This window comes from Corylus avellana, chromosome 4 (genome assembly GCF_965113065.1).
Source record: "Corylus avellana chromosome 4, dhCorAvel1.hap1.2, whole genome shotgun sequence".
NCBI classification, from domain to species: domain Eukaryota; kingdom Viridiplantae; phylum Streptophyta; class Magnoliopsida; order Fagales; family Betulaceae; genus Corylus; species Corylus avellana.
Genome location: NC_142493.1, coordinates 5,423,168 through 5,484,197, shown reverse-complemented (window position 1 = coordinate 5,484,197; position 61,030 = coordinate 5,423,168). Strand labels below are relative to the sequence as shown.

At 34.6% G+C, this 61,030-nt stretch overlaps 5 protein-coding genes and 1 pseudogene across 6 annotated transcripts; 3 read left to right on the top strand and 3 right to left on the bottom strand.

Annotated features, from left to right (window-relative positions):
- The first annotated feature begins 2,702 nt into the window (after positions 1-2,702).
- Positions 2,703-7,235, top strand: PPA6 (pyrophosphorylase 6). Its single transcript, XM_059590047.2, has 6 exons — positions 2,703-3,093; positions 4,063-4,223; positions 4,755-4,855; positions 4,959-5,140; positions 6,038-6,136; positions 6,892-7,235. Exons 1-6 carry the CDS (start codon positions 2,854-2,856, stop codon positions 6,982-6,984), a joined length of 876 nt encoding a protein of 291 aa, XP_059446030.2. The 5' UTR covers positions 2,703-2,853; the 3' UTR covers positions 6,985-7,235.
- Positions 7,236-16,026: 8,791 nt separating this feature from the next.
- LOC132177908 (ethylene-responsive transcription factor ERN1-like) lies at positions 16,027-16,404 on the bottom strand. The gene has a single exon (XM_059590387.2). The coding sequence runs from the start codon at positions 16,402-16,404 to the stop codon at positions 16,027-16,029; it is 378 nt and encodes a 125-aa protein (XP_059446370.2).
- A 6,033-nt stretch (positions 16,405-22,437) lies between these two features.
- LOC132177907 (dehydration-responsive element-binding protein 2A pseudogene) lies at positions 22,438-23,759 on the bottom strand (annotated as a pseudogene).
- A 3,679-nt stretch (positions 23,760-27,438) lies between these two features.
- Positions 27,439-43,646, bottom strand: LOC132177557 (putative sphingolipid transporter spinster homolog 2). Of its 2 annotated transcripts, none has more exons than XM_059589929.2 (16): positions 43,411-43,646; positions 41,859-41,990; positions 41,302-41,403; positions 39,461-39,565; positions 39,203-39,278; positions 37,887-37,961; positions 37,560-37,662; positions 37,426-37,485; positions 36,582-36,657; positions 36,343-36,440; positions 36,056-36,132; positions 35,753-35,866; positions 33,838-33,957; positions 29,949-30,077; positions 28,590-28,668; positions 27,439-27,717 (listed from the first exon to the last, which is right to left on the bottom strand). In XM_059589929.2, the coding sequence occupies exons 1-16, from the start codon at positions 43,527-43,529 to the stop codon at positions 27,584-27,586; spliced, it is 1,599 nt and encodes a 532-aa protein (XP_059445912.2). In that variant the 5' UTR covers positions 43,530-43,646; the 3' UTR covers positions 27,439-27,583. The 2 variants fall into 2 exon arrangements, with proteins under 2 accessions (XP_059445912.2, XP_059445911.2); XM_059589928.2 differs by having other exon boundaries at positions 36,582-36,663; positions 43,411-43,634.
- A 3,345-nt stretch (positions 43,647-46,991) lies between these two features.
- Positions 46,992-48,517, top strand: LOC132179195 (B3 domain-containing protein At1g05920). The gene is made up of 3 exons (XM_059591860.2): positions 46,992-47,108; positions 47,213-47,430; positions 47,643-48,517. The coding sequence occupies exons 1-3, from the start codon at positions 47,007-47,009 to the stop codon at positions 48,115-48,117; spliced, it is 795 nt and encodes a 264-aa protein (XP_059447843.2). The 5' UTR covers positions 46,992-47,006; the 3' UTR covers positions 48,118-48,517.
- A 1,887-nt stretch (positions 48,518-50,404) lies between these two features.
- LOC148586183 (uncharacterized) lies at positions 50,405-51,432 on the top strand. The gene has a single exon (XM_088515488.1). The coding sequence runs from the start codon at positions 50,641-50,643 to the stop codon at positions 51,430-51,432; it is 792 nt and encodes a 263-aa protein (XP_088371614.1). The 5' UTR covers positions 50,405-50,640.
- Positions 51,433-61,030: the final 9,598 nt, after the last annotated feature.

Below are 61,030 nucleotides of genomic sequence, written 5' to 3'. Positions count from 1 at the left end.
TTGGGAGTGTATTTTTAGAAAAATAATCTGCGTTTTTAAACCAAATTACAATTTTGGAGTGTTTGGGATTGTGATTTTAAAAACGTAAATTTTAAAATCGTGGAAAAAATTTATGCGATTTTAACATGTTTTACCAAATGCCTTTGTGATTTTAAAAAGTGGCGATTTCAAAAATGCAATTTTTAAAATCGCACTTCCAAACGGACTCTAAAATTGATTATGAAAATAATGATGGAATATATAAGTTGCACTAGTTTGGTTGTTTTGGCATGGGGTTAACACTTCTAGAAACAATTTAAAATCATATTGTACTTGGTTTCACCTAGTACTTGACTCTGATTTCAGCTTTGGTTATGTTTGTTTGGATTATGTTTAGTTTCTATCTTCTGATGGAATGGTTTGTGACAAAAAAAAAAAAAAAAAAACTCCAATTTTTTTTGTGTTTTTGGATGAAAAAGAACCATTTCATTCCCACATACTATTATTGTTTTGTTGTCTATTTTGGTGAAACACAGCTAAGTTTTGCAACATATATATCTTTTCTGTCCATTGCATAACTCATGAATAATTTAAGTTTTCTTCCGAATTAAAATGTCAATTGTGTAGGCTATTATAGAATACTGAGATGGATAGTTGAAGTGCATAATCCCTTTTTTCAACCTTAATTATTTGGAAGTATTTCATGAAGTGTCATTCCTTTACATTACATTACTGCTTGATGCATGCTTGTGGTAAGCTATTGTTTTGGTTACAGTGAGCAGTAAATAACCAGTTGGTTGAAAGCATTGGCGGTCCCCTTGATTTTTTCTGATTGCATCGATAATTTATCAAAGTATTCAGTAATCTTGGGATCCTTTCTTGCAGATAGAATTAGTTTGAAACTGGTAACTCTTAATAAACCTTATTACTTGTCAAAATAATGCACAAGTTTACCCACTCTATCTATCTACTTTTTAAGGCCCAGTCACTTGACTAGAAGCCTCATTATTTGCAAATAAAAGAATTATCCTTCCTTCCTATATCGTATGATCTTGTTTAGAAAACTCAACTTTTTGGGAGGATATCATTTAATGCACTATCATTATTATTTTTATTTTATTTTTTATTTTTAAAACAAAAAGGGAAAATACCAAAGTTGCTTTTCAGTGTTTCTACCATGTTTATTTGTGAGATTGGTCTTCTAATTGTTTGCTTCAGTTTATTTTTCACCAAAATTTTTTGTCACTAATTTGGCCTTTTTATTTCCCCAATTTAGCTGGGATCAAAGCTTAGTTGAGTTATGTGGTCCTCTTTCATTTCTATCAATTGTTATGTGCTTCTACTTGAAATGTGGGACATAAATCTAGTCTTCTTGTTCATATTTATACCATTTTAGTATATATCTTTAGAAAGATATGGTTTTAGCTTTCATTCTAGATGATGATACACAGAAGTTAGGCTGCAGGAGTTATGATTGTTGATATCTTCACTCTGGAAAATATCTTTACTTTCTTGATACATCTAGTTTCACCTATCCTCTTTATGCTGTGATTTATATCATAATTTTGATTTATATCAAATCCCACCCACCCCATAATCCAGCAATCCAATCCCGAAGCCTCTTTGATATTGAAGCTTTATTTGGTGCGGGTGATCTCGCAACTACTTCTTCTACCCAATCAAATCATGCCATGTAAGATAAGATGCATGAATTTGTTCTATTCATTTTGTTAAACTTTTTTACTAAGCTTTGAATAGAAATTTGATGTAAAAATATCAAATACGATAGAGATGAAAACATGGTATTAATAAAAAAATAAAAAAAAGACTCTTAATCAAAGTTGCATCCTTGGCAGCAAACAGTATAAACTACACAAATAGATACAAAAATTTAAGATATTTAATAGAGTAGATTATTCAAATCTCAATCATTATTTTTAAATTAAATGATAGACATTTTGTCTTAATCAATATTTATTATTTCATTAATAAATAGTGATAAATATAGTAAATACTTATAAGATAAAATGTATACCATTTAGGTCCGTTTGAGAGTGCGGTTTCAATAAATACGATTTTAAAAATTACGTTTTAAAAAATTGCATTTTTGAAATTGCTATATTTTTAAATTACAAAGGCGTTTAGTAAAATATGTTAAAAAGTATTTTTCTGTCAAATATTTGTTATACGAAATCGTGATTTTTGTTTAAATTCGCGCATTTTCAGATAAGCACCCTTTAGACTGCTTATAGAAATCACAATTTTTGTTTTTAATTTTTTTTATTTTAAATTAAATGCTTTTTAAATTGCACTACTAAACCCCTTACGTTTTGCGATATTTTTTAAAAACATAGATTATTCTTGCGAAATCGCAACCCCAAAACGCACCTTTAATTTGAATGTAAAGTCAATTTTTGAAGAAAATGCCCTGTTTGGTTGACACTGTTCAAGCACAATTTCACCAAAAAAATCAACATCAAAATATTCTTTTTTTTTTTTTTTTTTTTACTTTTTATATCATATTATTAACCTTTTATTATTATTATTTAAATAAAAAAAATTACTACATAACAATTTTTATTTTTTTTTTCAATACAAAAAAATTCTTAACTTTATAGTACTTACGATCATTTTTAACTACAATAAATAAAGGCAAAAATCATTTGCCAAACGGAGCCCAATTTATGAGCAAGCCAAACTCATTCGCGAGCATATTCCTGCACTCACGGGTGAATCTCTCATAACATACTGCCACCCAATCACGTATCGCCACATCGCCATTCATTAATCATTTGTTCTGTGGCTCTTGCTCTCATTCTCACTCTCACTCTGTGTCTCAACTCACATTCACGATTCTTCCTGGCGAAACCAAGAATGGCGGCGGCGACGACGAGAGCCATAGCCGTAGCGAGCAACACCACCGCCTCGTGCTTGCTTTTCAAGAGGCCGTTGCTATTGAAACGCAACAGCCTCTGCTTCAAGAACCCGAGGGGGGCTAAGAGGTTGTTCACTTGTCGTGCCATTTACAACCCCGAGGCTCTTCAGATCAAGGAGGAGGGTCAGCCTGAAACCCTAGACTACAGGGTCTTTTTCGTCGATAATTCGAGCAAGAAGGTGCTTTCTCTCTTCCCATCGAGGTTTGCGTATTAATTATATGGGATTTTCATTTGTCGCATTGTTTGGTTTCCAAGAAATTTAGGAAATGGAAGATTAACTATAGGTTTAATAAAAGAAGAATTTTTGTTGGCTGGCTTTGTCGTAGTTCTTCCGTCCTAATGTTTGTTTGGTTCTTTGAATTACTTGATGAAAAAAAAATGTTTGTTTGGTTGGTGAGAAGATGTAGGGAGGAAAGTATGAAAATTCATGCTTTTGATATCGGAGTTTCCAAATTGGATGCGTTCAGTGATATTTCGGGAAGTTAAATCTCGTACGAGCTAGTTGATTCGAGAGAGATTTTGTGGTTCTTATCTTTGTGTTTGATGGTACGTTGCAGTTAATTCTAAGCACTTTTGTTAACCATGAAAATTGATAGAAAATGGAAAGAAAGTCCGTTGATCATAGAGGTTTTGTATTTCTAGTTGCTTGAGTGTTTCAGAGGCTGATAATTTTTGCTGAAGTAATGATTTGAGAATATGTACCATTTGGAACCGAGGGTTGTGAAAGCTGCATTATGTTGAGGATAATAAGACCGTTTTGTCTAGTTAAGGCAATTATTTAGTTTTAGATATGAAAAACGACAGATTTTTTTTTTAATCATTTAAATGAAGATGGTGGTTGTCAAGGAAATGTAGTAAAGAGAAAATAAATAAGTTATATTAGGATTTTCAATTTCATAGCCTGATAAAACAACGAATTCCACACAAGTAATATAGTTTTTTGGCCTAGTTGAGGGTTCTCTTCTTGTTTCCTATTAAACACGGAATATGATTTTGGATTTTAGTTTTTTTTCCCCTGTTTTCTGCTTGGACAAAGATTGAGGAAAGAAAGAAATGATTTATTATAAGATAAAATCAAAACACCGTTTTTTTTTCCTTGCCTTTACCTACTAATATTGAAAGAAGAAAGTTTTGCTTACTGTTGCAGGTTTCTCCTTGGCATGATATTCCACTGCACTTGGGTGATGGTGTTTTCAACTGTATTGTCGAAATTCCCAAAGAATCAAGTGCGAAGATGGAGATTGCTACTGATGAGCCATATACTCCCATAAAGCAGGATACGAAAAAGGGGAAGCTTCGATTCTATCCGTGAGATTCGATATTTAGTTTTACTCTTGGTGTATGTTGTTGTTTGTCCAAATTACATGTGTATTTGAATCTTTATGTATATTCATTCATTCAAGGATATCTAAGCTGAGCTGTTGGTTGAGTGTGCAAAAGCCCTTGTTGTGAATGTGGGAAATAGGCTAGAGCCAGTCATTTCAAATCATTTCAAGTATTGATTCACACCAATAAATCCAACTTTATTTCTATCTGCCATATAGTAAGTTCTTTTGAATCCAAACAGTCTTATTGTAAATTCAAATTTGAACTGGACATATGTTATAGTGCATCTTCTTAAGTTTGAAAATTTTTCATTCATGGCCTCTATCTATACACAAAGATGGGGTTCTCAATGTCCATCTTTGTATGTAAGCAAGTTGTAATTTTAAATTCACTGTCTCCGCCCCTTATCAGGTTTGTTATCACTTTATGAGCATCCTTGATTATGTTGAATACCGCTGAGTTTTAATTTCTTAAAGATCTGTATCCTGAGTCATCTTGTTATATGATTGTCAGTTACAATATAAATTGGAACTATGGATTGCTTCCACAAACATGGGAAGACCCATCCTTTGCTAACTCCGAAGTCGAAGGAGCATTTGGTGATAATGATCCAGGTATATCATCACATATTATTTTTCATCAACCTTTCTTTAATTTTTTTGCATTTTTTGGTCCCAAGTAGCAGTCCAGAACAATATCCTTTCTTTTAATTTGTAGTTGATGTTGTCGAGATTGGAGAAAGTCAGAGAAAGATTGGCCAAATTCTTAGAGTTAAGCCCTTGGGTGCTTTGGCCATGATTGATGAAGGAGAACTTGACTGGAAGATAGTTGCAATTTCATTGGATGATCCAAGAGCTTCTCTTGTTAACAATGTCGATGATGTTGAGAAGCATTTCCCGGTATGCCCAATTTGCTAGATATATATTCCCAAATTAACACCTCCTCCCTCCCCCGCTTCCCTTCACTCTTATTGTGCTGAGTGTTGTAATATCTTTGGTTATGCTCTAAGTCATTATGTCCTTACTAAAACATAGAAACTATATTACTGCATCGTGTAATGTTTTATGGAACAATACCAGTTAGTAATTATATGATGGTTAATAGCAACCATAAAATTTACAAATAAGCCATGGTCTGGAAGTATTTGTAGCATATATTTTGCAAATAGGGATTGATTCTACTTTCTCTATGCAAGCAGAACGAATTGGGATTATCAGCTTATGTTAATCTCCAGTTGATAAGTCATTATCCACTAAAAAGAAAGGGAACATCCAGGTTGTAAGAATTATACAAGTGTGCTAGAGAAGTAGGTTGTTAACATGGAGATGTGGCAGTTGGTCCATAGATAGTTAGCAGGTTGGCTGATATTGCATCAAGTAATTATCACATTACTACGAGTTCTTTATTTAAGAGAAAGTTATAGATGTATGCAAAGCAAAATGGTGGTAAACCGTTCCTTGTTGTGGAACCAAAGTGGTTGAAATGTGGCTCGTTGGGTTGACTATTTCAGCTAATTTTTCCATGATTTGCTCGTCTTATAAGCATAATAGTAAAGATATTATTAACATTATTAATCCATTAGCTCAGTCAGCATATTGTCAACAGACATGTCTATCTATGAACAAATGGCTAATATATTGGAGAAAGCAAGACTATGCTAGAATGAAACTGTTTCAAGCATTGGTTGTCATAGTCTAGCCAATATGAAAGCTAGTGGTATGGTGTGTCCCTAATGTACAATTACAGTCACAGCGAGCAAAATCCATGGCATCTAATCTGTTATTGTTTATCTTCAGGGCACTCTCACTGCAATTAGGGATTGGTTCAGAGACTACAAGATCCCTGATGGAAAACCTGCTAACAAGTTTGGTCTTGGAAACAAGGCAGCAAACAAGGTATTTTTTCTTTTTAGTTGTCTGATTTTCGATGCTTGATAACTTTGGAATGCTCTCTGAGGCTTGTCATTTTCTACACAAGACCTGTTCGCACCTTACTGTGCGCAATTTGGTTTTTTTACCCCTCTTATTTATAGCATTTTATTATTCTAAATTTTCTTTATTCTTGATGTCCTTTAACACGTACTGTATCTTGCCAAAGTTGATTTCTATTCGACTTGTGTGTATCATTGACATAGATAGTACATAGTGCATGCTTTTTACATATGGTTATTTTTCTTTTTGTTCGTTGCATCTTCAAAATGTTTAACATGTCCAAAGTGACGAATAGCTCACCCGCGGTAAAAGGGCTAAAGACAATAGCAGATTACTTCATATTTCCAGATTGTTCCTTCTTCCTCCTTTTTCAAATCTTTCAAATCTGGGAGAGGAGATGCCTACCACTTCAGCTGGTTTGGTTGCTGAATATGGTTCTACTTCCAATAAGTCTTCATCTGAGCTTTACTGCCTTCTTTATCTTATCTTTGAAATAGAAATAAAAACAGAAAAGACACAAGATGAAACCATTTCATGATTCATAAGAGGAATATACATTCAGTACATAGCATAGCATAATAATAATATACAATTTAGTTCGTAGCATCATCATCGTCATCATTATTATTATAGTTATTGTTACTCTGTTATAGTCTCCCATTCGTATATATAGCGTATTTTTTTATTTATTATTATTTAAATTTTTGCCTGATAAACAGGATTATGCTCTTAAAGTCATCACTGAGACCAATGAGGCTTGGGCTAAACTTGTCAAGAGATCGATTCCTGCTGGAGAGCTTTCACTTGTGTAATGCATGGGTAGAGTGCAACTCAGTGTGCTACAACTTGCACTGTTAGTGACCCATCAGAGATTTTCCTTTCGGCGAGTGGTCCCTGGTAATATAATTGTTGATGCCAATTCCATTTTTTCCCATTATTGAGCTGAAACGATGCATCTCTCATTTGTAGTTCTTTTATGTTCTGATTTGTACTATGTGAGATAAAAGTAGACGATTGCTTTTGAAATAAAAGATAAGATTAGCGCCTGCTGGATTCAATAACAGCAACAAATGTGCAAGTATCTTGGATTTGTTTATATTTTGTCTGACTGGTATCATGCTTGTGGGGACAAAATTGTCCACGTCAAGTTGGCTTTGAGCTCTTCTGGCTGATTGTATTTTTCACATCTAGTTAGTAATGCTACGCGCCACATTCCCAAGCAATGAAGGGTTAGTTAATGTAACAATGCCTATAAATTCTTGTTTAAAAAGAAAAAAAGACTGATGAATACTAATTGCCATCTTAACACAGTGAGATGAGGGTGAAAAATGTAATATGTAGCATTTCTCTTGTATACACTTTCTACTCTGAAAAATTGGTAAATTGGTAAAAATGCTACTTCAAGCAGTGTTAATTCCAATTTCCTCTCACAAAAGTTGCTGATATGTTTATAATGAATGATACTCCAATTCTTCAAGCTAAATACATTTTAAGGATGACAATTTGTGGCTAAATACATTTTAAGGATTGTAATTTGTGTTTGCGTGTAAGCATTGGGTCATGTCAATGTATACATTGGGTCATGTCAATGTATAGTACAAGATTATAAAAATCAATTATAATCCGACTCATTTGAATAAATGAATTCAATCTCTTAATCTTAACGCACTAACCGCTAATGTTGTGTCGAGTTTCAGAATTGTGTTAAAAATTGCTAACCCTAAATATTTGTATGTCGTATAAAATTAAATCAATCTTTATCTGTATTGGGATATTCGTGATCCTACTGAATCACTGATCGGAATATTGGCATCTTAAATCTTGGACTGGGTAGGATATGGTCTATGCTCCTGACCGCCCATCAAAGTCCCAGGGAACACGCACGCGTGGACTTCAAAATGTATAGGGAGAGACACGTGCCCAATTCAGAATAATGCCATCATTACCTTTTCTTTTCGTACGGGGAACACATTGGATGTGTGTAAGCCACACGCCCTTTCTGTGCAACTCTTTATTTTTATTTTAAAACCACCATCAAATCTATAAATAGATTATTAATAAATTTTTATCCGACCATAATTTTAAAATCCAAATGGAAGTGCATGTGTGCACCAATATACTTAAGAAAAAAAAAAAAAAAAACCCTTCAATTCCGACTATAAATACAAAATCTCAAGACCTTACATGCAAAACAAGAAGATTAGCTTAATTAAAATCTATATGTCAACGTAAGATTGCATAAGATTGTAGACAAATTGGCGCGTGCATGCAAATAAGTGAAGAACACAGAAGCTGCTATTGAGCTATACATTTAGAAAGCAAGATTTGTTATACACATAATTTAGATTTTAGGGAAAAAAAAAAAAAAAAAAAAAACAGAACACCTCCAGAAAACAATGGGCCTTTACATCCCCGGCCGGTCCACCAAACGCTAATACCAGCAGCTGAGTTGAAGAGCATCTTCAAAGCTCTTTTCCAATGCAAAAGAAGGATCAACTACCTTTCCATGCTTTTGTTTGTCATCATCTGATGATGATCTTTCTAATTTGCAGATGGGATTTTCTTCTGAAACCCATTTCAGTGCTGCCAGTTTGAGCCCGAAAAAAGTTGCAGCTTGTGGCGGTGGAGGTGGAGGAAGCTGAGATGGTGGGGAGGTTGATTTGCCGTGGTGACACAGTATGAGCATCGCTGCTGTGGGCGCCATTGATTTCCAAGAAACACATGGATATTATATATAAAACCCCAAAAATCTCTATATATAGTAAGAGAGAGGTAAACAATCTGTGGGTAATCCAATGGTTTCTTTGGGTTTTAGGGTAGGATCAGATGCGTTCAAGATGTTGGAAGCTCAGGAATAGGTTGAGAATATTGGTTGGTCCTTTGATTGGGGTTCTGGCTTTGACTATTTCAACCGATAGTATCTTGACATGCACGTTGTTGTGGTGAGATTGAGTGCGGGTGATTATTGCTCGTTGCCGTTTTCAGAGTTACCTGTGGTTTTGGGCTGACGTTGGTTTGGGAAGTACAGATTACGGAGACTGGATTAGACACGTGTGAGTTACAGGCGAAACGCCGTTTGTAAAATAGGATAAACGATTTTACGTGGCACTTGATGATAAGACAGATTATTTTCAACCAATGAGAATGTAAACAACTGTATGCTTTTCCCCCAACCCCCCTCCACTCCCCCTGCCCTTTAGAAACAACAATATTTTTGCTAAGCCATGCTTTTGTCTAGAAAAAGAAAAGAAAATTCCAAAAAAAAAAAAAAAGGAAAAAAAGAAAGAAAGATGTATTTTTACTAATCACCAATAATAACAAAAGTGAGACAATATTTTTACTAATATAATCTAATCTAATCGCCAATAATAACATAATATTTTTACTTCTGAAAGTAGCAATGTTATTCAGTAGACTACTATATAATTGTCATACTTAGAGGTGAAAATGTCGTTACGATTAACAGTTATTGGCTAAAATCGCTAACCGTAACCGCCTAGACGGTTAATTAGTAACTCTAATAATTGTTAACCACTTTTTAAAATAAAAGATTTAATATATATATATATATATATATATATATATATATATATAAGGAACTGGCCATTCATTTTAAATTTAATAGTCTATAAAATCATTTAAACTTCGGTAAAACAAAAGCCAGCTTAATGCTTCGGTTATACAAAGCAGTTGCTGGCATTTTATAGACCATTAGATTTAAAATGAAAGGCCACAATTTCGTAGCATGAGATTCTCAAATTTTGAGTAATTGGAAGGAATCTTAATCCGTTTGATATGACAAAATTGTCCTTGTTAAGTTGGCTTTTGAGCTCCTCTGTTGGATTATATTTTTCACACCTAGCTTGCATAAAATGGCATGCATTTCAGTTTCACTTATTACACTTTCTATACTTTATGGAAAATTGGTAAAAATGCCACTTCAAGTGGTGTCAATTCCCATTTCCTCTCACAAAAGTTGCTGATTCTTTTGGTATATATATGATACTTAAACGTTTCAATTCGTATTCATATGTTAGGATTCGTTGTGTCCAGAGATATAGATGTATATGAGATTATATAGATCTAAAAAATAATCCGACTCATTTAATTAAATTGGTCAAACTCTTCAACTCTAATCTACTAAAGCCTTAATTATATCGTACTGATTCGGATTGTGTTGATATATAGGTATCGGAATATATAGATGAATCATAACTCAATTCACTTAATTATAACGATAGACCCATCGGGTAACCATGACATTAGCTACTAGTAGTAGCCTAGTATACATCAAAAATTAAGCTTAAAACTTCCATAAACAATAGTTTTGGATCTGAAACTGTAATGGGATTATGAACAAAACTAGCAAATATATTGAAAAACAAGAAGAATAACTTAATCTAGCTGTATATAAGATAATCTTCATCTAGACAACTTCACACATGCACAACAGCAGCACAAATGTTGTCGATCTCTTTGGTAATTAATAAGTAAAGAACACAGAAGGAGCTGCTATATATGGACCTGTACAATAATTTAGTCATGTTTACCAGCAGCTGAGTTGAAGAGCTTGTTCAAAGCTCTTTTCCAATAAAAAAGAAGGATCAACATTGCCATGTTTTTGTTTGTCATCTGATGCTGTCAATGTGGCTTTGCAGATGGGATTTTCTTCTGAAACCCATTTCAGTGCTGCCAGTTTGAGCCCCAAAGAAGTTGCAGGTGGTGGTGGAGGAAGCTGAGGTGGTGGGGATCTGTGGTGATACAATAGGAAAATTGCTGCTGTGGGCGCCATTGATTTTGCTAAGAAACTAATGGATATAAATATATAGCACCCCAAAAATCTGTATATATAGTAAAAGAGCGAGAAAGAGAGAGAGACAAGATCGAATTTGTGGGTACTGATTGATCCAATGGTTTCTTGGGAGTGGTGAGTAGGATCAGATGCGGTCAAGATATTGACAGACAGATTATTTTCAGCGTATGAGAATGCAAACAACCGCTTGTTGGCAAAAACATCACTCTCCATCGTTTTCAGAATTATTTAAGGAATTAATAGCAAGGACGTCTTCTTGATTAATTTGCATCTTGAAAGCCACGTTGACAAGGACGTTTTTGTTACAAAAGTGACACGGGAATATAATAACTCAATTTCTAAATTTGAGACAATTTTTATTTTTATTTTTTTATTTTTTAACTTCACAAAAATCCTACAAAACTTTTGTGTTTGGAATGTACTGTTTGAAGTTCAAAAACTTTTACATTAAGGGTATAAAATTTTTAATTTCTTTCGATTATCTTATTTCATTAGAATTTTCTGTTAAATTTCGTTACAATTTTCGAAATACTTCTATTTTGAGGAGGCTATTCGGAGTGTGAAATCCACGTTCCGGCTGGTGGATGTCAAATGGAGATGCGGCTAGTGGTGGCTGAGGTAGATGGCACCCGTGAACACGATGGAGTGGTGCGTGTCATGTTGGGTCTGGCAAAGGAAGGTAAGTTGAGTTTTGAAAAATATGATATAAGAACCTTGATGTACATATCCGGCGGATGGCGGGGTGGAGGTGGACAATGCGGTGGAGAGGGTTTGGCGCTATTGTTTGGGGAAGAACACCAAAAAAGAACTCACCAAGGAAAAAAAAAAAGAAAAAGGAAAAAATGAGGAGGGAGAGATGAGAAATCATCCATCCTCCCTTATAGATCACATCAACGGCAGTAGGGGACCTCACCAAGGAGGGGGAAAGACCTTACTCTAGATAGAATTTGGAGCCTCTCTCTCTAAAATAAGAGAGACAATAAACTTGTTTTAAACTAGTTGACGTTGTGTTTTAAGTGGTTAAAAAAATATATATAAAAAAAAAAAAGTCACTTAAAACATGACACGTCATCTGTTGTAGAATGAGTATGTTAATTTCTAAAATGAGAGAGAGACGACATGTACACTTATTTTAAACTAGTTGATGTGGTGTGTTTTAAGTGGAAAAAGTAAAATAAAAGAAAAACTACTTAAAATACGGCACGTCATCTATTGTGGAATGAGTATGATAAATGAGTATAAATTAAGAATATCGTTTTCTTTTTCTTTTTCTTTTTACTTCTAAAACTACATACGTCAGTTGAGTTTATATTAATCAGATATTTCAATTTGCAAAAAACAGATCACATTAAAACTCAATGAGTAATGTTACTCTTCACACCATTATCTGCTACTCTATTTAATAGATAAAGGTCCTTTGTTCGAATTATGTCTATCCTCGTCATTAATCTTAAATATTTCACATGTTAGTTTCACTTATTAAAAAAGATTTTTTTTTTTTCTTCTTAAATAAGAAAAATTTGAATCCACATTAAGGTTCCTTAATGGATCGTCCAATAAATTGCATGGTGGGCGAATACACATGATGTCCAAAAAAATGGGTTAAAGCACCGACGATCGATGAAGGAAACAAGAAAGCATTTCTTCTTCTTTCGAATAAAACGACTCAACGGATACTTCAATGAAGACAGCCTCGTGTTAACTTTGGAGTTGCCTCCTTTTTTATCCTCCATATATATATATATTCTTTAAATATTATCTCTCAATATTTTTTAATTGTGCTAGATCATTATGCCAGGCTAAAAAATTAACCACAACAGGTCAAGTGCTCATTTCAGTAAGAATTTCAGAGGGCAATAGGCAGCAGCCTGCTTTCATCATTTCTAAACATGAAAAACTCTCCAAGCACCATTAAATATCTGGCGTTACTCTAAAGTCTAAATTAGGTTTGAGAAATTTTATCAAGTTCAGTCTATAAATTTGCCATACGTCCTTTAATTCGTGAAAAGCATGTGCATTTTCAATTAGCATGTAAGATACTCATGATTTTTTAATACAACTAATAAAACCAAAAACCAAAATCAAGGAGGGGTGGCTCGCACAAGGAAGGCCGTGAACCACCCCATGGGGGCTGGAGTTGGTTTGGCCACCTTAGATTTTATTTTGATATTTAAAAAAAAAAAAAAAAAATTATACAAATATAGTATTAATAATTAGAGAGAGTAAATTTACTTTTTCAACTGCCAAAGTAAGGGTATTTTTGAAAGATTTTGGTCAAATTTTATTTTTCCATCCATTCTAATAGTCAAGCACATTGGAAGTAGACTAGTGGTAAAAGTCCTCTGTTTCTCACAAAACGAGGATAAATGGGAAGGAGGAGATTAATTTGAGTTCTCTGCCTCTGGAAACAATGAAATTGCTAATCCAAGTCACAGCTTAATGATAAAATATTTAGATTATAAGAACAAAGAACCTGAGTATCTCACTAACTACATTTGACCTTAAATGATGAGGATGTGATAAATTAATAAGTAAATTAGCCATTCCCAAAGGGGTAATTCAGAGAAAAATGCAAGAACACCCCGAAGTTTTAGGTATCACTCCGTAGAATTAGAGATAAAATAAAATCATATCTTTCTGAAAATTATGATATAAATCAGAGCATAAAGAGGATAGGTGAAACTAGATCTATCAAGAAAGTATAGATATTTTCCAGAGAGTCGTTGACAAGAAGATATCAACAATCATAACTCTAGCAGCCTAACTTTTGTGTATCATCATCTAGAATGAAAGCTAAAACCATATATTTCTAAAGATATATACATTTTATGGTATAAATATGGGCAAGAAGACTAGATCTATGTCCCACATTTCAACTAGATGCACATAACAGTTGATAGAAATGAAAAAGGGCCACATAACTCAACTAAGCTTTGATCCCAACTAAATTGGGGAAATAAAAAGGCCAAATTAGTGACTAAAAATTTTGATCTAAATAAACTGAAGTAAACAATTAGAAGACCAATCTCACAAATAAACATGGTAGAAACACTGAAAAGCAACCTTGGTATTTTCCCTTTTTGTTTAAAATAAAATAAAATAAAATAAAAAATAATGATAGTGCATTAAATGATATCCTTCCAAAAAATTGGATTTTCTAAACAAGACCATACAATATAGGAAGGAGGGAGAATTCTTTTATTTGCAAATAATGAGGCTTCTAGTCTAGTGACTCAGGCCTTAAAAAGTACATAGATAGAGTGGGTAAACTTGTCTATTATTTTGACAGGTAATAAGGTTTATTAAGAGTTATAGGTTTCAAACTAATTCTATCTGCAGAAAAGGATCCCAAGATTGTTGAATACTTGATAAATTATTGATGCAATTAGAAAAAATCAAGGGAACAGCCAATGTTTTCAACCAACTGGTTATTTACTACTCACTGCAACCAAAGCAATAGTTTACCACACGCATGCATCAAGCGGTGATGTCATGTACAAGAATGAGACTTCATGAAATACTTTCAAATAATTGAGGGTTGAAAAATCGGATTATGCACTTCAACTATCCATGTCAGTATTCTATAATAGCCTACACAATTGAAATTTTAATTTGGAAGAAGATTTAAATTATTCATGAGCTATGCAATGAACAGAAAAAGATATATATGTTGCAAAACTTAGCTGTGTTTCACCAAAATAGACAACAAAACAATAATAATATGTGGGAATGAAATGAAATGATCTACAGATTAATGTGCTTTTCTATTTCATCCAAAACTAATAATAATAATAATGGAGAGTTTTTTTTTTTTGCACAAACCATTCCATCAGAAGATAGAAACTAAATATTACCCAAACAAACATAATCAAAGATGAAATCAGAGTATGCTACTAGGTGAAACCCACTACAATATGATTTTAAATTGTTTCTAAAAGTGCTAACCCCATGCCAAAACAACCCAACTAGTGCAACTTGTATATTCCATCATTCTTTTCGGCATCAATCTTCATCTATCAAAGGGTCCAAACAGAATTTTTCTTTTTAATCTCTCTAAAATGGCCGCAAGTTCACATAACTTCTATGAACACTAGATTTTTACATTTTGTGGTCAACCACATGATAGTTACAATTGAAATGATTCATATGTTGCCCAAAGGTAGTATAACATTCACCTACGTTTGAAATTCAGGAGTTTTAAGACAAATTACGTCTAGTATGATGCATGATAGAAATGCAGTAATCCTAAACATACTTGTTCAGATTGAAACAAATCAGTTTAAAATCATGAATGAATGAACCTGCATCACAATTAAGCCATTAAATTAAAGGACAAACAATGTGTACAGACAATAAATTATGTGGCACCAACATTTTTTCTAGTGTAATGGTTGCTATGTGCAGCAAATCAGTGATTTTTGTTTAAGAGATCAAACATTAAAGAATCTAAACAAGGTAGAGGAGAAACAAAAGTATATTTAAGCATGTACTAGATGGAAATTACTCTAAACCAAGAGATAGCAATTAAATAGAGGACCATTAATATAACTATGTATTTTATTGAACAAATAGATATACTACAAAACTTTTTTCCTTTTTCCTTCTTCCTTCTTAGAGATCGTTAAACATCAAAACCAAAACATTAACAATGTAAGAAGAGAAGAGAGTTGAACATAGTGTGTATTATGCAAGATTATGCAAGACAAGCAATAAGAAAAATACACAACTAAAACTTTGTTTATTATCCCGTCATTCATTTACAACGTGTAAATTTATATACCCCAAAGCCCCAATCTAAAACCTATAAAGAATCACTTACATAGAAAAAAGAAGTTAAATTCCCCAATCAGCATGAAGAATCACTTATATACATAAAGCTATAAAGAATCAACTATAAAGATTACAAATCAGCATATCTAACTAAATTGCCATACCCTCAAATGAGTCAAATCTGAAATATAATAATCATGAATCAAAGTATCCATTCATCCTTCTTATACTCCATTAACTAACACCGGAAGGTGCCCCACATTGGTCGACATCAAGACACCCCAATTGACCATCGTTGAAAAATGATCCCATCAAAGAAATCATCGTTGACATCAAGACACCCCAATTGACCAATATCCTCGAAAAATGATCCCATGTCTTTAAAGAAATCATCGTTGAAAAGCTCTGGAAGATCCTCCTCAACAGCAGAAGATGTAGCAATGCTTTCTCCATCCTCATTCCTCAAGGGTATTTCAGAGTAGTTTGATGTCGTCGTTGAATCCAACCCTGCTGGAAAGTTGAGGCGAGCACAAGAACGGTACAGAATCATTGCAGCTTCATCATAAGCACGGGCAGCTTCCAGAGAGTTAGTAAAAGTACCCATCCAGAGCCTCTTCCCCCGTTTGGCTTTCGGATTTCTACTACTCATTTCCCCCCGGTCCTTTGTCTTACTCCTCTATATGTGCATTGTGCGTTCTGAGGCCCTCCCTTGTCTTTCATGCATCCTTTCTTAGACCCAATGGCTTGAATTTTACCTGATCGTTTGGTGTCAAAATTGCACTCTTTCCATTGTGCAAGAGTCTCAACAACTCGTGACTTACTCTTCCCTTAAAAAAAAAAAAAAAAAAAAAAGAGATTTTTAGATCACAAGTGAAAATTCTTATGCACATATATATTGTTCATCAGCAAAAGGCAACAATCAAGCAAACTGAAACAAGGCGTTACTACTTCTAATACGAGATCGAGAAGAGAATGAAACCAAAATTCCAAATATATAGACTAAGTCCTAACTAATTGGGCCTTACTGTGGGCAGCCCAACCCAAGATCCGAAGGGCTTCGGCCGCTAACCTAATATACCCATTACAGAAATTTTAAAATAACCCTTTCCTCACCACTGTAGATTACTACAAACAAGTCCATTACAACACAGACATGCAGAAGGGGAGAGGTCGACCGCGATAACGGTGTAAAACAAAAAACCAGTGATGGCTAATATTGGGGAACAGAGTAATCGACCGACCGCAGTAGTTAGTCAAGGGAAAACCCGGAGATCAAACAAGAAACAACCCAGATCCCAAGATCAAACAATAAAACAAAATCAAGGAAAACCCAAATGACCCAAACACAAAAAAAGGTACCTCGTAGTAGTCGTGGTCTCTGAAGACGACATGGCGGAAGCGAAAGAAAAGTTGTGTCTGCGAGAGGCTGAGAGCAGAGAGAGCGATCGATTGTGAAATTCAGAGCGGAGAATGCGTCTTGCAAACAAACCCTAGAAAAATCAACGCGGCGATAGAACAGCAAACAGAGTGAGCGGAGAGAGTGAGAGAGGTTCATTTATAACCTATCTCCAGATATTACGTGACTTGACTTGGCGATTTTCTATTCGTCCTGCTGCACTTTGGAGGCCTTGGCCTGTAGGTTACGGCGATGTCCAGAAACCGGTGGGGATCATGTGCTGTATATCCGGCGCCGAAACTTCAAATAGAAATTGACTTTAATGTCCTGACATTTGCTGATAACTTCATTTATGCCCCTCAACACAAAATTCGTTGATGTGCCCTTGAGTCTCTGGAAAGTAAATAATTAGCTTTTTTGAGGAAGAATTTGTTACTGCTTACTTAATTATGAAACCAATTGTGTTAATGTCTCTCTCTTACACTACCAAAATAACTAAAAAATTTAAAAAAGTAATTGTTTAAAAAATTTTAAAAAATAATAATAATTTTTTTTAAAAGGAAAAAATTAAAATGATCCCCTAGGGTTTTTTTTTTTTTTTTTTTCTTTTCACTTTTTTCGATCCTCTCATTTTAATATTTTAATTTTTTTTTAAAAAAAAAAAAAGCTAGTTAGTTTTTTGTTATAATTTTAAGATTTTTTTTATAAAAAAAAAATAATAAAATTGTGAAAGGGTATTTTTTTTATTAGAGGGCATAGTTAGGAGGGGCATTAATATAATTGGCAATTTAGGGAGGACATTGACAATTGAATAATAGTTTTAGGGGGTATGTCACAATTAGGGTATTATCAAATTATGTTCTACCTTCTGGTTTTATTTTATTTTTTAAATAAATAAAGTTATTGAGTTTTATTATTATTACAAATTAAAGATAACTAGGAGTTTCAAATTTTAATAATGGAAAAGTACACTTTACCCACTCAAAGTTTGGGATGATTTTCAATTCAACTTCCAATGTTTCAATTTTTGCAATGCACCCCCCAAACTTGCAAATTTTTTTTAATTCGACCATTGTTATCCTAAAATTCTCATATTGCCCATAATTTTTTTTTTTATATAAAAAATTTTTTAAAAAAAATTCGAGGTGGCTACGCCATTTGGCCATTTTTGCACCCCCAAATTTTATTTTATTTTATTTTTTTATCAAAAAAAATTAAAAAAAAAAAAAATTAGGGGCAATATGTGAATTTTGGAACATCGGTCAAATTGAAAAAAAATTTGCAAGTTTGAGGGGGTGCATTACAAAAATTGAAACATTGAAGGTCAAATTGAAAATCGCCCCAAACTTTAAGGGGGTAAAGTGTAATTGTCCCTTTTAATAATTTAAATATCGAATTTGTATAATTTGGAATTCAATGCATCTTTTTGTTATCAATTTGTATAAAAATCAAGAGTTAATTTTCGCTGTTATTCCATCCTATTGTATAGCAGTCTAATAAATAACATTACTCTAAATATGATTATGCCAATAGCTTGATGGCAATTCATCTGTTTGTACCATATGATATTCATATAAGTAGGGCTATAAACATGAGATTGAATTCTAAAACATTCTGATCAATCATATACAGTACGATAAATATTTTTCTATGCATAATTACTATTCTGTAATATAGTTTTAATGAGTATGCAATATTTTTATTTCAAATGTTTTGTCTTTATTTGACCATTTTGTAAGATAGCTAAATGACCATTTGCTCTTACATAAGAATGTATATGATGGACCATGAGCATTTCTAATCGAAAATGTCTCAAAGGTCTTGAGCAGTAAAATCTCACTTGACCTTCTAGTTGCTTTGTGGTTGCCTTACGTACTTGTTGAATTGTTAAGGGACTCTGTCATAGCCATATTTGTACAGAGCACGCTGAGTACAGTCCAATCCGTGTCCATAAGAGGAGTGCAAGTGAGTAATGAATATTTACAACTCAAAGCCCAATCTAGTACAATAGCCCTGACACTAGTTACAACTTGTTCTATCCTTTACACAACTGTTCTCACTTGTTCCTTTTGTGATATCCTGGGTGGGGGGCATTGCCTTAACTTTCTTGGCCTACTGTAATTTTGTCAATCAGCTTTGCTGCCCTGGGATATCTGTTAATAATGTCATCCTAAATGGTACTCAATTGTGAAGGAGGATCTGCCAAATTTGTCACAACCTGAAAAAGGTTATTACATATTCAGATATTAGCACCACTGCACACAAAAAACAAGAAATGAAAAACCTACAGAATGAAGAAAGAATATTAGTTTAGAGTTACTATTATTTTGTAATGGTTTTTAACATTTAATTTATGTTTTTAGAGTCCGTATTTAATAATAGGCTTGGTCCAAAAGTCAATTACATTAGGGTTATGGTTTAGTGTTTTAGTCTATTTAAGCATAAGTTTCAATTGTATTTTACAGACTATAATTGATAGAGTACTGATACAGGGTACGCGGCGTGCAAGGCACGCCCGTACAAAAAATTTTTTTTTTTTTTTTTTTTTTTTTAAAAAAAAATTTTTTGCACGCGGCGTGCATGCTGTTTGCATTTACCCTAATTGATAAATAAACAGTTATTTTATTCTTTGAGAGTTGTGATTACTCTTTTATGTGGTGAGACGCCAAATTTATCAAATTGGTAAGACACCAATCCTTTATCCTCAAAACCCAGCTTTTGCTCCTTTATGGGGGATTTCAGGCATGGATGTATATGAGTTGAGAACATCCACTTGGAATAAATTCATTGTTCATTAATTAAATGCAAAATGAAATTTAACACGTGCAAATATTTCTCAAGTACCTGAGACACTCTATTAACTTCCTGCAGGGTTATGTCCTTTCCTGAAGTTGACTGAATTGAGGATCCAATCAAGGAATATGCAGAGTCTTTTCGCAACTGCACTCACTGTGATTGTCTGATATTCCTTAGATTCCTGGATGTAGAACATCATCAGCAAGAAGGAAAGCATCCTGCGAGGCATATGCTCATTAGCAATATCCAGCAGATGGGTAAAGATATTGAGCACGCCCGGCGTGCTTCAACAGTGAAGCACGCCAGCTGTGATTTTTTTATTATTATTATTTTATTATTTTAATTTTTTTGAAAAAAAAAAAAAAAAAATTTAGCCTGGCGTGCTTCAAACAGCAGATAGTCATTTGGAAGACTAAGGGTGTCAACATTCTTTTGCAACCTTTCAATAGCCTCCAATGCCTGAACAGAAGTATATATAATGTAACTTGAAATTCCAAAAGCTATAGGAATTTATGTGCTAATGAATAATTAATTTTATTATTAGTGCATAGATCTACTATTCAACTAATGTAATATTTTTTTCTAGCAGTCTAGCATAGCTGAGCTGAAGCCAAGTCAATCATATGCCAAGATGAAAATAACACTTTATTGTATCCTATAAAGTGTTATTTCCAAAATGTTTGCAAGTATTGACAACAAAAAAAAAAAAAACTAGAGAATTAGTCATGGAATGAACAAGAGCTGCCACTCACAAGAAAAACCAACTGTATCAGAACCTTCTCCATCGTCTTTGGCATGAACTTTTGTCCACCAAATCCTCATTCGATAGTCATTACAAGAACCATTTCCACAAGGTTTTCATCTTCAATCAGTGGATCAAGGGCAAAACTATCATCTTATCAATTTCTAAGTCTCTAAAAAAGTATTTACAATTATACATAGAATACCAGAAACCTTAGGCCATTTTGGTAAAGATTGAATATCATCATGATTTTGCTTATTCCACACAAAACGTAGCTGAACAATCTGAGAACATGTGAATCAGAGGATAAACTTCTTCAATGGGCGTCCCAGGCTTTAATGCCATACCAGGCCTCATGCCCTTCTACTTAATTTGTTGGACTAGTTCTTCCCAATTTTCTGCAAGAAGCATCATGAGACTCCTTTTACAAAAAAGAATAAAGTAATCAAATTGAACAAGATAAGAAATACTTGTTGAATGCAAATTTGAAGACCCATCTATGCACTGCAGGATTGAGAAGCCCATGCCCATGGTGATGGGTTAATTGAAAAGATGCAAACTCAATAGTCATTTTCTATTAGCACAAAACCATCCTTCTGAATATTGGCCCTCTAAATAATTCACCTGGAGACCAGCATAACAAATGACAGATGAAATTTAAATGACCCTTTTACCACCATAGATCAGTTCAAACACAGACATACAGAGGGGAGAGGTTGACTGCCCATATGTCATGTTTGGCTGGAGACAAATTCTGAAAATCATCCCTCAACTGTTAGAAGTGATGAAACCATTTTGTAAACAGTAGAGGAGTTGATTGAGGACAAGTTGTCCTCAAACAGATATCTCAATGATTCATTCCAAGCTAGAAGGATTTCTAGCAAGTGCATCTCAAATTCTGTATTTTCTCATAGCTAGCGACTGTAAAAACTCTGTTTTTTTATGTTGTTTATGTACTACCAGCTTGTACTGTTATTAGTTTGTTGGTTTAGTAAAATTCCGAATTCATCTTAGGGATAAAAAAACGAAAACAAAAACAAAACAAAACAAAAGAAGAGGAATGCAGCAACAATTAGTAAGCATTAAGCTCATTAGGAGTACAAACCATTTATGGTCTGATAGAAATAAATGAAACATATTTAAAATAATTCAAAAACTAATCAAGATCTTGTTCTGGCCATAAGATAATCAGTTTTTTGCTATATTTAAGTGATACAAATTAGTGTACAATCACGAATCAATGAGCCTGCATCACAGATATACCACACAACTTTTTCCTTTTTCCTTCTTAGAGAGCATTAAACATGAATAATGCAGGAGCCAGGAACAATGCATCACAGATAAACCCCTAATCATGAACAATGCAGGAGCCAGGAAGAGAAGAGAGAAATGGATCATTCTTAAACAATGTGTGTAGTGTACAAGACAAGCAATAAGAAAAATACACAACTAAAACTTTGTTTATTATCCCGACCCATAAAGGTCATTCATTTACAACGTGTAAATTTATATACCCTCAAATCCCAAATCTAAAACCTATAAAGAATCACTTACAGAGAAAAAAAAAAAACAGTTAAATTCTCCAATCTAAAACCTATAAAGAATCACTTACAAAAAATTAAAAAAATAAAGAATCAACTACAAAAATCAGCATGTCAAACAAAATTGACATGAATCAGACCTATCATCCTTCTTATACTACTCCATTAATCAACTCCGGAAGGTGCCTACCCATATGACTGAGACCCCTAACAACTTGTCATTTGGATTTTGCAGCTGTCTGTAAGATCTGATGGCTTTTCGCATTGGTCATCACCAAGAAATCCCCAATGACCAGCATCAAAATCGTCGAAATTAAATAGTGATTTGATGTTGCTAAAGAACTCATCGTCGGAAAGCTTGGCAATGTCACCCAAATCACCTTTCCCAGCCTCATTCTTCACATTAGGAGAAATAGGGGCAATGTCCTCAAATGCAGCTTCATTGTCAGCAAATGCAATGCTTTGCACATCCTCATTCCTCAAGTTAGGGGAAACAGATGTGCTCTCGTTAACAGCAAAGACCGCAGAGTTGTTTGATGTTGTCGTTGAATCCAACCTTGCGGGAAAGTTGAGGCGAGCACGAGGGCCGTACATAGCCCTCGCAGCTTCATCATAAGCAAGGGCACCTTCCAGCGAATTTGTAAAAGTACCAAGCCACAGCCGATTCCCCCCGTTTGGCTTTCGGATTTCTGCAACCCATTTGCCCCAGGTCCTTTGTCTTACTCCTCTATAAGTGCATAGTGAGTTCTCAGGCCCTCCCTGGCCTTTCATGCATCCTTTCTTAGACCCAATGGCCTGAAGTTTTCCAGATCGTTTGGTGTCAACATTACACTCTTTCCACTGTGCAAGAGTCTCAACAGCTCGTGACTTCCTCTTTCTGAAAATAAAAATAAAAAGAAGAGATTTTTAGATCACCAGTAGGCATCCATCTTTGAAAAGGCAACAATCAAGCAAACTGAAACAAGACGTTACTACTTCTAATACGAGATCGAGAAGAGAACGAAACCAAAAATCCAAATATATAGACTAAGCCCTAACTACTTGGGCCTTACTGTGGGCTGCCCAACCCAAGATCCGAAGGGATTCGGCCACTAACCTAATATATTATATACCAATTACAGAAATTCGAGGCCTTACTGTGGGCAGCCCAACCCAAGATCCGAAGGGCTTCGGCCACTAACCTAATATACCCATTACAGAAATTTGAAAATAACGGTGCAAAACAAAAAAACCTGGCGAACAGAGTAATCGACTAACGTCAAGGGAAAACCGGAAATCAAACGAGAAACAACCCAAGATCCAAAGATCGAGATGTGCGTGCGTGCGCCCAGGTGAAATTAACCGAGAAAATCAAACAATAAACAAAAATCAAGGAAAACCCAAAAGACAAAAAATGGAATTTCCCAGAAAAAACAATCACCGCTCCGCAGCAAAACCCCATAGACCAACCCACAACAACACAAAGAAAAACTTCAAAGAAAGGGACAGAAAAGGTACCTCGTAGTCGTCGTGGTCTTTGAAGACGACATGGCGGAAGCGAAAGAAAGTTCTATCTGCGAGAGGCTGAGAGCAGAGAGAGCGATCGATTGTGAAGAGCAGAGAGAGCAATCGATTGCGAAGAGCATAGAGAGCGATCGATTGTGAAATTCACAGGCTCGGAGAATGCGTCTTGCAAAAAAAACCCTAGAAAACCAACGCGGCGTAGAACATGCATGCAGGAAATAGAGTAAGCGGAGAGAGTGAGAGAGGTTCCTTTATAACCCATCTCCAGTTATTACGTGATGTGGAGATTTTCTATTCGTCCTTCTGCACTTTGGAAGCCTTGGTCCGTAATGTGCAGAAACCGGTGGGAATCATCAAGCTGCTGTATATCAGGCGCCGAAACTTCAAATAGAAATTGACTTTAATGTCCTGATATTTGCTGATAACTTCATTTATGCCCCTCAACACAAAATTCGCTGATGTGGCCTTCAGTCCCTGGAAAGTAAATAATTTGCTTTTTTTAGGAAGAATTTGTTACTGCTTACTTAATTATGAAACCAATTGTGTTAATTAATGTCTCTCTCTTACAATACCAAAATAATGTTAAATGTCTCTCAACGTCCAAAAAAAAAAAAAAAAAAACGACCTTAAAAAAATTTTAATAAGACAATAAGTTCAAAAAAATAAACAAAAACAAAAACAAAAAAATTTTAAAAAGTAATTGTTTAAAAAATTAAAAAATAATAAATTTTTTTATAAGGAAAAATTATAATAAGTACAAATTAAAATGATCCGCTTAGTTTTTTAACACTCGTCAGTCCCAAACTAAAATGCATTGTTTTCTCACGTCAGCATATTAATTTAATTTAAAAATTAAATCTAAAAGTAAAAAAAAAGTTTGAAAGGGTGGCTGCGTAGGGGTTAGGGGTGGCTTTGTGTGGCCGCAAGCCACCCATAGGGGTTGGGGGTGGCTTTTAGGCCACCCCTAACCCCTTTGGGGATGGCCGTAAGCCACCTCCAACCCCTTCAGGGGTGGCCGCAAGGGGTTAGGGGTGTCTTTCCGGCCACCTCTTCAGTTTTTTAGAAAAATTTAAAATAAAAAATTAATATGCTGATGTGGCAAAATGATGCGTTTAGTTTGGGACTGATAGGTGTTAAACTTTTGGGGAAAAATGTTATGGTAGGGGTTAATTTGCCTTTTCGACTGACCGATGGGGGTGGCTCGGCCACCAAGGAGCCACCCCCTTGGCCAAATGGCCACCTCCAACCCACTTCAATATTTTAATTTTTAAATATATTTAATTTAAAAAAAAAAAAAAAAATTTAGGGATAAGTTTGTCTTATTGAAATTTTTTTTTGGGTAATTGTGTCATTTTACTAGCATTGGGGGTTACATTGTTATTGTTTTAGTAGTTTGAGGGTAAATTGTCGTATTTGATAGTTTGTGGGGAAAATTGTCATTAGAGTGTAGTTTGAAAGGACTAAGAGGACTTTACCCTTAGTTTTTTGTTATAATTTTAAGATTTTTTTTAATAAAAATTTATGAAGGTTATTTTTTCATTGGAGGGCATAGTTTAGGAGGGGCATTAATATAATTGGTAATTTATGGAGGACATTGACAATTGAATGGTAGTTTGAGGGGGTATGTGTACTTTTCATTTTTTTTGTTTTTCTCTTATATCACAATTAGGGCATTATCAAATTTTGTTCTACCTTTTGCTTTTGCTTTTTTTTTTTTTTTTCTTTTTTTTTTTTCAAATAAATAAATAAAGTTATTGAGTTTTATTATTATTACAAATTAAAAATAAATACGCGAGTTTGAAATTTTAATAATTTAAATATCGAATTTGTATAATTTGGAATGTGAACAAAATTTAAGGACGAGTTCTTTCGAAGTCCGAAGGACTAATATAAGATAGTTTCGAGTTAATGGTAGAAGGCAAAACCACTTGTTTGTAAGCCTCATTCGGACAAGCGTAGCAATGAGCAAGTACAGAATCAATCGTTTATAAATCTAGTTCGAATGAGGTTCACAAACAAGCAAATAGAACTAGTCGTTTGCAACTCCCGTGTAGACGAGCTTTCCAAACGAGGTTCCTTGAAATCACAAATGCAATCTTCACCAAGAATGAAAGTGTAATATGCAAGATTACAACCTGTCAATACCAAAATATCTCTCCAAAACGAATATGTTTGATTTCTATTTTTCATATTTAGTTTATCTTTACCTTAGAAAGCAGTGTTCTCCTTTTTAAGTGATTCTAGTTTCATTTTTTGACGCGTCGTTAATGTATTATTTGTTCAGCAAACTATGTAATAGTTGGCATATATGTTTAAAATCAACTGGAAGAATTCAATCTTTTACGGTTTGTGTTTTCTTTTCATTCAAGAGAAATGAAGCTCAATCAAGCTGCAACTTGGAGCATTTTGGGTGGGACGTTATGAAAAAGAATCTTTTCCATTGCATTTAAAATGGATAATATTCAATTAGTGTATTTTAGAGGGGTAAACTGTCCAACAAATTAAAATGACAATTTTATCCCTCTAAAAAACACTAACTGGATACTATCAGTTTCATTTGAAATGGAGATGAGCCTATTCCGGGCATCATTAGCTGAAACAAACTTCTAGACATAGATTGAAGCTGATAATGGCCATTTAGAGGCTTACTTCTTGGGTTTTTTTTTTTTTTTTGTCACTACAGGGACATCCATTGGTATGAAATCTATTATGAACAAAGATTTCGTTTGACCCATGTACCTTAAGAAATTATTTATTTGCCTTTGGCTCTAATCAACGTAGTTTTTCCTTCCAAAACTGGGAAATATACAAGTAGGAACCTTATTTACACAAAGAAAAAGCATCATGTATAGGGCTACCTAAAAAAAACAAAAACACTTAAAGCTCAGTTGAAGATCTGTTTTTTCTGCTACCGTCCCTCCAAGTAAGGGTGTTCTGTCACAATACAGAATCAATCGTTTATAAATCTAATTCGAATGAGGTTTACAAACAAGCAAATAGAACTACTCAATTGCAACCCCCGTCTATTCGAGATTTAAAAATCACAAATGCAATCTTCACCAAGAATGAAAGTGTAATATGCAAGATTACAACCTCTCAAAACCAAAATATCTCTCCAAAATGAATATGTTTGATTTCTATTTTTCATGTTTAGTTTATCTTTACCTTAGAAAGCATTTTCTCCTTTTAAGTGATTCTAGTTTCCTTTTTTGACATGTCGTTAATGTATTATTTGTTCAAGAAACTACGTAATAGTTGGTATGTTTTGAATCAACCGGAAGAATTCAGTCTTTTACAGTTTGTGTTTGCGTTTTCTTTTCATTCAAAAGAAATGAGGTTTGATCAAGCTGCAACTTGGAGCATTTTGGGTGGGGCATTATGGAAAAGGATCATTTCCATTTCATTTGAAATGAATAATATCTAGTTAGTGTATTTTATAGGGTTAAATTGTCCAAAAATTGAAAACGACAATTTTACCCCTATAAAAAACACTAATTGGATACTATCCATTTCATTTGAAATGGAGAGGATTCTATTCCGGGAGTTATTAGCTGAAACAAACTTCTAGACACATATTGAAGCTGATAAAGGCCTTTTAGGGGCTTGCTTCTTGGGTTTTTTTTTTTTTTTTTTTTTTTGTCACTATAGGGACATCCATTGATATGGAATCTATTATGAACAAAGATTTCGTTTCACCTATGTAACTTGAGAAAATATTTCTTTGCCTTAGGCTCTAATCAACGTAGTTGTTCCTCCAAAACTGGGAGAAATATAAAGTAGGAACCTTATTTACACAAAGAAAATGCATCAAGTGGAGGGCTACCTAAAAAAAAAACAAAAACAAAAAAACTTAAGGTTCAGCTGAAGATCCTATTGTTTCTGCTGTCTTCCCTCCTAGCAAGGGTGTTCTGTTTGACCTGTCTGTCACAATGACTTGATGCTCACTTTCTTCATTAAATCTATCAACGCTGTGCATAAATACTCCTGCAGCAGTACATATTGGTTATATAATTTCATAGCTAGTTGATTTGGAAGGATGGTGTTTTGTTCATGCAATTTAATATCATGTGATCAAAAGCTTTGATCAAATTACTTGAGGCATTTGGTTTTTCACAGAAAGAGAAAGTAATATCAACTTCTTCAACCTAGCTCTTTTGTCATTATTCTCTTATAAGATCGTGTAAACGGATTTAAAAGTAAGAACTCTTCCTAAAAATGAAAGAAAAATAAATCATATTTTGCTGAACATGTGGTAAATAGTTTCTATCATATTTCTTTGCCCCCATACCAATTCAGAAATTTAACTAGTCTCTCATCATGTCACAAGGCAAAAAGTATTTAAAAACATGTATTTTTTATTTTCTTGGACAATTATCTATTGATGCAAAAAATCTTAGTCTAGCACAAGCAGAACGTAAACCTAAGAGTCTATTTGGAATTGCGTTTGAGGGACTTAAAAGTGCTTTTAACACTCAAAAAGTCAATTTGAAAAAAAAAGTACTCGTTTGGTAAAAAAATTAAAAGCGCTTTTAAGGATAAAAAAAGCCTAAAAGTAGCTAAAAAGCACTCTTGGCAAAAACTTAAAAATTGAAGTTTTTGCTCAAAAGCTTTTTTTGACTTAAAAACTCTATTTTTTAAACGCAATCCCAAACAAGGTCTAAGACTATTTACATTTTGCTATCTACGTTATAAGTCCTATATGCTATTGAAGAACTGCTATATACTACACTAATTACTCGCAGGACTTTTGGAGCAGCACACTGACCTTACTCAAATGCTATCTCCAGATAATCAATTGTTAACTTGGATGCACTTTTGTTGGGGAAAAAAGGAGGAAATAACTAACAAGAACTTACCAATAAACCATATTCCAGCTGCTGGAAACAAAATCGCTGTTAGAATAAGCGCAGTCTTCCTCCAGTTGTCCAGATAATCCTGCATGATTAAAGTAAGGCCAATAAAATGATGGTCTAAACATGTATGAAAGACCAGCATCAGGACTTCAATATCTTAAGATCTCGGTAAACTCTGTCAACCCATTGCTTTCTAACAGGCAGAACACTGTTACAAATTACATAACAATCACTATTTGAATGGCAATGTAACAGACCTAAACATAAAAAGAAATTCCCTGTTGTGTTCATAAATTTGTGATATCATTATAAATGCCAAGATACCCCACCCCCCAGGCTCACCATTCAATTTACCAAAAGCAATATACTGCCCAAACTAAAAGTTTTCTAAACAGTATCACAGATTCTTTTCTATATACAAACCATCTATCTGTTGATACCATCATTATTCTTTCTATACTGGCTCTACTTACGTATTTGAAAATTAGGTTTCATACAAGATAGAAATGGGGTTGGACACTCTAGATTCCTACTCATCACTGTTCCCTTTATAAAAAACTGCATGTGGTGTCATTAATATTTTTCCCTGTTGTTAAATTTAGAAAGCTCTATTAATTACGGTGTTGCTCGCGGGCAATCCCGGACAAGGAGGGGCAAGATCACTGTGATGTAGTGATCTGAGTGAGTTTGTGGGGTTTTTTGGGTGCTTTTTAGGGTTCTTGGGTGGGCTTGTGGAGTTCTTTTTGTGGGTGTGCTTTGGGGTTTCTTCTTGTACAGTTCTTTTCTCTTTTTCTTTTTTCAATAAAACTCCTTATTACTTATATATATATATATTTGTTAAAAACTCACTAGGGAATCATTAGTAAGTTTATGAATTTCAATATACATCTTATCAATTGAGAAAATTGAACGCCTCATTGTGGGATAAGCTTTAAAAGTAATTATAATTCTTATCAATGAAATTTCCATTAAAGGGAGTAAGATGCAATTCTCTCTCTCTCTCTCTCTCTCTCTCTTCTCTTTAATTTTCTTTTTACTGCTCCTGTAATCTATCAAAACACATGTTTGACCATTATCCAGAAGGGACTGAATTGCCAATATTTAATTGATTACCTTTTTGCTTGTATTACGCTAGTTTATAACTGAAAGCAGCACTTGATGACTGGAAGACAATAACTAGGAAAGTGCTTTCCAATTTTTCTTTAGGGTTAGAGGAAAGTCAAAAGGCTAAGGTCAAATAGTTACTTCAAAGATATGATTAGGCATCAGTATCATCCACACTTGATACCACTAAAGGAAAACAGTAAGTCCCAAGAAAATACCAGTTCAGCATTTCCAAAGATATGATGAAAGAAGGCAAACCTCGAGAACTCCAACAAGAGGTGAGGAAGGAACATCTCCAAAGATGTGAATTGAAACAGTAGAGATAGCCATAGATAGTGGCCTCATACTTGGTTTAACACAATGGAGAGATATATAATTTACAGGTCCCTGAAAATGAAAATAGAAAGTTCTTGTAGAGTAAGAACTCCAAATTGCGAATTGTTAATTTCTTAGCAATACAAAGCCTTTCAGCTTGTATTCAAAGAGATAATGAAAATAATCTTCTAACCAGATATACTTTTTTTATTTTAACAATTTCATGTAGCATACAAAATGAATTCTTCCAGACAAACATCATTAAGTTACTGAAATAAGTTATTTTCTCAAGAGGAAAAAAGAAAAGAAAAAGAAAAACATAACAATTCATGATAGAAAACATAACAATTCTAACACAGAAAAAATCTATAAATCCCTCAAAGTGCATTCATGTTAAAGCAAATTATATGGTATAATGTCATAGCATATGCCCACATCTCTAGGTCAATTTTTAAGCAGCCTGTCCTGGGACCATGATCAATTTTTTTGTAAATTCATCAATGGATTAGAAAAATCAGACAGAAGGTTATATGGCAAGGAAATTGATGTCGACACACGGTATAATATTTGCCAGAAAGTAGTATAATACTAGATTAGGTGAATCAAAAGGGCGATACATTACATTTTGCAATTTTAATTTAAGAGCTATTAGGTGTATCAAAAAGTGTCACGCGTATTTCTTTGCTAAAGTATAGGCCTCCATTGTTTTTGGCTGCTCTGGTTTTGTTGGTTGATTGGTTGACATGGGTTAAGGTTGTCGTTGAGTGTGTCAAACATGCCATGGCGAGGTTCTTTTTTGTAGAAGCAAAATTCATTGAATTCATCATTTAGCCTGGGGGTAATTCTTTCAGTCCGAGAATAGTGGAACGAGGGAAATGGTACCTTCGTTCCATCTTTCTGGGGAGAGAGGGTGCATTTTGGCTACTCTCAACCATTGACAATGCGGCTAAGGTGGAATGAAAATCAGTGGGAGGTTTTATTCGAAAGTTCAGGAATGCTTAGTGTGCCCTCTTGGGCCAACGGTGTAGCAACAGTCATGGAAGCTATATGGTCGTTTCGTAGAGGAGTTCAACAATGGAGGGTGGAGAGACTATTTCAAGAGGAGGAAGTCCTTGCTAGACTCTATAGAAGCAGATTGGTTAGAGAGACTATTTCAAGTGGAAGAAGTCCTTCAGGTAGTGCTTAGCATGGATGGTGATAAACCGTCGGGTCCGGATAGCTTCACTATTGCTTTCTTTCAGTTGTGTTGGGCTATAGTGAAGGGCGATCTCATGCACGTCTTCCACAATTTTTACGAGCATGGGCTGTCCGAGAAAAGCCTCAATGTTACTTTCCTTACCCTTATCCCTAAAAAGGTAGGGTAATTGGAAGTAATGGATTTCAGACCTATAAGCTTGGTGTGGAGTCTATAAGATTTTCTTTCCTACTAGAATGAAACATGTGCTGAGTTTGCTCATATCAAATACTCATAATGCCTTTATAGGGGGGAGACAAATTCCCGACTCAATTCTTATAGCAAATGAGTATTCCAATGGGAAGTTAAAATTGGGAATTCCTGAAGTTATGTGCAAGCTGGACTTGAAAAAGGCCTATGACCATGTCAACTGGGAGTTCCTTTCCTATCTATTGGGGCATCTTGGCTTTGGCTCTGAATGGAGGCAATGAATGTCTGCATGTATCTCCACATCCCGATTCTCTATTTTGATTAATGGTAGTTTGCATGGATTCTTTAGTAGCTCTAGGGGCCTCCACCAAGGTGACCCCCCATGCCCCTTCTCTTTGTGATTGTCATGGAGGCTCTTAGCTCGATGTTGTCCATAGCTGAGCTGTGATTGGTTTTTTTTTTTTTTTCTTTAAATCTAGATTCAAGATAGACACCAAAAATGCTGCCCCCTTGGAAATCTAAATTCTCACCTTCTTTTTGCATATGACATGCTTATTATGTGTGATATAGATCAAGATCATATCTATAATCTAGGACACATTCTTTTGTGCTTTGAGGCTATTTCGAGTTTGGAGGTAAATCTTCGAAAATCTGATTTAATTGCAGTGGGGGAGGTTCCAAATCAGGAAGAGCTGGCCAATATTCTCAATTGTAGTATATCCTCTCTACCTTTGAAATATTTGGGACTCCCTCTAGGTGCTTTCAAGTCGAAGGTTATTTGGGATGGGGTAATTGAGAAAATGGAAAGAAGATTAATCGGTTGGAAGAAGATATACTTTGTCTCGGGGTGGTTTCCTAACACTAATCAAGGGTACATTATCCAGTTTACCTAAGTATTTTTGATCCCTATTCCCTCTACTAGGAGTAGCTAGAAGATTGGAGTGTCTTCAAAAGGACTTCCTTTGGGATGGAATAGGTGGTGAGCCAAGTTTCAAATGGAGGATTGTTTGCTCCTCAGTTCTTAGAGGTGGATTGGGTGTTAAAAACCTCATGCTATTTGATAAAGCGTTACTGGGTAAATGGTTCTCGAGATTTGTGTAAGAGGATAATTCTTTATAGAGAGGTGATCGTTGAGAAGCATGGGATCCAAAGAGGGGGTTGGTGTTCAGAGGAAGTTAGAAGGCCCTATGTGGTGGGCCTTTGGAGGAATACCGCAATCGTTTTTGGCATGATGTTGGTGCGGAGAAATAGTGCTTATTATCAGATTACTTGGACTCTTTTCGCAATTATATCAATTAGAATCGAGTTTCATCAGGGCAGTCCAGGATTGAGAGTTAAGAGTCCCTACACTTGATCCTCGACCTATTGTACTCTTTGAAAACCCATCTAGAGGAGCCGGACTGAATGTTGGACCACAACATGCAATCATGATTTTGAAGTGAAGAGCTACTATAATTCTTTATTGCCTGGAGAGCCTTGTTTATTCCCATAGAAAAGCATTTAGAAGGTTAAGACCCCGTTCCGCAATGTTTTCTTCACTTGGATGGCAGCTCGGGGTAATATGCTTATGATTGATAATCTGAGAAGACTGGGTCTCACTCTAGTTAATTGGTGTGAACTACAAAAAGAATGATGAGACTGTAAATCACCTTCTTCTCCATTGTGAGTTTACCTCCGATCTTAGGCACCTGATTCTAAATTTATTTGAGTCTCGTTAGTCATCTCTAGCAATACTCTAGAGCTGCTACATTGTTTGAAAACACAAGGACAGCGACATTCCAACAAAGCCTCTGGTAAGTCATTCTTGCACTATTAATGTGGAGCATTTGGAGAGAAAGAAACTGGCACCTATTTGAGGATTGTGAGTTTAATGTTCTTTGTTTAAAATCCTCCTTTATGAGTTCTCTCTTAGACTAGGCTGCAACTCTAATTCCTAATTTTTCCTTCTCAAATCTTGTAGATCTTATTCACTTTTTAGACTTCGAATGCCATTAGGGAGGTTGTTTTCTCTTGTTTACTTTTTATGTATGGGGGCTTTGCCAATTTTCTTTTTTTTTTTTTCATAAATTATTATTCACAAAAGAAAGTTATCAAAAGGGAGAGGCATCTGAATAGGCCATTTAAGGAAATTTTGCTTAGCGGTTGGCAAAAGGGGAGGAAACTAGAAAAATGTTATGGCACCATGTGGATATTGTATTTTCCAGTATTGCTTTGCTCTCAGAAGATATTAACTCCTCTCGTATTTATTTTATGAGAAAACATTTGATCAATAACGGAAAAAAACAATAACAATCATGCATCACAACCATGAAATGATACTTATGAGAAAAAGATGCTTGATTTACTGAGGATATTTCCAACTGAACAGTATGTTGAGCATAAAGGATGATTAAAACACGGAAATATGTAGCAACATCTAAAAACTATTTGCATTAAGGAGGGAAATACCTGAGTGGCAAAGACAAGTAGTTCACCAACCGAAAAAAGAGCTAGGAAAACATACATGCTCTTGAAACAAAAGGCACTGAAGCAAAATACCGCTCCCAAAAATGTTGCCACTGAAAGAAGCTGCAACAGTTTCCAACTAAGCTATTTAGTGGCAGGGGCACGAAGAAATAATTTTGGTATGATTATTGTAAACAAAGACAGAAATATTTGGATTGTATAAGGCCATTCCTGAAGGTTTTCTCAATTCCACAAAGCTTCACTAAACCAAACTTCTATATATAATAAGCATAGAAGAAAAAGAACTTACATGAATTCTATTTCAAGACAAGCCAATTAAATTCACAGCAAGCTCAACTGTTCAAAGCTTCTGGTCTATGTAAATAAAATTGCCTAATCTCCCTCCCCACCCCCCCAAAAAAGAAAAGGGATATGAGAGTGAAATTTCCCAATGTTTGAAATTGGAAATCATAGTACATGACGACTGCTTTCCCAAAAATTCAACATCATATCTGAAGATTCTGGCCCAGCTTATGCCATCAGAACTTCATTTCGCATTTTGCAACTCCAATTTGCCTTCTATCCAAGTTGATTAAATTTCTATGATGTGTAGAATATGATTTGCTTAATCAACATTGTAATTAGTTTCTAAATTTAATATTGAGTTCTGCACTTTATTCAGTTTCACATCATAAAGGACCATGGAGTTTTGTGATGTTGAAATATAATACAGAAGGCAAAAATTCATTTAAAGGTTTCTCGTCATTAAAAAGTTTCAATAACTAAGTCAAGTCTTAGGAAAAAAAAACATGCAAAAACGCTAGACATGAGAGTCCCAAGGCACTAAAGAATATGTAGAAATAACATTGGTAGCTATAGGAAGATTTAGTTGTATGGAACTGCATTCCTAGCTCTGTATGAGAACTGCACACATGCCAATAATATTTCTTAGAACTTAATGTAATAATGGCAAAATGTCTAGAGGCCTAAATAAACTGCCATGGTTAATTATTCATATACTGATGCAGCAAGGAGAAACCAAGTAGACAACTAGAATAACAGAGATAAACAGCAACTTTTACTCTGAAAATAATTAAAGGACAAGTAGCAAATAGAAACAGGAAGTGAGAACCCTAGACAGCTCTCCAACACAACATTCACTAAAAGTTTAAGCTATTGAGTGGAGAGGTACAAGTATATATACCCATAAACAAGCACACACCCAATGGATGTGAGATTCATAAACATGTCCGACCCTCTTAGTAATAGAATTAAAACATAAGAATCTAACAGCCCATCAAATTAATTCAATAGAGTAAAACATAATAAGCTCCCTAACAGCATGCTGACTTGTGGTTTCATCAAATACCTATTTCCCCTATGTTTGTTCTTATACTTGAACACATTTTAGCATCTGCTTTTAAGTATGGCAATCTAATATTCTAACTGGCTGTCTCTAGATGTTGTGACGCTTGGAGTATATACGCTGGTTATTCTTTTCGATCATGTTCTTATTTTATACGAATATCCAATGTGCCAAGAGTACCAAAAATGTATAAGACATGCTTTCCAAAGTTGAAAAAATTATTTTCTTTAGATAGTTTGTCTTGGATACATATCAGGAAGTATCTGAGAATAACTGGTATATGATATAAATCTTGGCGGATGCTAACTTTCATCTCAAAGTGATTTTATGAAGAATAAAATTTCACAAGAAAAAAAAAATGGCCACAGAGAGAGAGAGAGAGAGAGTGCAAAGTCAAAGACCAACAACTAGCGGTTCAAAAAGATAAATATTTGATGATCTCGCTCTTCTATGCACAACAGCCCAACAAGAAGAAAATAATGCATGAATGTCTACCAAAAGAATCAAGGAAGGTAATCCTAGTTCCTTTCCTCTAAACTCAAAAGAACCCACCTTAAAAGCATTGGAGATGGTGTTATTCATAAAATCAAGAACAAAGCCTCCAGCTAACGTGCCCAATATTCCACAGACAATTGTAATCCCTCCAAAAATCAGATCTGCATTGCTCTGCAAAAATACCCAATTGCATACGGTGCAGCAAGATCACCAAGTTGTATCTTGGGGTTACATTGTTATCATTTAATAAGCGTATCTTATTTATGCAAATCATGTGAATTTAAATGAAAGGGGTATTTTAGAAAAGGTTGCATTGAAAAATTTAAAATTGCATATATTAGATAAAAGGTAAGAGCTTACCATATTATAAATATTTTTACCAGCCTTAGGTCCCCAATATGAGTAGGCACCAATAACGAAGTTGTATGCTATGTAACCTAAGGGTCATTCAGTGTTTAAGAGAATTAGTACGTCAAGAGTGAGGAAAGCAACATGTGAACTGAATTATTACTTTCGAAATATCCCAAAATAAAAATCACAAATCCAAAGATGAAGTTCTTCAGATTAACTTATTAGGATAACACACTGAATTAAATGGAAGTAGCTACAGATGCACAAGATGGTAGTAAAGCAGGAGAGAAAAATACCTAGAACATTAACGACATACACCTTCTCAAGCAAAAGCACTTGCATATCTTTCAAAAATCTTGCAAATTGATTCCAAATCTTGGTTGCAAAACTCACCCTGCCATAAAATAAAATCTATGAAAAGAAAATATATATTTCCATACTTTGGCAGGTACTATATACAATTTGCAGGTAGTATAAAGAAATATTAACCACATTTAAAATAACATATTATGAGCTGAAGGATGCCAGTCCTCACATGGCGGGTTTATATGAGCTCTTATCCCTGAACTCTTCTCTCGTGGATGCTGCTCCACCATTACCAACTGCAACATCTGTATCTATGCATTGAGAATCTAAATAAAATATTTTTTTTTGATCAAGTATCAAATAAAATAATTGCAGCCAATAAGGACAACTACTCCACATAAGAGGCTAATCAACAGAGCAGATTCCTGTTATCATTGACTACATAAAATATTAATGAATAATGTTAACTATTAAAGGACTGAAGCAAAGACTATAGTAATGACATGAAAACATCAAATTTAAAATCTTTCTAAACAACACATTTTTTTATGTCTTTTTGAACCTATAAGTAGTTTATGGTGGTAAGACATTGTGATGCCTAACTGGAGTATAAGAGAGTATCTTGCTACATGATATCCTTCCTTTTCCCTCCTAAGAACCCTAGTTAGAAATCCATAACTCAGATTCCATAATTTATTCAGAATCAATGCTTCAAGCAACTGGCTTCAAAATAAAACTGCATTTCAATAGCTATGAAGCAATCCTGTCATGAAGATGGTGAAATTTAGACAAGCAGAAATTTAGTTAAGGAAAGTTGATTAATTAGAATTTGTGCTTAAAAACTAAGGTGTCATATTTGATCAATAAAGTTCTAAATTCATGCATTTATGCAACTATACAATCACATAAAAAACTTGGAAGTTATATGCTGATGCATCTTTCATATACATTGGCTTATTGGGAATGTTATCAGCGATACGATGTTCTGTATCTAGTGAAGGAAGTATTTAACTGAAAGGTAAAATAAACGGATACTGCATAATCCATTGTGTTATAATCATAATTTGCAGTACCTTGCGAGGCAGCTGTCTCTACCTCTGCCAGTGCTTTGTTTGATTCAGCTGGAGCAAAACCTGTATGCACAAGTCGTTTATAAACATACATAAATGGTTGCAGCATCACAAGTAAATACATAAGAGACATGCACCTTTCAATTGAAGAGGCTTCATCACAAAGCCTAGAACTGCGAAGGGAAGCATTAAAATTGCTTCCACCCAGAATGCATAACGCCAATTGAGATAATCTCCAACCTATATATTCATAACAAAAAAGGAATACAGTCAGCCGAATAAGGTCAGGGAAGGAAACATAAAGGAGACGGGATCAAGTAAGAAACAGCAATCAGAATATCAATTATAGTAGATAAAAAATGGTCACACATCCATAATTCTTATGATTTGACAATTAAATATTAGGAGATCATCCATGACAACATGGTCCTCAATCATACAACAGTTAAAGTAAAGAGACGTACCAATCCACCATAAACGTAGCCAAGTGCATATCCAGTTGGTATACACATGTAGAATATTGCAAGCCATGCTGTTTTCTGATACAAATACAGGTATAAGAATGAGGTTTCAAGCAGATAAAAAAGCAAAAAGCAGAGGCAAGTATAATACCAAATAAAATAATCATAACTAAAAGGGGAAAAAACACACAATGGTGTAAACCTGAGATTAAATCACATCCGAAAGCAAGTGACAAGTTGGAAAGGGAAGGGAGGTTACAAGGGACATTACGACTATTTACATTGATCTGACAAAAATTTTGCCTGGATTTCATAAGGAAAGGTATAATATTGACCCACTGCATCACTGCCCAAGAAACTCAGCAACAGAACATGATAACAGAGAAAGCCTCAAATCTCTAGGTTGAACTGTAACCCCGCTTGGAAAGGGCTGAGCATGGTCATTTTCCTTAGCCTAATTGAATACAGATATATCTCAAGGTTCCCAAAGTCCATCTGACCCTGGTTCAAAATGTCATGAGGATATTTGGTATATTTTAGCCTACACCATGCCATATCTATAAGAAAATTAATTTGGCAACAGAGATATTTTGCTTGGTCCATGTTCTTTGCTTCTTATTCTCTCCATCTGTTGACTGCTACGTTTCCTCTTCCCCATAACTGATTAATGGAAGAGTTCCAAGCTCAACTGCTGGCACCAAGTTTCTGTCTCTATAAAATAACAAAGGGCTTGAATTGCTATTTCTAGCCGCTCTAATGACAATACACTCGACTTTCTCTGTTGACAACATTTTTTCCTGATAAGTCCTCTGATGACAATATTAACCATCCTGATGTAAGAATCTTCCCCCAAACCTTCAAAAAGGGAAATATAAAGATCTTATGACTAGATATAATTTCTAGAGTGCATTGACTTCCACAAGACCTACCAAAGGAACAATGTTGGTGACTCGAGCACAAAAAGAAGTAAGAGAAGACTTCCTATCCCATCCCAATTCCATCCCCACAATCAGAATTAACAACTCACTCTAAAGGACAAACATTTAAATGTTTAGCACATCAACGTCCAAACTGAAATAGCTGCACAATTTATGATGGTAGATGAAAAAATATAACCCAATGTAACCATAGATATCCAAAGGAATTGGAAGACATGAAACTATTAGTGTTCTGGGACATTAGAGGGGACTTGAAATTAACATTCATGTGCAACAGAATCATTGCATCCAAACAATTAGAGGAGAGTTGAAATTAGTGCAGTACACGGAATGGATCATACAATGGCAAGCATAGTCAAAAGGGAAAGGAGGAAAAAAAACCTGAGTAGCTGGGGCATTATCATCAATGAATGGCGCTGCAAGACTTATAAATGAAGCCTCACCAACACCAACCAGCCTGCAGAAACCACATTAAAGGAAAAAATTACTACAGCGACTGAAAAACATATTAATTCATGTGTTAAAGAGTCCTTATTACTTAAGTACACAAAGACCTAAAATGAGAGTATAAAAGATGAGTTGTACTTATCAAATATAAGATTAATTGAAATTTATATATACGTATGTATAGCCACTTACATGCGGCAGATTGTAATGGACCAGAAATTAAATGAAAAACCGCAACCAATTACAGCTAAAGTCCAAACTGAAAGTCCCACTCCAATAAGCCTAAATGGATTCACGCTGCAAAATTTGAGAACAACAATTAAGGACTCATAGAGAAATGAAATCACTGAGACCAACCTAGCATCATACTTTCGGCATACAGTACAGGAGAAGATTAATATGAAAAATTAATATGCAATGCAGTAGAAATCAAATGGAAATGCACAACTGATTGCAGCGAAGTCTGAACTCACAATCCAGGTCCAACAAGCCTAAATGAATCTGTGAAAAATAAAAAATAAAAAATAGAAAATAAAACATATTCTCTTTCTTCAATCATATTTGACTAATATGGCAAAACAAAATGCACAATGGTAAAAAGTTATTCTACATGAAAGTAAATTAAAATAAAAAAATAAAAAAATAAAAAATCTGCCTCCATTACATAGTTAGACTAGTCAACCTCAAGGATTCAAATGAACAAAAGGATAAACAGGAACCTTGACATGAAATATAAATTCTCATACTCTTGTTTAAAGCCCCTGTTCATCTTTGAAATTTCTTTTTATGCATAAGAAATTTTTTAAAGCATTAGAACATTTCCAATTTTCAAGGGTGAGTATCAAGGCAACAAGATCCCTTTCTAGCTGCCCTAAAAGATTAATGTACTTGAAGCACGTTGGTATAACAAGCATGCTAGAAATGAATACTACAATCTCTCATTATCAAATTTCAACATAAATTTGTATTCTTAAAATATTGTCAATAAAGCTCTTCTATCAAATGGAAAATCTAGGGAGGAGGATTCTTGCCAACACCAAACAGTTAAATTACATTGCCAGTGATGGTCCTGGAAATGATACTTGGAATTTATTTTTTTGGAGGAGCTCAAGACTTTCTCCAAATATTTAAAACTTCACCATAAAATTTCCTGCATGTAACAGATTTCGCAAATAGCTTCATGCATGGTCAGATCATATAGCCTATATAATATATTTGACCTTCGCATTTCATTGGTAGACATTTTTCTTTTGTTCTGCTAATGGCTGGTAAACAATAAAGAGTTGAATAGGGAACCATCAATTTCTGAAAGATTTATAATCAAAAATCTCTCTACGTGTATACTCACAAATGTATACTCAATAATCTTTGTACATGTGAGTAATCAATTATAATATGAGAATGTCATTGAGGTTTTTGAAAAATAAAAAATAAAAAACTAGAGTGCTATGACAATTGTTTAGTGAAATCAATTGTAATTAATAGTAACTTCGGACAAGTCACGAGATGACAAATGTCTTAATAAGCCTATTGAAGCTAGTTTTTATTTTCCCTCTAGGTCCCTTTCCAAGCCGATTGCATTAACCAAATTGCACAAGCTTCTAGAACCCTCCTTAGCTGTGTTTTACATGAGAGTAGGCTAGGATTTTAATTCCCCTAGTGTGGCCATGTTTTTACAAGACAATGGAGGCTAGGGTTTTCCCCTCTTCTACAAGTAAACACATTCTTATGAATAAGAAGCTTGTGCAGGCATAAGACACATACAGTGTTGTCAAGAGTTGAAAGACACAATTTAAGAGGCCACACTTGCCGTCTCAAGTCAGTCATTGGAGAGAAGATATAATTAATTGAAAGGTGAGGCACATAATTTGTAGATTAAATCTCACTATGTTAATCAAAATGTAATAATCATTGAAGTATGTGCTCTATTTAAGAGAAACCTAGGTGCAATATACAGATAAATTGGAAACTGATAAAAAAGCAGATAAAACTGAGATGGGTTGGCAACCTATGCAAGACAACATGACTATTACCTCTTTGCCAATGATGCAAATATTGGGGAAGCCACAAGAAGTCCAACCATAAAAGCAGATGATAGAACTCCATCTTCAAAATTGCTCAAGTTAAACTCCCCCCTACATACAATAAGAAACTGAAATTAAGTCAAAGCAATTTAAGCTTCTTAAAAAGTTGATGTCACCATAATTTTATTGCACAATCAAGTGCGTCATTGTGCACAAATGGATACAACACACATGCACAGTCACACACCCACACACACACAAAACCTCAATCACTTAGTAGCTGCAGCGAGTGGATGTAATTTTAAGATCGCATAAATGTGCACAAGTATGACACAGAAAAAGTGAAGTAACAAATGTTTTTCTCAAATTTTTCATTTTTTTTATGCTTCTTGGAAACAGATGAATATATCTAATGTCAATGATTGTATACTAGTGATGAGAAAATATGCAAGTTTATTTCTATCTGGGGCACATAAAACACGATGGTAAAAAGAAAAAAAGTGCAAATAAGGTATGCAAAGATTATTGTCACAGGTTCAAATGAAAGCCCCCAAAGTTAATCTTACTGTATTCCGGTACCAGCTGTGCATGTACCACTTTTGGTGCAAGTTCCTTGACTACCATTGACACCATTGCTGGCTATTGTTCCTCGATCCACATAATTTATCAAGTTAATAACACAAAAGATAATGAGCAGCCTGCAAAAACAACATAAATAAGTCTATTATATGACTAGACCAACAACAAGAAATGTATGAACCTTTAAAGTGGATCGTAAAGTCTGAACTTCAAGAGATTTTCAACCCAAGTTCAGAGATAATTAAATAGATAGTACATTTAGACTCAGACACAAACAACATGAAGTTTTGGGTATTTTTTTAACATAAAAAGCCAGGGGGTGCATATACATACGTGCATATACATACCAGGCTTTAAATTTGATCTTCTAACTAACCTGGAAAATCACCTTTTCCTTTTAATTTCGAGAACAAGAAGCCATCATTCTCCCACTAATACCTAAAAGCACCCCCAGCCAAGCCACTTAGTCAATTAAGTAAATAAGAAATGTCATTTTCCTTTAATCTCCCATTCTACAATCCACCAGAACACCTTTTTATCAAATTCAAGGACTAACTGACCACTCAAAGCAACCAATCTAATTCCTTTATCAGTCCTGACAATAGGACTTCAAAAGCCTTAACAAAATCATCTTCAACAAAGAATCAATTCAATATGCACTCCAACCCATCAACGTCAACTGTTAAATAATATAAAAATATGCATATGCACAAATTATGGGCTTTGTTTGATAACATTTTCCCCTTCTCCTTTTTGTTTTCTCTTTCCAAAACAAAAACATTAACAAACAACCCAAAAAATAAAACACTAACAAAACTCTTGAAATTACTTTTACCTTTGTGTTAGGTCAGAACACTTTTTCCACAAAAAAAAAAAAAAAAAAAAAAAACCCTTCTAAAAACCATTAACAAACGGATTGTAGCCAAAATTCCTAATTTTCAATACATAGTGACCAGTTGATCACAGTGGAGACTAAAAAAGAAAGAAATTCTAAAAATCAATCTCAAGTCTACAGCATTTTGGATTCTAAATGGAAATACATGAGAAAACTCTATGCGTCCCAAATAACTGTATAGGCCACGGTTGAGTGAAGCACCTTTTTCTATATATATATATATATAAACTCACCTTCTTTTCCTTTCTCACATTTTCTCAGAAACCAAACACAGTCCCAGCAACATAATAATCAAAGTTACAATTTTGAAGTATGGCACATGGACATTGCCTTCCAGAAACAAAAAAACTCAACCAAACTAAGCCAAAAAGAGTAAATTTTGACAAAAGGAATAAATCCTTCTGTTTTCTCTGATATTCCAGGACCCTTATAATCTACGAATTTTCACGTCCAACATTTTTTCAGGAACCAATGCACACACAAAAATAAATAAATAAAAGCTTGAATACCAACTACGCTCATTACAAAATCCCAAAAAAGAAATTCAAAAAACAAAAAACAGAAACACTCAAAATCCTCTCTTTTTTTCTCAGCAACCAAAAATTCCACAAAAAGACAAAAACCCACCAACCACGAGAAAGTACCTCTTGGGCGTGAACCATGACGGGGTTGGAGCAGTGCTAGAAGCTCTCCGACCCATGTCTGTCTCAGCCGAAGGCTTGGATTCCCCTGAAGGCTCTGCTTGTTCTTTCTCCACTGCCATAAAAAGAAAAAATGTGTACAAATATGTACAGTTGAAGCAACCTTTGATATTTGAATGGTAGTTGGGAAGGAGAAGACGGGGGTTGTCGTTTACTCCTAAAACTTTGAGCTTTTTCTTGATAGGTTGCTCTATTGACTGGAGCTAGAATCATGCATAATAAAAATGAGATTATTAATTTGAATTCTTAAATCACGTTGGATAAAGTGGATATTACTAATTCGAATTTTTCTCCACCCTTATCCAGACATATTTAAAGAAAAAAAAAATTCGAAAACAAACAAGAACTAAAAAATACACTTTTTTTTTTTTTTACTTGACGTGTGATATAATTAGCCAGGAGAAGAATTTGGTTTTATATGGTTTTAAGATCATTGTTGCAATTACAGTTTGCTTAGGTTTCAATTTGCTTTTAATCGTGGGTGTGCGGTTGCACTGTGGACTTGTGAGCTACCACGTTGTGATTGGGCCATGTAGACATTGGTTTGGGGATCACCCATTGATCTCAAAACATCATATGATATGAGAGTTGTACGCGACACTCTAGGAATGAATTGAAGAATATACCCCGACATGGTAGTTTAGCCAAAAGGAAGTTGGGTATCCAGAAGAAGCACAAGATGCTTTTTCTTTTGTCCTTCATTTTTTAGGCTTTTCTTTAACCAGAAAAAGAAAAGAAAGAAAACCTTGATATCTAGATCATGATTCATGATCTTGGTGGTCTGGTGGATGCTTTTTAAGGGAAGTAATGATATCTTTTACGTTATAATTATAAGATAAAAATATAATTTTTAATATTATTTTTTTAAGTGTCATATCATACACGAATATATTGCATACTCACCGCCCGTTTACCACTTTTATTATGCTTTGCTGATGTGATCAGTCTTTACAATTTTTTTTGTTCAGTAATGCTGTATAGCACATTTTTATCTCATAATTATGATATGACAATTCCAACCAATTGTCATTTTTTTTTTTTAAAAAAAAAAAAAAAAAAGTATAATAATTGATCCAAGTTGGCTGGAACTATCACTTAAGCATTGTGAAATAAAAATATAATTTCTAACATTACTTTTTTTCTTTAACAAAGACAGGTCCAATGACATGTTTGCCAGTGTTACATAAGCAAAATTGGATAAAAGTGGGATAAAAGTACGGTGTAGTATTCTATATTGTTGTTTGAACATTGTGAGTTGTAATTTTTTTTTTTCCTGCCAAATCATTGGATTATCTCAACCAACGCATCTAACAATAAAGTTTGGTGGGAATCTCGTATTTTGATGCATAAGTGTTAACTTACATCAACATCTGCATCTGAGAGACAAACTTTAAGATGTAAAGTTGTGAATTAAGTGCATAGATTTTTTGGCCATACCAACCTAGGAAGCTTTGCCAAAGTAGTGGCTTAAGTGTTCAAATGATGATTGCATAGAAGGTCCAGGTTGGAAAGAGGTCCCCAAACCCTAAGACAACTAGATTTAGATCTGGCTTTTTATTTGAGCATTTTGTTTTAAATGAATGGTTAAGAATGTAGCAACACATTAGAATGAGAAAAAAATGGTGGCTTGCCAAACTTAGTCTTGCATCATCTTCTAAGCTGCTTTGCCAATGTTACGAACTAGAATATCAAGTGCGTAACGAGATAAATTAAAGTAAAGTTTTTAAAAAGAATTTGCACCTCTTTCAAAAGTGAGTTTGAGAATGAACATCGGTGCATGCCTTTATTAATATCGTAACCTTATATGCGTCCTTATTAACAAAAAAAAAAAAAAAAAGTTAACTATATTTATTATCATTAATGTTCTCACTATGTTTCAATTTTTGCAATCGCTCTTCAATCTATTATTGGAATTGTAATGTTTCCCTTTCATGACCTAAAAGAACAAAAATACTCTCCGATAAAAATTACTTACTTTTTTTCGGTTTAAAATACTTTTATTTTTAAAGGAATTTTCATTAATAAAAGTTGCAAGAATCTTTGCATTTGAACAAAAGCTTGTTAATCACATAGGGTATTACAATGTAGGTGGCGGATCTCATGTAGTTTTGAAATGGAAGTATTCACTGAAATATAATATTTCTTAGAACTGGTACAGGATTGGGAGATGGAGTTGATTTCCTCTTTCTTTGAGACATTCTATTCTCTTAGAGTAAGGCAGTGAGACGTATATAGAATTTGTTGAATCTCTTCCAAAAGGCAACAGTTTGAAGCGAAGTCGTTTGATCATGTGTTAACCATAGGTACATGTGTTAACCATAGGTACAAGTTCCCCGTTCCCTTGGAAAAATATATGGAGAATAAAGACTCCTTCGGGAGTACCATTCATTGTGTTGATGGTGGCGTTAGGAAAAAAAAATTAACGTTGAGTAATTAATGTGGTATGTGTAAGAAAAGTGTGGAATCTATTGAACACCTTCTTATTCATTGTGAAGTTGCAAGAGAATTATGGATCTCGCCTTTTAGTTTGTTTGATATTGTTTGGGTTATGCCTAAAAGGGTGAGATAGTGATGAGTTCGGAGCGTTGTGACATTTTGGAACCGTGGTGGCTCTTTTATGTTTAATGTGAAATATTTGGAGAGATTGGAATGCACCGAACATTGAAAATAAGCTGAAAAAGATTTTTCAGCAACTCCCTTTTCATATGCATAGCATCTCATCATTGTTTACTTTTCTGTAGTTTTTCTAATTTTTTGAACATTTGTTCTTCTTTCTCTACTAAATAGGAATTTCTCTTGTATAATTATTGTGTATTAAGGTTGTAACCCTATGTGCTTTTTAACGTAATTAAATTGCTTTCATATATATATATATATAAAGAATTAGGTTGCTAGATTACCCTGATTGCATTATGTTGCAATTTGCAGTTCTGTATACCATTGTTTGTACTATTATTCTATTACTATGACTATATATGTAGCACTCACTGTAGCTTATTTTAGCAGCTGGAGTTTTGCAAACAAATTGTGCCTTGTCATTCCTGCTCTAGAAATGCTCTATAGATTGCTCTAGAAATGCCATATCTATATACCATTCTTTGCCAATTCTCTTCCTTCTCTATTTTTTTTCCCCCCCTTTTTTCTTTGTAAATACCAATCTATGGAAGCATCTTTACTACTCAATCTACAACATCTATACCACATTATTTAACATAAAATTATTATGATTTTATATTAAGAGTCATTGAATTGGTGATGTGATTTTTCCATTTTTCCAAATGGCTAAATCTTAAAGAAAAAGTAAAAAAGAAAACAATGGAATCCAAGGAGTTCAGTTGATGTAACCGTTTTCTTTTTAATCCAATGAACTTGTCATGTCTTTTTTCAGCGGAAGAAAATCTAAGTTGTTCAAAGAGGGTAGGGTCAAGTGGCATAAACAGACAGATTGAATGTGTGGTCAGTAAAAAGTTCATCCTTTGTAAGTAATCTATTATGGTGCCCTAACGATGTTTTTATTGACTTTTCTTTAAAGCTCTGTGATGGCTTGTCTTGAAGTGGCAAAGGACCAACCCATTCAACCTATACTCACTTTCATCTTTTCTTTCTACTCTTGTCTTTTCCTCTGTTCTGAAGACATTGAAGTGGGTCTTGTTTCTTCTCATACTCACTCCCAATCATTCCTTTCCAGTGTGGTGTCCTCTAAAACGCTTTTGAAACTCAAAATCTTTCATTTTTCTTGTTTCAGGACATGACCATCATCACTCTTGAGGATCTGAGGAGGGACTCTCTTGAGATATGTGGGGACTTCAATAAAATCAAAGAGGAGGTGATCAGAGCTGTGGGTGGGGATCAAAATGAGGTAGACCGGCTGCTAACTGTGAGGATCTTGATGGGCTTGGATGAATTCTACAAGAAGAGAAAGCGGTACCAGGAGAAGAAGCCATTGGAGTCAAGAAAGTCCAGGTAATAGAATTCAATATATATATGTGACTCGTATTCTCTCACTCAATCGGTAGAGACCTCTCCATTCATATATATCATACGTTACAGGTTTTATAAACATCAACTACATACTCACTTTGATCTCTTACTTATTGTATTACTACAAAGATAGTTTCAAGTACTGTAATTGTAGTAGTAGGATTGGGACTCAAGTTATCTTGTGTGCTTACCAGGAAACCCAAGAAGCAGAGAAAGAACCTGACAGAGATCAAGCACCCGGTTCCAACCCAAATGCCAACCGAGTTCAAGGACAAAATCGCAGGGCTGCAGGGTTTGAATATCAAGCTTGTGATTCAAAAAGAATTGACCATCACTGACATGAACCCTTCTCAGGACCGGCTTTCAATTCCAAGGGGCCAAATGAGGTTTGACTTTCTAAGCAATGAGGATCAAGCCCGTCTTAAGGAGAAAGAAGCAAATGGAAAACACTTCAAAGGCAAGAAAGTGCCATTGATAGAACCAAGCCTTAAGGAATCGAGCGTCTTCTTGAAGAAGTGGAAATTCGGTAACAGCAGCAGCTATGTGTTGAGCAACCCTTGGATGGATATTGCAAAGAGAAACGGGCTCAAGCCAGGAAATAATGTACAACTTTGGTCCTTCAAAGTCAACCGAAAGCTCTGCTTGGCCCTCATTAAGCTAGATAATTAGTACTGTGCTCAGCAGCTATGTGTTGAGCAACCCTTGGATGGATATTGCAAAGAGAAACGGGCTCAAGCCAGGAAATAATGTACAACTTTGGTCCTTCAAAGTCAACCAAAAGCTCTGCTTGGCCCTCATTAATCTAGATAATTAGTACTGTGCTCAGCAGCTACGTGTTGAGCAACCCTTGGATGGATATTGCAAAGAGAAACGGGCTCAAGCCAGGAAATAATGTACAACTTTGGTCCTTCAAAGTCAACCAAAAGCTCTGCTTGGCCCTCATTAAGCTAGATAATTAGTACTGTGCTTTTTGTTTCTTGTCAGTTCTTTTTATTTGGGCTTGTTGTAAAAGTATAATCACTACAACTTAACTCGTTTTCTGTATAATTAATTCTGTTGTTCAGTTTAATTTTTGATGTTGTCTCGGTGATCATATCCATTGCATTCTGCATTAATATATTGTTTGAGGTAATAACTGAACAAATTCAGTTATAACTTTTGTTCCCGACTCTACAATGTCAATCCCATGGCAACAGTTGTTAATGAACAATAACTTGAAGATAGTGAGGATAAAAGGATAGGAGAAAGGGCATGCCCCAAGCTTCCCATCTTAGGACAGAAAAAGTATCTAGTAGCAGCTTTTTCTAAGAAAGTTATCATGAATTTAGAGTATCTAGGTGACAAATTCGTTTAGAAGGAAGTCAGACCACCAAAGTGAAGAATTTGATTTAGGCTCAAGAGAAAACAGGGACCAAAAAGCAAAATCATGGTTATATTTGTTGCTAACACTATCACATAGTGATCATTTGGAATTATATCAGACGCAACCAATGTCCAGCAATACCTCAATTTTCTCCAGCACAACATGATATGAATGTTAAGATCATCTTTTCAGGAATCTCTAGTCTGCTGAAATTTAGAAATCTACTAAGCTTTTTCTTTTCTATTTCTCCAATAGGTAATAAATTCAGTAGAAAGCAACAGTACATATAAACTAGATAGTAATAAAACACCTTTTTGCTTGGAGTACCATGGAACATATAGAAGATGGTTCTGTAACAAGGTTTTGGTCCAACTAGGTTGATATTTGCTTAATCTATGCATTTAGATTCGTGGCCCAAATATGTTCTGTATATCTAGAAAACAAAATGTAATGACAATAATGATATATAGCATTAAAAGAAAGTAAGAGAACTTATAATCTAGATTTTACTTCCTAAGACCACTTGATTTGATGCAAAATCTACTGATGAAACTTAAGGATCTATATCTCTAGCAATTATAGGTTGGACCCTCACCAAAAAACGGCAGAATGTTTTTATCCATTAATAAAAAACATTGAAGGAGAACCAAAATATCTCCACTCAAAATAGTATCTCATCACAATAATACAAAATTTATAACCATTCATTCAGCCAACTTTTTTATTCCCCATGTTTGCTTTCCAGCTTCAGTTTTCCCATACCTCTGATTCTTGTTCTAAATCTAAATTAAAGGTTTTAACAAAAAGCTTCTTTTGAGCTCCTGAGATCTGCACTTTGAAGCAGTTGAAGAATTCAAGCAAACAGTTAAGGCATGAATTATTATTAGTATAGCCAGTCCATCCATCACAATGCAGAGGCCAAAAATGAAGTACGTTTCTTGGTAAAAGTGAATGATTGAAGATGTACATGTTATAAAGAGAACAATAGAACTCATCTGCAGGGGGTGCGAGGAACCTTTTTTCAGTGATAACCTTTCACAAACAGTTTGAGGGCATTCCCTTTTAGTTCCAGACAATGGGATGAGGTCTGATCTAAGTCGGTGCGTCTGATCTAAGGCGGTGCAGCTGATCCCAATTCCCTGACAAACAAATACCAATTCTCAAAATAATGAAAATGCAATTCACAGCCACAAGACAACCTTGGAAGATAATATTTAAAAAAATGGAGGGCAAAATAGTTATTTCAAATTGAGTTTGTGACAATTTGGGGGTGTATACTCTGACCGGGACCGTTGGTGGCAAAGCCAATGAAAACCGGCGCATGTGCGCTTATTTCGACCGTTAGCGACAAACACGGTGAGCACCTGCTGCACCATTCCGCCAAACACGGTGAGCACCCGCTGCAGTGCTGCACCATAGATGGGGTAGTAATTATGATTTCAAAATGGGTTTGTGACCGTTGGCGGTATAACGCGCCTATCAGAGTTTGTACCATTGATGGGGTAAAATAGTAATTATAATTTCAAATTTTGTTTGTGACCGTTGGCTGATATAAATAAGTAATAAGAGGAAGAAACCCAATACTCACTTTCATTTCGTTTTTGCTCTGTTCTCTTCTCTTCTCTTCTGTGCTGTTCTGTTCTGAAGACATTGTGCTCTGTGTTTCTCGCACTGTGTTGTGTTGTGTTGTGGGTCTGGTTTCTTCTCACAGACCAGAGATCGATCATAGTTACTCCCAATCGCTCCTTTCCTTTGTGGTCTTCTCTGAAATTCTCTTTTGGAATTCAAATTATTTCCTTTTCTTGTTTCAAGAAGAAGAGGAAGAAGACATGGCCATCACTCTTGAGGATCTGAGGGGAGACTCTCCAGCCATATGTGGGGACTTCAATAAAATCAAAGAGGAGGTGATCAGAGCTGTGGGTGAGGATCCAAGCGAGGTAGAACGGCTGCTAACCGAGAGGATCTTGATGGAATTCGTTCAATTCCACATGAAAAAGAGAGAGCCGTACCTGGAGAAGAAAAAGAAGAGGGTTGCCCTGAAAATTATACCACCCAAGAAGCCATTGGAGTCGAAGCCCAACAATTCCGGAAACATCAACAAGAATCAAGAAAAGGAAGAAGAAGAAGGAAAGTCCAGGAAACCCAAGAGGCAGAGGAAGAACCCGACAGAGATCCAACAAGCGGATCCGGACCAACCACCCTGCATGCCAACCGAGTTCAAGAACAGAATCATGGGGCTGCAGGGTTCGGACATCAATCTTGTGATTCAAAAAGTATTGACCGACACTGATATGAAAGGTTCTCAGGACCGGCTTTCGATTCCAAGGGGCCAAATGAGATATGATTTTCTAAGCAGTGAAGAACAAGTGAGTCTTGAGAAGAAAGAAGCAGATGGGAAACATTTCAAAGGCATGGAAGTGCCATTGATAGAGCCAGGCCTTGAGGTGTCGACCATCTTCTTGAAGAAGTGGAAATTGGGTAGCAGCTGCAGCTACATGTTGAGCAGTCCATGGATAAATATTGCAAGGAGAAACGGGCTCAACTCAGGCAATAATGTACAGCTTTGGTCCTTCAGGGTCAACCGAAGGCCCCATTTGGCCCTTATTAAGCTACAGAATTAGGATTTTTTCTTTTCTTTATTTTTTTATTTTTCATCCATTTGGGGCTCATTGTATAATCACAGCAACATAACTCGGTTTCTGTATAATGATATAATCCGCACCGTGGAAATATTTTCGCATGTAAGAATGAATTGATTGTTTTGTTTTGTTTTGTTTAATAGCTATTTGCGTTTAAGAATTTCTCACTGATATGATATCCTTTACATTTGCTCCCTATTTCCCCTGTATGGTTTCTTCATGCCTATCGTTCCATAGACAAAAAATTTGGTGTCACATAAACATAAACTACTACCCATTCCCATACACATGGTTGGTTCAAATTTTTAGTGACTTTATATATTGTTTTTCTTCATTAATTTAAAGTCCAAGGTGACCCAGGATGGGACACTTTTTTTTTTTTTAATAATATATATATATATATATATATATATATATATATATATAAGCATAAATTTGAAATTTTTAAAAATTTCAGAGATATAAAAGTCTTTTCCCACTTCTATCGTCTGATTTAACCTCAATCTTTAATGGAAGGGGGAGTAATTAAAAAAAATCAAAAGATCGATACACCAAAGTGAGAGTTTTTAAACTTTGAAGGAGCATTTACAAAAAGCGTGATATTTCAGAGGGTAAGTGAAGTTACTCATAAATTTAATTTCATTCTTAATCATAAGTCATAATATATACAAAAATTATGTCATCTTAAAAAAATAAAAAATAAAAAATTCTGTTTCAAATACAAAAGTTTTCTAATTTGTTATAGAAATGTACCAAAAAAAATAAATTAAAATAGAAGTTAGCATCTCCTTCGAAATGCACTTGACTACAATTTTTCATGAAATAAAATTCATCAACTATCATCTTTGCAGTGAAATTAATACATTTGCTTTGTCGGGGTTTTTATTATCTCAAAGAAGGCCTTGCACCATGCAGTGGTTAGCAAAGAGACATAAAAGAGCCCTTTATGAAGTGCTTGAAAAGATAAAATCAAGTTTACTCTCTTATTCTTTCAAAAAAAAAAAAAAAAAAAGGTTTACTCTCTTATTTATTTATTTATTTTCCTTTTGGGTTTATCAAGAAATTATTAACTCATCGTTTGAGTCTTAGAGCTTATTGGGGTTCATATCATTGCTCCTAACAGTTGGATAATGATTCATTTCGAATGACTAATATTATTTAGTAGATTCTCATATAATTACTATACAATTATAATAATGTGGTGATGAAAATCAACCTTTGAATCAACAAAGGCCTCTAAGAATAAAAATCCATCGCTGATATTTAAATAGGAAAATGCTAAAGACCCAACTATTTTGACCAACTTAGGGCCAACTTTTGCCTTATTTTTTAATTTAAAAAATAAAAAATAAAAAAGGTTTATGAAGCAATAATTTTTATTTTGGTTATTCTTTTTTTTTTGGGTATTTTTTAAAAATAAAAAAATAAAAACTGTATTTTGCTTCAAAAACTTTTTCCTTATCTTTTAATTTAAAAAATTAAAATTAAAAAAGTTTTTGAAGCAATAATTTTTATTTTGGATTGGTCATTATTATGAATAAAAATACAATTTTTATTTTTTTTTAAAATACCAAACAAAAGAAGGACCAAAATAAAAATTATTGCTTAAAAAAAATTTAATTTTTAATTTTTTTATTTTTTAAAAATTAAAAAATAAGAAAAAAATTAGCTCCAAGTTGGCCAAGTTGGAGCTGGATCATATATCTTTCAAATATATGAATATCAAAGGCTAGGGTGCCACATGGCAACTCCTAACTCCTATGTGCTGTACACTTAAAACTGGAGCACATATCTTGGAAAAATATCATAGGCCCAGATTTAACTAACTTTTTTATTTTTTAAATATAAATGTGTTGTTCTTTTATAATAAAGAAGATTTCTTGTTGACTAAAAATTCTCGTTCACAAATCTAATGATAGATCTATTAAATTTGTAAGATAAGATGAAAAAATAAAAAATAAAATGAAACACTATTGACGTAATTAATCACTCCTCATATTTTATGGTGCATGGTAAATCCTTTCCTTTATTTTTTATTTTTTATTGTTTTAATAAATACAAAATAAAGCAAATCCTCGTCTTTTTTTTTTTTTTTTTGATAAACAAATCCTCGTCTTGGCCATTGATAATGTTAATCAAATCAAACCGCACTTTATACGATTTTATTTTAATACTAAACTGATAGATTCTGTTTCAGTTTCATATATAATAGTATTATTGATTGTGACATATGATTTAATTTCATTCTTAATATATAGTAGCATTAAAATATAATAACTAGATATAGATATAATATCTGGTGTTATTCTATTAGAAAAAAAAATGTTGTTATTATATGATTCTTTTATGAGGTTGGTGCGCCGGATCAGTGGAAAAGTCTTTCCAAGAAGATTGATACATACCTTTTCGCTAGAATGCGACAGATCGGTAGTTTCTGGATTTTTATTTTCTTTCATATGTCATGCAAAACTCTTATCCTGTAGGGTTTTTGAAGTCTACTTATGGAGACTTCCTAGGCACAAATTTGGTATGGATTCTCAAATGTTTTCAGTGAGAAATATTATCCTGAAAAATAATTTTTTTAAAAACATTTTAAACTTTAAATTATATATATATATATATATATATATATATATATATATTCAATCATATTAAATTTTAAATTACGAAAATGTCTCAGTTGGGTCCTAGTGAAGTTCCAACCAGGTCTTGGCAATGTCGTAACCAGGTCATAGAAGGGTCTTGATCGGGTCTCAGCGGTGTTTTGGTTGGTCTTGACCGAGTCCTGGCAGTGTCCTAACTGAGTCCCAACAATGTTCTGATCAGGTCCGATAGGTACCAAAAAGGTCCTGATGGGGTCCTAACCGAGTCTTAATAATGTCCAAGTCAAGTCCAGACAGGTATCGAAAGGATCTTGGCGGGATCTTGGTTGGGCCTCGGCAGGTCCCAGTTGTGTATTGGGGGGTCCTATTGAGCTCTTGGTCAGGTCTCAGGTGGGTCTCAGTCAAGTCCCAGTGGGGTTCTGGTCAGGTCTAGGGTGGGTCCCATTTGAGTTCCGGTCAAGTTCCGGTAGGGTCCCAGTTGGGTCCTAGGTGAGTCCCGGCGGAGTATCGGGTGGATCTCGATAGGGTCTTGGCGACATCCCAGGTGGATTTGTCAATTTATGAATAAGATGCTCAAACTCGAAAACTGGTCTATGATTTTTAAAAATGAAAACTATTTTTTGAAAATTTAAGAAGAATTTTCGATCAAACGGAAAATATTTTCTGTTGTCTATTATTTTAAGTTACACTAAACACCGGAAAATACGAAAAATATTTTTTAGAAATTATTTTACATCGAAACATACAGAATCTAAGTATAGAATTTAGTGTGGTAAGGAGTATTTATTCTTGGAACGATTATGCATCTTCTCTCTTAGAGATGTTTCTTTGTAAACCATGCAACCTCTTCATCGAAAATTGAAGCCTATCGGAGTTCCGATAAGAGATCAAGTAGAAGAACTGTCTAGACCTTCTAGGGGGCTACTGCAATATAAGTCAATGAGTCATTTGTCTTATGCAAGAAAGTGTCAACTTCAAAAGTTTTGAAATGTTAACTTCTTGTAATTCTTATTCTTTTATACTAGCTTGGCTACCCGGAATGGTTTTTCTCTTTTAAGTGCTCAAAAAGTTTCAACTTTGTCAGCAAATTACTTGTTGTAATTGTTTTACTACTTCTAATATATTTGGTGAATGTTAATTTGTATAGTTGACAAATTTTAAGATTTTGCATTGTTTGGTAATCACGTGTACAATCCTTTCCAAATGTCGTAATGCTGGATTAATATTTTTTATAGCAGTCAAAAAGCGTGCCACCAACCAAAGTCTACATCAATTATCTTGTCTTTTTATTGTACTAGGCTCTTGTTCTTCTTGTTGATCTTCTTTTTTTTTTCTTTCTTTTTAAAGAGCCTCTTTTCTTCTGTTCTGAAGACATATATTGCATGTTCTGTGTTGTGTTGTGTTGTGTGTCTTGTTTCATCTCACACACCAGGTAATTAATGATCATACTCACTCCCAATCATTCCTAAATTCTTTGTAGAATTCAAAATATTTTCCTTTTCTTGTTTCAGGAAGAAGACATGGCCATCACTCTTGAGGATCTGAGGGGCGACTCTCCTGCCATATGTGGGGACTTCAATAAAATCAAAGAGGAGTCGATCAGAGATGTGGGTAAGGATCAAAACGACGTAGACCGGCTGCTAACCCAGAGGATCTTGATGGAATTTGTTCAATTCCACATGAAAAAGAGAGAATTGTACCTGGAGAAGAAGAAGAAGAGGGTTGCCCTGAAAATTATACCACCCAAGAAGCCATTGGAGTCAAAGCCCAACAATTCCGGAAACATCAACAAGAATCAAGAAAAGGAAGAAGAAGAAGAAGAAGAAGGAAAGTCCAGGAAACCCAAGAGGTTGAGGAAGAACCCGACAGAGATCAAACAAGCGGTTCCGGACCAACCACCCTGCATGCCAATCGAGTTCAAACACAGAATCATGGGGCTGCATGGTTCGGACATCAATCTTGTGATTCAAAAAGTATTGACCGACACTGATACGAAAGGTTCTCAGGACCGGCTTTCGATTCCAAGGGGCCAAATGAGATATGATTTTCTAAGCAGTGAAGAACAAGTGAGTCTTGAGAAGAAAGAAGCAGATGAGAAATATTTCAAAGGCATGGAAGTGCCATTGATAGAGCCAGGCCTTCAGGTGTCGACCATCTTCTTGAAGAAGTGGAAATCGGGCAGAAGCACCAGCAGCTACATGTTGAGCAAGCCTTGGATAAAAGTTGCAGAGAGAAACCAGCTCAAGTCCAGCAATACTATACAACTTTGGTCCTTCCGAGTCGACCAAAAGCTCCACTTGGCCCTCATTAAGGTAGAGAATTAGGATTTTTCCTTTTTACCTTTATGGTTTGTGCTTTTTGTTTATTGGATTGGAAGTACTTTTGCTTGTTAGAACAAATTGATTGTTTTGTTTTGTTTAATATTTGGGTTTAACAATATCTGAGGTTGTCTCATTGATATCTCTGACATATTTTCCTTGTATGGATTCTTTAATGTCCTGAATTTGGTGTCACATAAACAGCTACCCATATTTTTAGTGACTTCATAGGAATTGTGATTTTAATCAATGTGAGAAAAAAAAAAAGGAAACATGGTAAATCAAGAACCTGAAGCCTGAGCCGTCGAGTCCTTCTTCCTCTTCTAGAAAGTCTCTTGGATGTCCCAACAATCTGTAGTTAATCATTAACAAAAAGCTAAAAAAATTGATAGAAAGTTGTTTCTCAATGTTGGGGTGCCCCTCTCTATGTGGGGACCGACCCACGTGGAGTAGGTACAATTTGCCAAGATACTTTACAAGCTTTTCGGATCATTTTGGGCCCGGATCCCCTTGGGGATCACTTTGCTAGGATAAAGTGTTTCACTCAATTTTTCTGCAATTTTTTTTGTTTTTTTTTTTTTGTTTTAAAGCTTGAATTGTAGACGACCAATATATATATATATATATATGTTTTTCTTTTTCATTTGATGAGTGATTATTACTTATATTTTAAGTGGAAGTCATTTGATACAGAGTCATAATTTTAATCGCTTATTACAGTTTGACACTGGATTGTGTTTATTGTTTAATATTCACTCTTTTGTGGATCAAAGTCCAGCAGATGCAAACATGCTAATCTTATTGCTTGTTTATTTGAAAGTCTTGTTTCTTGTTAAAAATATAAATTAAATTATTAAACTCACATATTTCTATTAGTTTAAGCTTTTGAAATAAGTGGTAATTTAATATGGTATCAAAATAGAAGTATTGAGTTCGAATATTGTTTATGTCATTCATTTTTTATTTTAATTAAATATTTCGCGTGTTCGACTTTACCTATTAATGATGAGTTTTATTTTACGATAGAGAGTTAAAAATATAAATTAAATAATTAAATTTATCACTCCCTACCTCGTTAAACTTTTGAAAAATGTGATGATTTGACATTTCACATCAAGAAAAAGTAAGTTTTAATGAAAATTTCATTTATATATTTTTTCCTCTTTTGTTTTTTTTTGGTCTTTCTAGACAAGAAAAAATTTCATTCTAGACTAGAAGCTGGTGCTGGCATGGTCAGGGCAGACCCACTTTCCGTGTTGGAAAATAAATGCATGGAATCTTTGTCCTTGATAAAAACGAATTCATGTCGGCGCCAGCCAACGGCTGTCTTTTTCTCGATCTCTGAGACGGAGACTGAGGCGAAACTTAGAGGACAGCTGAATAATTAATTAATTAATATATAATAATATAATATTTTAATATGAGCTACCCAGAAAGCAGCACGTGTATTTTTTTTTTCAACAAATACACGGAAACGTGCCTTTTAAATAATGAGATAATATAGTTTAAGAGCTCACCAAAAATTCCAACAATTAATGCCCATCGTAGGTACACATCGATCCAAAAAGCAGACAATGACAGGATGGAGGCACACGTGGATGATAGTAATTGATAGATATAATTCATGGCTAAATTTTAAAGAAAGAGTAAGAAGAAAACAATCGGAATTCAAGGAATCTAAAAGTTGATTACTTGAGTTGACTGTTGACCGTTTGATTATTATTATTATTATTAATAAACTTTTATTGCCAATTTTAGTGGAAGAAAATCTAAAAAGTTGTTTGTTTGTTTGTTTGTACCGACAAGGGATTGTGATGTTTGCTTTGTCTTCAACTCAAAATTATTAAAATTTAAACCAACCCCTTACTTCCTATGATTTCTCAAGTCCAAATTAATTAATATGAGTAAATAATGAGATAATATAGTTTAAGACTTTAGCTGCTCACCAATAATTCCAACAGTTGAATCCGATAACAGAAGAATATTTTGAGTAGGTGTACATGATGACATCAATCTAATCAGCATGGTATATGATTGTCAGCATTTGTCTTGCAGTCTTTGTTTATCTTGTTTTTGACTTCTTTTGAAGCTGATGGCTTTGTCTTCTATTGGCATAAAAGGCAGGTTGGATGGTGCTTTTACCGATCTCTTTATGCCACTTGAAGAAAAACCCATAAAAATAACAAGATAAACAGAACCCTTTTCTTTCTTTATATAAATTATAACCAATCATTCTTTTCTGAAGACATTGTGGTCTGTGTCTTTCTCAGTGTGTTGCGTTGTGTTGTGTGTCTTGTTTCTTCTCACAGATCAGGTAGTGATCATACTCACTCCCAATCACTCTGTTCCTTTGTGGTCTTTTTGAAACGCTTTTGGAATTCAAAATCTTTCCTTTTTTCTTGTTTCAGGAAGAAGGCATGGCCATCACTCTTGAGGATCTGAGGGGCGACTCTCCTGCCATATGCGAGGGCTTCAATAAAATCAAAGAGGAGGTGATCAGAGCTGTGGGTGAGGATCAAAACAAGGTAGACCGGCTGCTAACCCAGAGGATCTTGATGGGCTTGAATAAATTCTACAAGAAAAAGAGAAAGCAGCAGTACCTGGAGAAGCTGCCTTTGGAGAAGAAGAAGAGGAAGTCACTGGAGTTTGATCTCTCAATCAATTGGTAGACCTCTCTCTCTCTCTCTATATATATATATATATCATAGTTACAGATTTAATAAACGTACTAGTTAATTAAAAGTATTACCAGTAGAATTGGAGTCTCAATCCTACTACAAATACAGGAAACTCAAGAGGAAGAGAAACAAGCCTTTGGAGAAGAAGCCATTGGAGTTGGCAACCAAAAACTCTGGAAACATCAACAAGAATCAAGAAAAGCAAGAAGAAGAAGAAGAAGAAGAAAAGTACAGGAAATCCAAGAAGCAGAGGAAGAACCCAACAAAGATCAAGCAAGAGGTTCCAGACCGACCACCTTGCATGCCAGCCGAGTTCAAGGAAAAAATCGTGGGACTGCAGGGTTCGGACATCAAGTTTGTCATTCAAAAAAAATTGACCATCACTGATATGAACGCTTCTCAGAACCGGCTTTCGGTTCCAAGGGACCCAAAGAGGGATGACTTTCTAAGGAGTGAGGAACAACTCAGTCTACAGGAAAAAGAAGCAGATGGGATACATTTCAAAGGCAAGAAAGTGCAATTGATAGAGCCAGGCCTTCAGCTGTCAACCATCATCTTGAAGAAGTGGAAATTGGGTAGCAGAAACTGCTACGTATTGAGCAACACTTGGATGAATGTTGCAAAGAGAAACAGACTCAAGCCAGGCAATACCATACAACTTTGGTCCCTCAGAGTCAACCAAGAGCTCCACTTGGCCCTCATTAAGCTAGATAATTAATTATGTGCTTTTTTTTTTTTTTTTCTCTTTGGGATTGTTGCAAAAGTATAATCATTGAAACTTAATTAGGTTTCTGTATCGTTGATTGTGTTGTTCTGTTTAATTTTTGAGGTTGTCTCATTGCTATCTCTTACATCTGCTCCATATTTTCCTGATATTTATGTTTCTACCCGACCTTGTATGGATTCCCTAGTGTTCTGATCCCTTCATAACCATCGTTCCACAAGACAAAACTTGGTGTCACATAAACTCTTACCCATACACACTATTTGTTCATATTTTTAGAGACTTCATAGAAATTGTGACAGAAAGTATGATCTAGTCTAATAATCCACTGATTTTTACTGCTAAATGATCATATCCATTGCATTCTGCATTAATATATTGGTTGAGGTAATAACTGAACAAATTCAGTTATATCTTTTGTTCCTGACTCTACAATGTCAATCACATGGCAACAGTTGTTAATGAACAATAACTTGAAGATAGTGAGGATAAAAAGATAGGAGAAAAGGCATGCCCCAAGCTTCCCATCTAAGGACAGAAAAAGTATCTAGTAGCAGCTTTTTCTAACAAAGTTCTCATGAATTTGAAGTACCTAGGTGACAAATTCGTTTAGAAGGAAGCCAGACCACCAAAGACCACCAAAGTGAAGAACTTGATTTAGGCTCAAGAGAAAACAGGGACCAAAAAGCAAAAGCATGGTTATATTTGTTGCTCACAAAGTGATCATTTGGAATTATATCAGAGGCAGCTAGTGTCCAGTAATTCCTCAATATCTCTCCATCACGACAAGATATGAATGTTCAAATCATCTTTTCAGGGATCTCCAGTATGCTGAAATTTAGAAATTTAGAAATCTACTACCCTTTTTTTTCTTTCTATTAATCCAATAAGTAATAATTCAATTGAAAGCAACTGTACACATAACTAGATAATAATATAGAGACTTTTTGTTTGGTGTAGCATGGAACATATAGAAGATGGTTCTGTAACAAGGTTTTGGTCCAACTAGGTCCAACTAGGTTGGACCCTCACCAAAAAACGGCAAAATGTTTTTATCCACTAAAATAAATTAAAGGAGAACCAAAAATATATCCACTCAAAACAATAGTATCTTATCCAATAATGCCAAATTTATAATCATTCATTCAGCCAACTTTTTTCATTCCCCATGTTTGGTTTCCAGCTTCGGTTTTCCAATACCCATGATTCTTGTTCTAAATCAAAATTAAAGATTTTAACAAAAAGCTTCTTTTGAGT

Bases quoted from the DNA above. Each gene is read 5' to 3' on its own strand.
- PPA6 (XM_059590047.2), top strand. From the start codon at position 2,854: ATGGCGGCGGCGACGACGAGAGCCATAGCCGTAGCGAGCAACACCACC. The intron at 5,141-6,037 runs GTATGCCCAATT...GTTTATCTTCAG, and splicing joins ATGTTGAGAAGCATTTCCCG to GGCACTCTCACTGCAATTAG. The intron at 6,137-6,891 runs GTATTTTTTCTT...CCTGATAAACAG, and splicing joins GAAACAAGGCAGCAAACAAG to GATTATGCTCTTAAAGTCAT.
- LOC132177908 (XM_059590387.2), bottom strand. From the start codon at position 16,404: ATGAGTAGTAGAAATCCGAAAGCCAAACGGGGGAAGAGGCTCTGGATG.
- LOC132177557 (XM_059589928.2), bottom strand. From the start codon at position 43,529: ATGGCAGTGGAGAAAGAACAAGCAGAGCCTTCAGGGGAATCCAAGCCT. The intron at 37,486-37,559 runs GTGCATGTCTCT...TTGTGCATACAG, and splicing joins GAAGCCTCTTCAATTGAAAG to GTTTTGCTCCAGCTGAATCA. The intron at 35,867-36,055 runs GTAAGCTCTTAC...GTATTTTTGCAG, and splicing joins GTAAAAATATTTATAATATG to AGCAATGCAGATCTGATTTT.
- LOC132179195 (XM_059591860.2), top strand. From the start codon at position 47,007: ATGGCTTGTCTTGAAGTGGCAAAGGACCAACCCATTCAACCTATACTC. The intron at 47,109-47,212 runs GTGGGTCTTGTT...TTCTTGTTTCAG, and splicing joins TCTGTTCTGAAGACATTGAA to GACATGACCATCATCACTCT. The intron at 47,431-47,642 runs GTAATAGAATTC...TGTGCTTACCAG, and splicing joins TTGGAGTCAAGAAAGTCCAG to GAAACCCAAGAAGCAGAGAA.
- LOC148586183 (XM_088515488.1), top strand. From the start codon at position 50,641: ATGGCCATCACTCTTGAGGATCTGAGGGGAGACTCTCCAGCCATATGT.